Source organism: Pyxicephalus adspersus, chromosome 12 (assembly GCF_032062135.1).
Source record: "Pyxicephalus adspersus chromosome 12, UCB_Pads_2.0, whole genome shotgun sequence".
NCBI lineage: Eukaryota > Metazoa > Chordata > Amphibia > Anura > Pyxicephalidae > Pyxicephalus > Pyxicephalus adspersus.
The window spans coordinates 28,997,626-29,059,873 of NC_092869.1; the positions used below are offsets into that span (position 1 = coordinate 28,997,626).

The window sequence follows — 62,248 nt, forward strand, 5'->3', positions numbered from 1 at the left end:
CTTTAACACTTTCCTATAAATCATTTATCAGATCAACATATAATGGAGGAACAGTCATGGTTCTAGAGCTCAGTTCTTGTTACAGTAAATTCGGTTTTTGTCCCCATGACTCAATGTTTCCGTTGCTTCCTATTTACCCGGATTAGATGGCAAAGTAGTCCCCTCTGCACCCCAAGTATGTGAATCTTCCTTTTTCCGAAACTACGGGTAGATTTGTTTGTGTGGTAATACAGCATGTATTCAGGAGATTACTTCAATAGCATATAATCTGATTTGTGCCTCTTAAGCTGCGTACACACTTGCAATTTTTGTTGTTGGAAAGGATCTTTCACGATCCTTTCCAACGACAAGGGAGTGCAAGATGCATGAACGGTGCTGTACATACAGCACCGTTCATGCTCTATGGAGAGGGGAGGGGGGAGAGCGACGGAGCGGCACCCTGCTGCGCGCTCTCCCCTTCCCTTTCATTACGATCGGCTGTCGTCCATCGTCCGTGGATCCGGCAGGTCGGTCGTCCGGACGATGGACGACACCGACTGTACACACGGAAGATTTTCGCCCGATAATTGGCCGATGCCGATTATCGGGCGATAAAAATCTGCCGTGTGTACGTAGCTTAAGGCTAGGTACACATGTGCAATGGTTCCCGTCCGATAATCGGCTCAGGGCCGGGAATCGGACGAGAATCTTGTGTGTGTGTGTACAGCGCTCGTCATTCATTGCCAGAACAACTGTCCTGGCAGATCCGTGGATGATAGACAACGAGCAATCGTAATGAAAGTGAAGGAAGAGAGCACACAGTGGGGTGCCACTCCGTCCTTCTCCGCCTCCCCTATCCTATAAGCAGAACGGTGCTGTATGTACAACACTCATTCACGCATTGTGCAGTCGTTGGAAAGGATTGTTAAAAATCCTTTCCAACGACAATTACTGCACGTGTGTACGTAGCCTTAGTTTTAGTTCCAATCCTCCTATTGTAATTATTATATTAGGCAGCACTGTACAATAAATAGGGGTTGCAAATGAAAGAAAGATACAAACAATGACACAGGAGGAGGGGAGCACTTTACCCCTAAAGAGCTTACGATCTAATGGGTAAGTTTACACAAGTGACTGACAAGTAAGTATTTAAAAAAAATCCCACTTGGCAGTAGTTGCCTTCTCCTTCCCCTGAAAAGATGCTAAATGATGTTATTGTTCTGTAGTACGTTAGGGTCATACATCCTTTTCTACTTCCTCTGAATTCTAATCTAGATGTGAGTCATTTCATCTATGATTGTGGTGTTGGATAAACAATTCCTTCCTCTTGTATTGGGTTAGAGTCACGAATGAGGCAGAAGGACCAGTACATTGGCCTCCATAGTAATATAGAGTCTTTTAAATGGCATTTTACTTGTCAGACACAATACCATACAACACAGAACTTGTTGGTTCACCATCTATGCCATTATGTAAAAATCTCCTCTCCCCGATATAAATATTTTATAAGCATTGCTTGCAGTATTTTTCACTCTGTGCTGTATAAACTTCTATCTTATCATAGTTATGATCTTATGAGAGTTCACAAAAATATTTAATTAAACTATAGGAAAGCAATAAGTTGCTGAAAAGTATAAAGCGGTGTCCCCTAGAGCTTCCTGTACATCCTCTACCTAAAACAACTTTTGCTACCCTTTGCTTTGCCCAAATGGCAGGCCACCCTAACCAGACACATTGCCACTTCCAGGCCTGCCCCTTCCTGATTCTCTCACATTACTATTGGCCGGTGAAGCGCCCCATCATCATGGAGGGCCAATAGGAATGTAGCCGTCAGGTGGAAGTTGGCAAACTCCTATACCTCATAGGAGAAGTTTACACTCTGTATTGAACTGCTAAGCAATGCCAGAGTATGTAATGAGCCAATATGCCGTGGGTATGACAACTATATGACTATACAAGATGTGAAACATTATTATTCATTAATATTTACATTAAACTGTAATTATTTACACCCATATCCGGAGATTTCAAAAGTGTGTATATATGTGTGTGTGTGTATATATATATATATATATATATATATATATATATGTGTGTGTGTATGAATAAATAATTACTTGCAGTCCTTGCCTTTCTAAGCTTTAAACCTCTTATGGGCATTGAAATAGGAGAATTTCCTTGTTAGATTTTGCACACACTTCAAAGACTGTGGTAAGATTGTGGCCAATTACTTTGGTTATGGTAAGTGAAGGTGCTTTCCCATGTGTGTTGGATAAAACTAGCATGCCATCAGTGACTTGTGTTGGGCTGTTTGAAGTTGTATATTTCACACAGTGTAGGGAATTGTAGCTGGGGTGTTTTTTTTTTTTTTTTATTGCACGAGGAGGTAAAAAGATAATCCAGAGATCTTGCTACAAAGTGATTGTTGCATTTGGAGAGCCACACACGTGTGTTGTAACACACTGGCAGTTGTACTTTAAAGCCCTTTTATTGCAATACACAGCAATTCATGTTCCATGCTCAGGTGAGTCCAATCTTTGAGTTGCACCCTGAAACCCTGCACAGGTCTGAGGACATTCTCCAGCCCTTGTGTAACAATGCTCTGAGTGTACAATCCTCAAACACCAGCAATGATGTCACGTTGGATGAAAGGCAGGGAGTCTCATTCTTCTCCATCCAGAAGCAGTGGGAATTTCTCTTTATTTCTAGAAGCTGCAGGATGCAAAGAATGAATGAATATTTATAAGAAGGGCAGCAGATAAGAGTACCTGTTCCCCTTGAATAGGAAAAGGATGGGTACAATGTATTTCCCATGGTTTTTGTGCATCATGCAAGTAGCTTTGGTTGTGAGCTCATCTCTGTTCTCCACCCAGAAAAAAATATGCCCGGGCTTTTGTTTGATTTATGAAGGAGGATACAGAAACAGAAGGTGGAAAAGTACATAACATCTACTGTAAACATAATAACTTGGCCTTGCTAATCATTCCATAAGTGTTCTCAATGCTATTTGAGTGCTTTGTTTTTTACTTTTACATTCAATATGCTCACTTCTTTTTTAGATTTGCAGTAATATTTAGTACATTGAGGAATCAGATTTAGATTCATATTTAAGGGGTTTGTGTAGTACCTCATGTGCAGAATACAATGATATTGCTTAGGGGCGCAATATAAATGAATGAAGATTAATGAACCAGGCAATTCATAACAACTTTGTTTACTCTTTCTGTTTGCTTGTGTGTAATGAGTGATGCTGGAGGTGATGATTCACCTTTTGCTCCTGCTGCTTCTATACAGAAAAGCCTTCTAAAGGGGGGCACTTGATATTCGGACGTATCTGCCCCAAATCTCTAATGTACAGCGTTGCGTAATATGTTGGCACTATTTAAATCCTGTTTATTATTAATAATAATAATAATAATACACAGAATGCAGCGTCTTCACAGTCTGGACATGCAGCGGCTGTTGTACCTAACGTGGAACTAAGTCCCACTATACAAAACAAATTTCAGGTGGTTATTGCAGAAAGAGACAGGCGAGGTCCCTTCTACAATATTGATTTTATTAAAAGCTTTCTAAGGCTGGAGATAACACTTTCATCAGTGAACCTGGGTGATCCAGCAAACCTGGAATGTATTTCCTAAATGCCATTTGCTAAATGTTTTCAATCCTGGACCAGATCAATTCCAGGTTTGCTGGATCACTCAGGTTTACTGATGAAAGTGTTATCTATTCCAGCCTTGGAGAGCTTTCATAAATCGGGCCCAGTGTGTCTAACCTACCCTGATTGTGTGCAGAGATGCGCAGCGGCAGCTGTGATTTCCAGAGAAACCTGGCAATCCTGGCTTGCCTTACGTGCGCTGCAGTTGGATGAGCTCCTGTGCAGTAAATGTCACCCCAGCACGACCAATTACGATGGCAGAAGAAGAAAGGAAGATTGCGCCACCCTACAAGGGAATGCAAATAGGCAAGACCTGCAGCTTTAGTTCCGCTTTAAGTATTAGTTCCGCTTTAGGTAGAGGCCTTCTGTAAGTCAGCAGTGCCCCAGTGTCGCACAGTGGCCCATGTCACAAGTATGTGTGGTTTAGATTTTAGTTTTTTGGAAATGGGGTTTTCATCTTTTTTTTTCCGTCAGTGCTGCTAAATGTCTCCGGGCTTTGCAGGAACTTCCTGTCTGTGTGTACTCGCTCCTGCGCTCCTGCATCTGCTGCATGTCATTGTGGTTTTTAAGCTTCCCATTCCTAATAAATGTGCTGCCTTAAATTAAAGGAGTTTATTTTATTTTTATTTTAAATAAATGCACCATGAAGGATCAAAAATGTTCAAATACGGTCTTACTCCCCAACTCACTTGTTGCATCTTCTAATGCACATTGTAAGAAGCTCACAGTGCTTAGTGAAATGGGCTTGGCTACAAATCATAAATTCCTGGTGACCAATTGCTGTTATCAGGAAATATCTGCAATTTGGAAGCAACAGTTAATTTTTGTAAAAACAAAAAACCTGCATGCTGTGGCCCCATAAGCGTGGCTTACCAGGAATTATTATACTGAGGGCCCCAGCCTGACTACTAATGAGCTGACCTGCAAATAAAACCTCAGAATACTGTCTGTGTTGTATTATTTTCCTTGTGCTTTACACTGCTTCAATGACATGTCTAGGTCTAAACATTTGGTTCAACTAATCTATGCTGTAACAGCAGGCTAACGGCAATGGCATATATTTTATATGTACTTTTTGGATTTGAAGTCCTCAGTATTAACAGTAAAAGTATTGTATTATTTTCTGCAGTGCACTTAGCTAGTACTAAAACTGCTAATTTCTATCTTCTATACACATTGTTTTGTATGACCAGTCAAGATGGATCCAAATTTCCTTCCTTGTTCTCAGCCCTTGTCTGGAGACACATTGTGACTCTGTTTAAATACTTGGTGGCCTCCAGTGATTGCATAGGTGCATAGAAGCATATAAATCCCCATTTTAGGCTCCATTGAAAATATGCAACAAGTACAGTGTGGGGAGAGAGGCCTTCCATGTTCTCACTCTTCTCTTTGCAGATGAGCTCAATGTAAATAGGTTAATGTTTACTTTGCCTGGCCCTGTGATGTGCAAAGGAAAAAAAATCAACTTCAGGAGCATTGATTGGTTGTATGCTCTTCTCACCACACACACACAATATATGCATAAATAATATAACACCAAGTTAACTTCTGCAATATCAATCTCTTCAGTTAGGAAGCACAAGTGATGAGTGAATAAAGGTTACCTGTAATAATGCAAATGAAAGCAAGTGGACAGGAGCAACAACAAGCCAACCTCCAAAAGTAAAAGTTGTTTCTGACTGATTTTTCATCAGTTTTGCATTTTGCTCGTTCTCCTGTCACTACTGGTGTTATGCAGTATCATGAGGAGGTATGTGCATCACACTTACAGGTAGTACAGATCCTCCAGGATGCCACATCCATACATGTCGTCTTAAGAAGGTTTGTTGTGCCTTCCAGCACAGTCTCAAGAGTGTGGAGGAGATACAAGGATTCTTTACACAAAAATAACTGGATAAGCCTGTAGAAGCGCAGCAACCCAGCAGTAGGACCAGTATCTGGGTCTTTGTTTGAGGAGCAATGGGAAGAGCACCCCTACAAGATTACCTCCAATGGGCTACTTGTGTGTATTTCCGACCAAACTGCCAGAACTGGTCTCCATGAAGGTGGCGTACGGGTCTGGCATACTGTGGATGGACCCACGCTCAGAGCCTGGCACCATGCATCTTGTTTGGTATTTGCCAGAATTTGTGCTCCTTTATCTTCACCGATGAAAGCCGGTTCACACTGAGCACATATGAAAGAGCCTGGAGATTCCATGGTGAATGTTTTGCGCCTGAAACATTATCCAGCGTGACTGGGTTATCAGTTGGTCAGTGGTGGGGGATAACCTTGGAGAGCAGCACCAAACCTTCAATTCCAGCTAAAAGTAACCTGACTTTTGTTAGGTACTGTGATAAAGTCCTCAGACACTGATGCAGGACACTGCCCAACCTCAGATGGCAGATGGTTACTCTAAGGGATCTCCTCCCAGACCTGGATCCAGGGTGTTGGTGAGCTCCTGGCCAGAGTGTGCAGGTAGCTCCTGGATGATTGATACCATTGACCGGGCCCTTACACCCCCTAGGGCTGACTCCATTCGAAATCTTTTGGAACACGGTGTTCTCCCCAGCCCCTTTTAGCTGGGCACACCACCCGTCTGTTCTTGGGTGGTTACTGAAAAGTTGTCACAATACAGAGCCTCCCACCCGCCTACAACTTTATTCCACCCAGCCTAAATTCTGGAGGGAACACTGGAACAATATGTATCTTTGCACCTGACCACACCAAACAGCAGCAAAAATGTCCAGGAGCTCATTGATGTCCTGATCCAGGTCTGGGAAAGGATCTCCCTAGGGTCACCATCCACCATCAGCAAAATCATGGCAGACATTGCACGGTGTGTATATCGGCATATTTTGTGCAATGTATGTGTGTGTACATATGTATATTTTTGGTATAGGAACATTAGGAGCAGGGCAGTACTTCCACAAATATGACTGTAAAATGGATGACAAAATGGGCAAAATATAAACACTGGAATGTCAACGGGAAGTGGTATATCATTCACTAATGACTTGACTTGTCCAAAATGAAGAATAAGGCTTGGTCTACACGGACGTTTTCCCCAGCATTTACCCTGAGACTTTAAAAGCCCATGTTTGAAAGTCCCATGCATTACAATGGGCTAATCTACACCAGGACGTTTCCTTGAGGCACGTCTATGAGCATTATCTAAAACGGGGCAAACGAGGGTAAACGCTTCCAGTGATTTCAATAGGGGCCTTTTCCCACGTTTTTCTGCGTTTTCCCATGTTTATTGCTTTAAAATGCTGAAAAACATCTATGCCGCATTTTACCACGTTTACATTTTAGGAGCTTATAAATGCTGTAAACAGTCCCCATTGAAATCAATGGAAGTGTTTTCACGTGTTTCTTGGTGTTTTCCAGCGTTAACCCTGTGTTTTAATTTTTTTTTACGTTGAAAGCAGTGTTCTAGATAATGCTTATAGATGTGCCTCATGGAAACATCTTGGTGTAGATTAGCCCATTGGAATGCTTGAGAATTTCAAACATGGGCTTTAAAGACTCAGAAAGGAGAACCTGAGGGTTAGCTCAGTAAGGGAACTTTTAGGGCCAACATTCCTTAACATACCCCACAACCTTTCGATGAGTTTCACGGATAACTCAACTTCAGGAAAAAAGAGGGAAGAAAGAGGACAGAAATATCTTATTCCTGCAGCACAAACCACCTCACCTGGAACAGGTAATTCTGTTATTCCTCTAAAAAATCATGTCCTGCTGCTGCCTCTACCGAGCTGCAAGTGGTGTCCCCATGTAAGGTATTCTTCCCCTTCTTTCCTGAAAAAGCGGAGGGGTATGCCCTTTGGGTTGCTTAGCCCAGGAAATATCTTCTTCCTATATGTTGCATTTTTAAAAAAAATGTTTTAATGTAAATTTTTTTTTATATTTATTCCAATAAAGTTATAGTTTTTTAAAAAAGATTCGTTGAGTTAAAAAATGTTGGTCCTAAAAGTCCCCTTACTGAGCTAACCCTCAAGTTCTCCTTTCTTTGTGTTTATAACTTTGGTATGTGGCCATAGGCTAATTAAGAGGTAGGCTGAACTTGAATCCATTTGTTTTTAAAGCCTCAGGTTAAATGCAGGGGAAAACGTCTGTGTAGACTAAGCCCAAAGTAAGTCCCTTTATTCTGCATTTAGTAAAGTGGGTTTACCCGGGCAAACCAAATATTTATCTATGGACAAAATGCTCCCTGAAAGAGTTACATTCAGGTATTGCTTAAACCATTGCTTGTTCAGTTTATTAAAAAAAATCCTGGTGGTGATAAAGGAGTTAATGACTATAATAGACTTACATATGGTTTTCTTCCTGCAGATCAAATAAACTGTGTATAGACGCTCAATAATTGTCGCTCAAAACAACTCCTTTTAATCATTTCGTCTAATAAAGCAGTGTTATATGGAGAGGGGAGGTGTCTGTACTGACTACAATAATCCTTGTTATTGGTTGTTTAGTAATGTTGTACAGTGGATTGCTAAACAACTTTGTGCCATACTTGTATTGATGTATTGTCCCCAGCATCTGTACAAAGCTATAGTTTAAATTGCATTGTGCGTTTCCTTTTGGGTATGAGTGTGCTCATGGTGTTTGTGATAATACATTTAGCTATGTTCTCATTTCATTGTTTTATGCAGTGGGGGTTAGGGAGCTAGTTTTGCTTTATCTGTTAATGTTGTTGTTACCACTAGACCACTTTGGACAAATATCTTAAAGTGGACCTACCACTGAAATTATAGGGTGACACATTTACACTTTCAGTGTTCTCGGTTATTTGTGCCATAGGAATCCAGTAACACTTATAATTGTTTGTGTTTTCTACTGCCCCCCCCCCCATACTTTTGTTCTTAATTTGTAATGCTCGTCCCTATAGTATGCACATGGAGTGGAAAAGATAAAGTATAAATCTTCTTTCCTTTGCAGTCTGTCGGTTCCCACTGAAGGCTCTCGCTACACAAAGCCCACTTAGTGGTTGTCCGAGGACAGCTGGGTGGCTACTGATAAATTCAGGGTGGTGCACCCAGCCACAAGGTACTGGGGAGAACACTTCATTAGTCTAGTTTCTTTGTACAGATTGGCAGCTTTGAAATATTTTGTCACCCTTTAAGGACATTTACTGGACTGTGTGCTCTAGTTCACTGTTTTGTTTAAATTTTGGCCTTTCCAATACACCTGGAGGGTTCTCCAAGGTTCTGGGCCATTTTTATCCCTCTTGTACTCCAATGGTATCCCCATTGTGTGTTCCTGTTGAGTGTTTAGTTGAAGCTGGTGATGAACAACAATGTCATTTTGGTTGTTCAAAGGGAACAGCTGAGCTGCGGGTTGTCACCAGTTCTTTGTCTGTTTTGGCTTGGACAGATTAGAGCTGCAGGGTACAGCGCCATCCAAGTAACATCTTGCTTGATGTTCATGTGAACCTTCAGGACTGTGAGTTCCCATCCTTATTTGTTGTACCTTTTTTATATGATGAGGTTTGTTAGTCCTCCTCATATGGAATTTAAGGTGATGGCCTCTGTAGCTCTCTATCACAGGTAAATTTGAGATTTCAATATTTTCTGGTTGTTACAGCTTTGTGTGGGCAAGTTTTCTGTGATCCATTTATAAAATGTGGAGCAATGAGAAATGACTTCCTACCACAATCGACCTCAATAACTTCCTTATAGGTATAGATCTGTGTTATGAGAACTGAAAGTAGTATTTAAAAGCAAAATGAGCTGCAAAATGGACCAAAATACTTGCGTTCACATTAAAACCATGGGCTATGTCTACAACATGGATTTGTCAAGCCATAGGTGATCATTTTCCCCAAACGTAACTTAGAATATATTTTTATCCTTTTTGTTTCTGTTATTGGATGGCATTACCATTTTTATTTTTTTTTTTTTGCATTAAACTGTCTGATAAAGGGGCAGCCCACCAAGAAGGGATATTTTGTTTGCAGGTTTGGCCTGGCGGTCTGAATTGGCATTTTGTTTCTTACATGCAAAACCCAACAGGGCGGCCATATTTCCTGATCTGTCCACCTGGGAATTAAAGGTGATCCCACACGTTTCTACTTTTTTCTAGCAAATCCTAAAGCCTTCCTTACAAAATAAAATTTACACAGGGATAATTGGAATCTTTTATTATGGGTGCAGCTAACATACATTCCTAGTACTTTAAAAGATTTTTCCAATCTGATTGAAGAAACTACTGTTGTTTAACTCTGTAACATTTTCCAAACTCTGACATCTTTGTTTTGGGTGTGCTGAACTTTTAAGTAGGAATGGCTAGCTTATTTTAAAAAAATAAATGGATTTTTCACTTGCAGAAAAAAAACTGCATAGTGCAAACTGTTCATGTGGCCATGTTATCAAAATCTTTCCTTTTCTTTACAGCATTTTAAGGAAGGACCTTTCATTTTTACCAAACTTAACCAGCACAAACCTCAGTCACCATGGACGACATGTCAGTAGAAGACATTCAACTTCGAGCCAATCAGGTTACAGATGAGGTATGTGTTTGTATGTGTTCCCCTCGTCTTACCAAACCTAAAAAGTCCCATAGTTCACCTAAACATAGTAGAGGAAGGGCAGTGCATGAACTTTTGGCCTTAGTATATGAATTATCATTATGAAACTCTTCCTATCTGTAATGTGTTTATTGAGAAAGTCTGCACCTTTACGTTTACCTATGAAGCGTCCCTTGTGCAGTTTAATAGACCTGAGACTTCTGCTGGCCGCAACTATCTTGGATGTTGACGGCCCAGGCAGTTAAATGACGCACTCTATAGGTATTCCCCTCCACTTCTTCCCCCAGCATCTACATAAAAAGTTGCATATGGAGGTGAGGGAATGAGTTTTGCATGGACAGCTGTGCAAGGACTGAGGGGACCAGTAATCCTGAGTTGTGTGGCAATGGGTTGAAAAGGCTGTGTTGGCCACATCGGAAAACACAACTTCCTCTTGATAAATGGTGATGTATAAAAGCATTGTCCTGAACTCACAAATGTTACAAAACACAGATATCGGTGTAGTTGTACCACCAGTTTTGAAAACTTTCCAAAATATACATAATTGTCCATGTGAGATATAATATTAGTTACATGAACCAGTTTGCCTCATGACTGTTCCTGGCTTTGTACCTTTATAATTTTCTTTTTTTTTCTCCTAGTCTCTGGAGAGCACACGACGGATGCTGACCTTGGTGGAGGAGGTAAGATAAACTGTCTCTGATCTATCACAAGTATCTTTAAAGCAAAAAAAAAGCTTTGTCACATTATTTTTCTAAATATATATGGGTTGTCTCTAAGTCTTCTATTAAAAATAGGTTCTGCTCTCCTATCTTTTTTTTATAAATGTTACTTGCCTGATTGTTTGGCCTACCAAGACATCTGATGCTTTCCATGTCCTGGAGTAAATATATACAGATTTGGAATGTCAGAAGTCCACGTATTTGTACTTGTATAGTGATTCAAAAGAATTGAAGGCAGAGAAGTGAGAAGTCCGCATTTGCAGCTTCTATGTTTCTGTTGGGAGCAGTGATATCCATAGTGGAGCTCATCCTGCATTGGATCCTGTAGTTTGTTGTTAGGTTCTAAGTTTCCTTGCTTTTTATTTCTATTAATGCCAACAATCTTTGTTTCTAGAGTCAAGATGCTGGGGTAAAGACTCTGACAATGCTGGATGAACAAGGAGGTGAGAACAAGAAGATATAATTTTTTCAGTATAAAGATCGCCAGGATCATTCGACCATGTAGAAAGCAAGCACAAACCCTCAAACTATACTTGTATACTAGAAAATATGGGGCTTTTATGTTTTTTTTATTAAATGCTACAATGTGTACATTGGCTTAAAAAATAAATAAATAGGGGGTTCGTTTTAAATAGGCAACACATTTAAGCGTGACACAATAGACTTTCACGCACTGTAATGTAGAACTAATATTCAAATGAGCTCTAATCCTTTTACATTCTACAGATTAATGTTTAATCCATTTCCCGTTTCAGATCTGCTTATGTTTCACACCTCATATGGCCAAGGAATTTCCAGGTCACATTCATACGTTTTAGAATTTTCATTTTTGGTCTTTAAGCCAAACTTCCTCTTCTGATGTAACTTAACCCACGCCTTTAAAAATGAAAAGTAGAAGTTTTTTTTTTTTTAATAAATAAAATACTGTACTGCACACTTCCTCAAAATGCTGCAATATATATCATATAGAAACCTGCATTCATTCTATAAGTAATATAATATTACATACCAGTTATTTAGGTCTTACCCTTACCCCTACAATTCAACCTTACCCTGAGCACAGGCTCTGTTTTTTTTTCTTTCTCATTGAGAACTGTTAAAAATACCAGTCATCTCCCCAGAAAACTTTTTCAGCTGGGTAGGAGAATGCCATAGACCGGTGGTCAAAAAGTGGACGCACCCTGAATATCCAGTGTCCCCTATATGTGTCACTGCTTTCTACCACCCACTAGTACTTTGATCTAACATTTTAATGCCATGCCTGAATTGTCTTTCTATTTTTATGCCCCAACTGTCCAGTGCCTTTTTATTGTGATTCCTATTGTCCCATGTATATTAATGTATGTAATCACTTTTATTAAGTAATAGTATAATCCATCGTAGTATAATAATTTCACCTAAGCAGTTGTCTGATGACAGCCAGGTGGCTGGCCAAAAGTGCGAATTGTGTGCGTGTGAAATACTTTCCTGCTTGTGTTCTTTATTCTCGACCAAGCAACACCTCATTGGCTTATTTAGGGCACTGCAGAGGGCAGTAGTGATGTGTAGTAACCATAATGTCACATTTAAGTCATATCGGTGAAAGATGACCTCTGGTTGCTGTGAGCTAGTGGCCTACCTAAGCGAACCTTTCTTCTAATAAAAGATCTGTAATATGCAGAACAACTGAAGAGGGTTGAGGAAGGACTGGACCAGATAAACAAAGACATGCGAGAAGCAGATAAGAACCTTACAGAGCTGAACAAGTGCTGCGGCCTCTGTGTCTGTCCTGGGAAGAGGTACTTTCTTTTCCTTTTATACACAGTTCAATCAGAGTTTTGTAAAAAGTTAATTGTAAAGTAAAATTGAATAAAACAGTGCAAGCTAGAACTAATATTCAAATGAGCTCTAATCCTTTTACATTCTACAGATTAATGTTTAATCCATTTCCCGTTTCAGATCTGCTTATGTTTCACACCTCATATGGCCAAGGAATTTCCAGGTCACATTCATACGTTTTAGAATTTTCATTTTTGGTCTTTAAGCCAAACTTCCTCTTCTGATGTAACTTAACCCACGCCTTTAAAAATGAAAAGTAGAAGTTTTTTTTTTTTTTAATAAATAAAATACTGTACTGCACACTTCCTCAAAATGCTGCAATATATATCATATAGAAACCTGCATTCATTCTATAAGTAATATAATATTACATACCAGTTATTTAGGTCTTACCCTTACCCCTACAATTCAACCTTACCCTGAGCACAGGCTCTGTTTTTTTTTCTTTCTCATTGAGAACTGTTAAAAATACCAGTCATCTCCCCAGAAAACTTTTTCAGCTGGGTAGGAGAATGCCATAGACCGGTGGTCAAAAAGTGGACGCACCCTGAATATCCAGTATCCCCTATATGTGTCACTGCTTTCTACCACCCACTAGTACTTTGATCTAACATTTTAATGCCATGCCTGAATTGTCTTTCTATTTTTATGCCCCAACTGTCCAGTGCCTTTTTATTGTGATTCCTATTGTCCCATGTATATTAATGTATGTAATCACTTTTATTAAGTAATAGTATAATCCATCGTAGTATAATAATTTCACCTAAGCAGTTGTCTGATGACAGCCAGGTGGCTGGCCAAAAGTGCGAATTGTGTGCGTGTGAAATACTTTCCTGCTTGTGTTCTTTATTCTCGACCAAGCAACACCTCATTGGCTTATTTAGGGCACTGCAGAGGGCAGTAGTGATGTGTAGTAACCATAATGTCACATTTAAGTCATATCGGTGAAAGATGACCTCTGGTTGCTGTGAGCTAGTGGCCTACCTAAGCGAACCTTTCTTCTAATAAAAGATCTGTAATATGCAGAACAACTGAAGAGGGTTGAGGAAGGACTGGACCAGATAAACAAAGACATGCGAGAAGCAGATAAGAACCTTACAGAGCTGAACAAGTGCTGCGGCCTCTGCGTCTGTCCTGGGAAGAGGTACTTTCTTTTCCTTTTATACACAGTTCAATCAGAGTTTTGTAAAAAGTTAATTGTAAAGTAAAATTGAATAAAACAGTGCAAGCTCTTTAGGCTCTTGATGTCTGACTATATTCTTTTTCTAACCTGCACAATGTTGGATGTCCATGCATTCCATTACTAAAATCCTTTCTAAATAAATTAAAAAAATAAAGTAAATTAAAGTATATAAATGTATGTAAAGCGCTTTTTTTTATTTATTTTGTAGCAGTGTTTTCTCTAGATATTGGTAACAGGCCAGAACTGCTGCACATTTGCAAGTGTTTTTCCTTGATAAAAAAACAAATATAAAGTAATTGCTTGCCGCAATGTCATACTTGTACAGCTGTCCTTCATAAACAATGTGCTAATGCTGCGTATATTATTTAAATCTTTTATTTTGTGGTCTACATGGCGCTGTTAAATATTTGGCGAAGCAAAACCATCTTCCATTTTCACTACGCCAGTTTGGTGAAACTAAATGACATTTAAACTAACCAGTTTTGCTTTGTATGAAACAAGCACACTGGTATTGTAGAAATTAAAAATGAATTATTTACTAGGAGTGTTGATGTAGGCTTAATTTCCATGGTCAATAGGACTCATAGATTCACAGTGACTCCCCTACCCTTCCCTCTCAATTAATCAAGTTCCAGTACATTGTACAGTGCAGTGCGGTCAGTCTCTTTTCCACCCATGCTTACAAAAAGGCAGAAGTAAGATCTCGCCAGTGAGCTGCAACTTCTTCTTCATTGTAGCAGCCCAGTGGTGGGTTGGTGACCAAACTGTATTGCCTAATTACAAATACATTATATTATAAATATTGTATGTGTCTTCTGTATGCCAAGTGTTCAGTTCTAGCGTTGTAATAAACAACTCCAAGCTGTTTTTGAATTCACCTCTTTTACACTGCTATTTGCTGATTTCTATATTTACCTGCGTACCTTTTCTCCTATTTAGGGATGGCTTCAAAAAAGCCGTGGGTTTTTTTTTTTTGGTGGGAGGGGGACAAAAGAGAAATTTTATTTAGTATTTTACAAATTCTATACAACATTCAGCTTGTCATAATAAAGAAAGCACTCCTGTATAAATAAAACATGAGTTTTTCGTATTTTGGCTTTTTCAGAGCAAAGTGAGATATGTAACCAATAACATTCACAAGGCCTCTATAATGATTTGGAGGGAGATTTTCCAATATACCTTGTAAACTAAAAGATTTTTCCAGAAGAGAAATTCTCCTTCACTTGTGGCTAGGTTTACATATTGCAGTGCAGGATCATTTATCTTCCCTATTCTATTTCTAGTCCCCCAGCAGCCATTTTCCTTATTCAGCAGCAGCATGCAACCAGTGAAGGAGAATTTCTGGGGAGCTGGTTACAATATGGCAATCATAACCTTTATGGCTGCACCACATGTAGTTCAGGAAAAACTATATATATAAAAAAATGTTCTTGATATACTTTACTGTACTGTTGGTTTACTGCCTCCAACCTTCATTTTAGTCCTAATTGTTCCTCTTCTGTATATACTGACAGATGTATTGCAGTTACTTCCTGAGTGCTAAAGCTCCATACAGACATCAGATAGATGTTAGATGATTCTCACAGGAAACAATATTTTGTGATTGTTTCCAGTAACAGAAGAACGAAGGAGCTGTGAATGAGCTTCTATGGAGAAGGGAGGTGGGAGAATGAGCAAGCGCCACCCTGCTGTGCTCTCCTTAATAACTCTGCACAGCAGTTATTAATAATAAAATACAGTATTTATATAGTGCCAACATATTACGCAGTGCAGTACAAAGTCCATAGTCATGTCACTAACTGTCCCTCAAAGGGGTTTACAATCTAATGTCCCTATCATGGTCATATGTCATTAATACAGTCTAATGCCAATTTGGAGGGGAAGCCAATTAACCTAAACATGTTTTTGGAATGTGGGAGGAAACCCATGCAAACATGAGAAGAACTTGCAAACTCCATGCAGATATTGTCCTGGCTGGGGTTTAAACCTGGGACCTAGTGCTGCAAAGGCTGGAGTGCTAACCACTGATGTTTGGGGACCACTGTACATGTATCAGTTTTTCACCCAAAACAGCATGACTGTTCATCTTGGGTGACACATCATCTGACGTGTATGTAGCTTTAGTTAGTCTGCTTGCTATCATCATCTGATGAATCTTTGTATTTGTAAAAATTCTTGGGTACAGAGCACTGAGCTAATGAAAAATAATTAAATCTCTTATCCACTTTAGAATACTGTAACTGGCAGTAAATTGATTGCAAGCTTCTCTAGGCTGGATCATCCCCTCCTTCTGTGTTATTGTTTGTATCTGTCATTTGCTACTTCTATTTAATATACAGCGCTGCTTAATATGTTGGCGCTATATAAATAATAATAATTTTCAATGAAAAGCTTGTTTTTAGTCATATCACTAGCTTGTATTTCTACTTACCTCTGGTAATCCATTTTGTTTTAAGCTGTAGAAGGAAACTTTTTCTTTTTAAAAAAAAAAAAACAAACTAACAATTTATTTAATAGCAGGTTGCACTTCAACTAATAAGATTTGGTGTGATTGTTTTACTGGTCTTTTCTCTTCTCATCTCTCCTTTCTGCTTACTAACCTGAAGATTTCTTAGGAGGCTGAAGTACCGGCTCAGGTTGGTGTTGTAGTCCAAGGTTACAATGCTATGAGAGGCTGGCCTGCATGCTCACCCCCTCAGGTCAGAGGTCCCCAACCTTTTAGTAGTCATGAAGTGACATTTTAATTTTGTAATTATGATATGCTATGAATATGATGATGATGCGATGAATATGATATGCTATGAATATTTTATTATCAATTTAAATTTGAGTTTGTTTAACACCAATGATCGTTCACATAACACAAGACGGCATATAGTTTAGAATAGCTATCAATCAAGTGAATCATACTTTTTTTTTTTCTTTCTTTTTCTAAATAGTACATATATGATTATAAAGGACCCTGCAAATGGGAGTAAGGTACACGCGTGCAGTTATTGTAGTTAGAAAACTGATGATTCTTTACATGCTGTAACATATAATAAAAATAATCCACCAGTAATGTAAACACCCTAGGTACGATCGTTAGAATGATGCAGGAAATGAGGTGTACGGCAGAAAGTGTACCACAGAACCATCTACGATCACTTCACGACTGTACACACAAGAGATAGCAAATAATCGTTGCCCAAATGGATCTGCCAGGACGATCGTTCGTTGCCAGCGACATTGCTTCTTGATCAACGTAGCTGTACACTTTTTTTTTTTAATGATTATCGAATGACTGGTTGTTAATTATTCATTTCCAACGACAATTATTGAACATGTGTACATAGCTTATCTCTGCATGAATATGATCCTGAAACTCAGTCTGTAGTTGGCCTTTTACCTGGTTTTTAAACCAATCTACTTGTCAATTTTTTTTCTTTTTCTTTCCAACCTTTAAAAAATGTCTTTTACATATTTAGTATTCACATGACTGGACAGCAAAATGAACTGTTATCCCTGCACAGCGTCCTTTAAACCCATATTGGAAAAAGTCAGGAGAAAAAGCATCTTAAAGCCAGATTATATCCTTTTTATTTATTATTTATTATTATGTAGTCAGGCTCCATATACAGTAAAAGTTGATAGATAATTTCTCTGATAAGGGTTAAACGTTACACTGCCAGCACTTAAGAATGTCTGAGCCTCTAACACACCCAGCTCTCCAACACATCCCACCAACCTCTAATCAACATACCGTATTACCTATAAGACGCACCCACTTTTCCCCCCCAGTTTTGGGGAAGAAAAAGTGCGTCTTATACGCCGAAAAATACGGTAGCTCTTAGCTCTTAAGCCCTGCTGTTAATTGGGTAATTGTGGGGCATGTATTGGAAACCTTGTTATCTACAGTAACAAATTAGGTAAGGGGGTTTAGTTGGGTGTCCCTATTCGCCTTTAAACCTGGTCTTGTTGTATAGATCGTGATCTTCATTGTGTAGTAAAATATTTTCATTTTCTATTCTCTCTCATTTGACACAAACTTGACACTGGGCAGGAAAGTATCAATCTCTATGAACTGTTCTGAGCAGCAAGGATTCTTGGACGGATTTGGAAACGTTATTTATTAGAATGTCTATTCTTTCTATTACTGGGAGATACCTACCCACATTTCTTCCTGTACATTCTCAGACATGCACGTTTGGCTAAGGCTGCATCTGCATGTCAGATAATCTTTGCCTGCGAAGACTGGTCGTGCTAATCTTGGGCGAGAACCTGCCTTGTACATCAGTCGCCCATTCTCATACATCAGTCTGTCGCGGAGGATCTATGGATGACAATCTGGAAATGAGAACACTGCGAAGTGCCAATTTTATCCTCCGGAGCATAGAATAGAACGGGCATTATGTGTACAACGTTTGTTCATCTGCTGAATCGTATATGTTTACTTTGCCTAAGCCAGCAGGTTTTCAGATAGTTGGATTCTGTCTCATTGTAGTGCCTTGTTATGTATGGCTTCCTTAGTGTAAGAAGTGTAGTGAAAGAACTGGAAAAACCAGGGGTGGAAAGAGGATCGAAGCATAAGCAGTAGGATCAGCAGAGTAAATTTGTAAAAATTATTTGGGAGTCAAATATAAAAAAAATCGAAATAAAAAGGTGAAATTCATAAAAGTAATAAAAGATGACAATACTGACTTGTACCAGTAGGATCAGATACATTAACTAATAATACAAATATGCTTTTAACTTTGACCGGGTCTACTATGTTTCGCTTAATATATGCAGTTTTGTCATCTTTTACTGATCATATGTACTCTGACACAAACTTAATGAAAATTCTAGGTAATAAAGCTGATGGTCCTTGGAGATGTACAGCTTTATTGTGTCTGCACCCCTCTGTTTCCTAGAATTACTATATTGCAACACATTTAAACCTTTTCCACTTTGCTTCTAATGCAGAGAAATCCATACAAATGTACCTTCCTATGCCAGGCTGCTCCCTGCTACATTATCAGGAGAGAAACTGGTTGGGGATCACTGTTCTAGTGCCAAGCATTGCATGAGTATATTATTGTATTCCTAATGTCTCCACCTGTTTTGTCTTTTGTCTGTTTTGTATCGTCGGTTTTCAGAGTGATTTTTAGTGTCTGCTTCCTTGAACAATCAAGGAAAGATTGATGGGAGTCAGGATCTGTATAAGACTTGGCTACATGATTGTAATTTTACACAAACCGGTTCACCATTGATGTCTTTTCAATTTAGTTAGTGTAATTTTCTGAAATCCGTCTTGTGTTGCTCCATGCCAGAGAAAAGTTGGTATCTGGCTTCCATTGGGTGTGTCTGCTCTGTAAGGTAATAGGCAGGAGGGATATGTGTAAAATGATGATGTGGATTTAGGAAACACAGGGTTAAATTGTCCAGAAAGGTAAGGGGAGGCAGGGCAAACGTCAATGCTGTCACTCCAAAGCTATGCAGCCCTATAATACAGCAGGGTGTGGGGCAAATTTACATTACACTTACTTTGGCAGGTAAACAGTTGCTATGTTTTTGTTTTTTGTTTTCTTTAGCTAGCTAACTTTACCCTGTAAATGGTTATAGCAGTGAAAGACTGATTAGTGATTTGTTAGTAGCAAGACCAAGCTTGGTGGGGGGAAAAACAGTAATGAGAGAAATGTTTAAGTTGCTGTTGCTGACTTTCTGAAGAAATACTAGTTGCCTGGTTGATTTGAGGTCTTCCGTTATTTTCTAAATTGTTAATGTGCAACATCAGACGTGAACCTGAACCTAGCGTAATCATATTAGTCAGAACACTGGATCACTATGCTTGTTCTGGACCACTGAGAATAAAAGTTTTGAAACTTTTCAGTAAATTCAATCGGTTGATTTATTGAAAACCTCTAGTTAAAAATGACATTCAAATGATCATAAGTTCTATGAATCTCATCTCCATATCTTAATCATAAGATATGACTAAGCCTTTGGGAAGGGAGTGGGATCTGGAGGTGTGATTATAGTGCTTTGGATCATCTGTATGTTGATTTGCCCAGCATAGTTGTCAATAAATGTAGTTTTGCAGCCATCAGTCTTTTTTGTGGACTTATTGCAGGTTGTTAGACTTTCCTTTTGATAAGAACCTTGTAGCAGAGGAAATTCAGGGGTATGGGGGCAGATTCCTTTCCATTTTCCATAAAAGGTAATTGGAATATATGTGAGCCCGCTCCTCTTTGTATATGTATGAAAAACAGGTTAGAAGGAGAAAAGAGGGGGGCTTCAGGCTCTTCAGCCCCTCTCTTTTGGTCTCGTATGTTTGTTCTAAAGTTGAATTTGTATGTAAGTCGAACATGTACATTATTTTAATAAATGCAATAAGGACAGATGTTTGTCTCAACATATTATTAGGCAGTGTGGTGTCAGTTATTGTATAAAATCCTCACTAAATCACAAAGCAAACAAAAAAAAAATCTTTATGGAGTCTAGACATTTATTAACTTCTAGAGCAAGCTGTGCTTTGATATGCAAAAATAATCAGCTGCGGAGTTTGTCTTGATCAATAAAGAATTACAACATGATACAGATAAGCTCGGCTTATAAGATCACCCACAACCTCAGCTGTGTCTAGCAAAAGATTTCTTCTGCAAGTCATGCAAACCACCCCCCATCAAGCCTTCGTCCTGCACATGAGCGAGCAGGGAAGTCCTTTTCTTATCTAGGAGTCATCCGTACTCGGGGACTGCCTGAATTCTGCATTCTCATAAACTATTGATCTTGTGTTAATCAGGTCATAGCATCCAAGGCATTGCCAGATCTCAGCGCTAATATGCTAAAATTCTTAAATTCAAAAAACTTTGTATTTTTCACTTCTTAAAAGGAAATTTTATCTAGAAGCTTATCTTGGTGTTTAAATAAAATGTTTTTGTCCTAGTTTTTAGCGGTGTAATGATAGGATTAAAACTAGACTGACAGAACCATGCATATGTGAATAATTGCCAGGAAATATACAAATATTTAAAGATCAATAGCAATCCTGTTTTAAGATAAACCTCATGTAGTTTTGTCCCTTAAGTTTGTTTTATTTGCATTGTTTTCCATTATCTTTACAGTGGCCCTTTACAACTTATGTTGCTTTGTTACAGGGCAAAGAGTTTTGATGCCGGAGAAATGTATAAGAAAGCGTGGGGAAGCAAAGATAATGACGAAGTTGTTTCCAAGCAGCCACGACAGATCAATGGACAGCAGCAGAGTGCAGGGGGCCAGAGTGGCCCATACATAAAGAAGTAACGTTTTCCTTAACACGCTGTCTAAATTATACATGGGAAGGGTAACCTTAACACTTTCTCCAAAGTACTCCGCAGCAATACAGAGTACAGTTATGCTACACCTAGTCCTATTACATATACAGGTAGTCCCCGGGTTACATACTAGATAGGGACTATAGGTTTGTTCTTAAGTTCAATTTGTATGTAGGTCAGAACAGGTACATTATTTTAATAAATGCAATTGGGACAGATGTTTGTCTCAACATATTAGGCAGCATGGTGTCACTGTACAAAATCTTCACTGTAAGCTAATCACAAACAAAGCAAAAAAAAAAAAAAAAAACTTTGTGCAGCCTAAACATTCATTAATTTCTGGAGCAAGCTGTGCTTTGATATGCAAAAAGAAACTTCAGAGTTTGTCTTGGCCATTAAAGAGTTACAAGATGTTACAATTAGCTAAGCTCTTAAGATCACCCACAATCTCACTTGTGTTTAGCAAAATATTTCTTCTGCAAGTCATGCAAGCCATCCCCTTTTCAAACCTCCATCCTGCACACGAGGGGCGGTTCGTATCTAGGAGCCGTCCGTATGTCGGATGTCCTTAAACCGGGGACTACCAGTATAAGTGTTTAATATTTTTTTTTTTTCCCCACTTGCTCTCCATGTCTTATCTGTCTCTTTCCTGTGTAGGTTTGTCTCTCCCTTCTTTTTTCACTTGTGTTTCCTCTCTCCCTCTTATGTTCCTAATTCTTTCTTTCTCTTCCATGTAATCGTTTCACATAGAATAGTCTTCCATAGATACTGGATTCAGCCAGCTTGATAGATCTGTTTTACACCAAAAGAGCAGTAGTACATGTTTTTACATTAAAAGAAATAGTGACTATTCATATTTGTTGGAAAGAATTACACATATATTGCTGATCTAGAGGACAGCTGATTGCCTTTGGGGCCTTACAATATTTTCCTTTTTGGTGCTTTTCTCTGAATCAGCTGGTCTTTTTCAGCCTGATGGTGTTGTTAGTGTCTGGTATCCATGGTGTAGCATCAAAGCACCTAATGTCACCTCTTTCGTCCGGTAGGATAACAAATGATGCCCGAGAAGATGAGATGGAAGAAAATCTAAACCAAGTTGGAAGCATTTTGGGAAATCTTAAGAGTATGGCTTTAGATATGGGTAATGAGATTGATACCCAGAACAAACAAATTGATAGGATTAATGAAAAGGTAAGAGTTCTCTGTACTAACATTTTGTATAATTGTATATTATTTCTGGATGTAGCAAAAGTTTAGCCTAAACTAAAAGTTGCCAGTTTTTGCCAAAATTTGCAAAGTAGGCTGTACAAAATGCTTGTGTACACTTTCCTCTGGGTTTTCTCTCACATCCAGCACTGACAGCACAGCAATTCATTCATTTTGGCTTTTTAAATACTGGGGTCAGTGTACCTAGAGATTCGCACACTTATTGGCCAGTGAAGCGGCCCATCATAGCAATGAGCCAGTACCTGTACAGGGGGTGGGAGAGAGTGAGCAAGCTCTAATAACACTCTGTTCCGGTGCCTTGTGGGTTACATTTTTTGCTTACATGAAGTTCTTTAGCAAAAAGCAGTACATCTCAGCATTTCTATATGTTTTATCTATTTATTCGTTTATTGGTTATATATATATATATATATTAAAATATCTTCTATTTATATAGCCCAGAAATTTCCAAGTCCATACTCATGATGCTAATTGTCCTGCACATGAAATCGCAATCTAATGTCTCTACCATAGTCCGATGTTAACACAGTCCAAGGCCAATTTTTTAGAAGGAAGCCAGCCTAACAGCATGTTTTTGGCATATCCTAGCTAAGATTGGTGTCCCAGCTAAGATGCAAACCTTCTATATAATATGTTTAAATATTGCTTGGGGGAAGGGGAAAGTTCTGCACTGGTTAATATCAAATATATTTTGCTGATTGTTTACATAAAAAAAATGAACTTTTTTCTTAAGTAGAATTTGATACCCTAATTGTGTTTCTTTAGCTCTAGTAGTGGTCTTTATTTTTTTTTAAATATAAAGCTTGTAGTTCTCTTATATATATATTGTGTACTTTTTGTTTCAGGCGATATCCAACAAAGACCACATTGATGAGGCAAACAAGAGAGCTAAGAAACTTATTGAGTGAAGAAACCCACAAGACATCTTTTCCTCGTTTGATGTAAACTGCAACGTACTTCCATAAAACAGCACAAAAATATCCCAGATAAAGGGTTGAAGGGGAGTTAATGACTGAATTTATTCTGGTGGTGTGTCCCTTTGTTTTATTCTCTTGAAAGGCTTCATTTCTTGACCTTTCATTGGACAAAGTTCATGCTTTGTTTTACCATTTTTGCAAGCATTACAAACTGTTTAGCTGTTCCCTATTTTATAAACTTTAAGATTTTCAAAATGTATTTAAAGACCCTTGACTTCCTTTTTAACTTGGCTGCTGTAAGTCCTATTGGGCTATAGGAGAATGCCTATTGTAGGCTATAAACTGTCGTGTTACCAAAATTTGTAAAGGAGAATGTAGGGTGGGGAGGAATAAGTATTCTGCAGTTAAGTTTGTTCAAGATGCCATGATCCCAAAGAAAGACCGGCTTATTAGTTTTCATGGTCTGTGTTTGCTCATTTCCATGCTTCTAGAAAACCTTTGTACTAATCTTAATGTACTATTTTAACTCTTTTAAATATGGAAACTTGAAACTGAAACTCATCCCAACCAATACCAGCTATTCAGTTATCCCTTTTTTTCTTTCTTTTGCTCCAAACTGAGGGTAACATATGACTGTTTTAGTAGACCCTCTCAGTACCAAATAGGTATTTGGTTCAGACTCCGGAGCTACAATGCAATATTTGAGCAGTGTCTATAGGTAATGTTACATGACCTCTCTTTTGTTAATCCCTACTACAAAATCTATCCCACACTGTTCCTATTGGTTGGTTAGTTGACACAGCACGCCATGTGTCAAAGCTTGCTCTTTATAGCACTTGAGGTACATGTACATATCAATAAGTCCCTGCCTTGTAGTTCAGAAGCCAGTTATTTGATTGGTGTACTGCCTCCATACATACACTATGCATATGTCTATCTGTAAAAGGTGCCTTGTTACTACAAAACCGGCTGGATAAAATGTTTTTCATTGTATTTTTTAAAATGTTTTTATTGTCTGCTTCCTTTGAAATTTAAAAAACCTTCAGGGAGCGTTGACATTTTCCTGCTTAATATATTCAGAGCAAAATATTATGTCTACCATATTGCAGGATGTAGTACTCTATATTAAAAATGTTTATATTAAAAATATTACCAAGTCTTCAGCACTATTTCCATTTTGGGGTTGAGGAGTGTAAACTTAAATTTATGTTCTATAAAGTTCTGTGTCTGGATGACTGCCGGCCCTGCAGCTGCAGTTCTTTGGTTTTTGCATATTGAACATCTTACTGAAAGTCTCCACAGCTGTTTTTTAAACCAGCTTAAGTTAAGGAATGAAGAATGTGGTTGCTAATGACAACTTGTAGTTCTTTACTTTTAGTAGTGTTAGTAGCTCATTCTGCAATATGCAGAATATATATATCCTGCTATATGATATATATATCCTGCTTCCTTATTAATCATATGTCGGCACGACAAACCTTGGCTGGAAAACAACCACTTAAAAATCGGGAGTGGTATTTCCAGTAGTCTAGGCATTTGATCATGTAGTAGCAGTAATATCTGCATCCATGGTAAGTTTTTTGCTGTTTAGGTTTGAGGGGAGCTGGATAACAAAAATGTCTGCTTTAACTGTGATTACAGTGACGTGAAGGAGGGGGTCAAGGTATAGCCATTGTCTAAAATTGGGGAAAATATAAGCCTAATCTGTATTTGCCTCTCACATCTGTATACTAGGTTTGAATTTCTGAACATAGTTATTTAAGTGTCTTTCTACAGTTCTTTAGCAACATTTGAGTGCAACAGCTGACATAGGCGCAGCACAACAGACTCTGTACTGTAAAGAATAGAACGAGCTCCTTCCTTTCTTTTTTTGCTTGGGTGCTTTTTGAGGATTTGCCCTTTCAGCCCAAATCTTCCCTAACAGGGTGTAGAAATGCTCATTGCAGGGTGAGAGAATATAAAGTAATGGTTTAATCTAGCATTGAAAACCATAACAAAACAACTCCAGCATTAAGACAAAAAATAGTCATTTAGCCGTATTAAATTTTATAGAAGGAGAGCGATTAAAGTTACTTTGCAGCCTTTTTATATTTCTCAGGAAGTTATTAACCTAAAGATAAATGTAGATCAAGGCTTGTTCAAGGAGATCTAAACCAAATAACAAAAATATCTTTGGATGAGGGGGCTGCATTAGATTTCTTTGCATGAACAACAAAATACCTATTGACTCAGACCTTCCGTGTCCATGTGAGTTCCTGTGTACTGAAAGCTCAACTCAGCATTACTAGCTATAACTATAAAACACTTTCCTCGTAGGGACGATGATAAGGGGTGTTTCTTCTTTAAACCTTGTGAGCAGCCCAGGATGACAACTCCTTTTTACTGTAAATGCTGTACATAAGTGTGCGTTGTCACCTTGGAACAAGAAGTGTGTTACTGCCATGATCACTGGGTAAAAAAAATAAATGGAGCCACCAAGTCAGTTAGGACCAGAAAACTGGAATACATGATACGTGAAAAGTAAACCGGCTCAATCTCAGCGGGAGCAGCTGGGTGATGAAAGGGCTGGCTGATTTAACATTGAGGACAAGGAATCTTTTGATAAACAATTCATTATTCTTAGTTTCTTTGAAAAATTTGCATCTGTGCACATTCAATGTGTAATACGTTTTGTTGTGACTTGGCCGGTCTTCCCAAAATGTATCCTTGTAACTGGAGCCTGGTAGTTTAAGTTGGAGTTAAATCTCCCTGACAGGTATACGGACCCAGGAACACTGTTACATGATCCAGCCTTGGATCGGATGACCCATTCCATTCTATTCTATTTAAAATTTAGTCTTGAAACTAAACAAATTATTTTCTAATTGCATAGAGATTTAGTGTCCACGCCTCACTCAGAGTGGAGAAGGCTGTGGAAATATCACTGATAGGTGATCGGAAGGCTCCTTATTGGCTTTTGGGTGTAGCAATGACGGCACCTACCCTGACTTTAAGTGCCTCACTGTGACTGTAACTCCTATTAAACATTTGGAAAATATTGTTTAGTACCAAACCATTTTACAAAATCATCTACCTTGAAAAGGATAATTTAGAGTAGAAGTGTAGCACATGTAATTTATGACAAGTACAGTGATTTACATCAATTCTTAACAGATATGTATGAAGTACTCTGAACTTTCTATAGGCAGGATAGCATGTTAATGATGAATATTTGTTGTATTAGTTCCTTAGACCCTTATTAGATGTCTACAGTAATGTTTATCAACCAAATTAAAGCTAAACTCTGGTTAAAAAAAACAAAACAAAACCTTTGAAGTGCAGCTTCCTCTTGCCCTGCAATGGTTAAATATTTGTTTGGTCCAGGGAGAACATAAAAAGCAATACGGTATGATTGCTTTTTATCACAGACTTCCCTCAAAACTGCACAACAAAGCTGCTTAAAACCAGTAACACCAATCTTGTCACTTACAGTGCAGGAGCAGCAATCTTGCATTATATGTGTGAGGGTTTGATTTATTTAAGCTTTCCATGGGAGGACCTGGCTGGAATGGATCTGGTCCAAGATTTAAAACATTTGCTATCTAATAGCAGGTTTGCTGGATCACCCAGGTCATCCCATGGAAGTCTATCTTCACCAGCCTTGGAGCCTTTTAATAATCAGACCCAGGGTGGCTGTCCCCTAGCAGGAGCACTGAAAGATGAGCAGGGTGCTAACTGCTAGAGTAGTAATGGATATGGATGATTAGTTGTTTTGTGTCCCCCTATACGCAGTAAGCATTTAACACTTTGTTTTGTTTCTTCCTAGTTCAGCATAGACAGACTAATGAAGGGTTGCTTTGGATTTTTCCTCATTGAAATAGGAACTTGTAGTCCTGTGTTATTTTATATACATGAGCACTTTAGCAGCCTGTGAGCCTTATGTCATGTGCAAAACTGCTTCCAACCTAATATTGAAATCATGTTATGATCCATCATCTGTCACTTTGTGCCTTTTATTTCTACAGATTTGGTTAAATGTATTTTTTTAATAACTTCAAACTGTGAAGGTCATTTTCAATATTGTAAAGGCTGTATATAAGAGTATAAATAATTTTGCCTTACATGTTACATTGTGTTGATGTCCTACATTTAAAGGGTGTTTCATGAAGGGCATTGATTTTCTTTTGTTAAAACTTTGTCTTGGACTTATTTTTACCATATCAAGGATTGGGATAGCAATGCAGAGAGTCTGCTCCTTTCTCTACCTATAGACTAGTTCTGATCCATATTTTGTATGAAATATCCAGGATGAATATGCCTTTTTTTTTTACGTAAAATGTTTTTTTTTTTTTTACGTAAAATGTTTTTTTTTTTTTTAATGCTAAACTCCAATAAAGTGGCTGCAGTTATCCAGTTTTGTGTCCTAACATTTTCAGACTGCACTGAAGGTGTTAAAGAATGTCCTTTTCATCACACCACACAATGCTATTGGAAGCTAATAGTTGTTGTTAGACAATGATTGAAACAGGACAATTAGACCTTGCAGGAATAAAGAAATACCATAGCGAGATGCCTTTGTTGGAATGTCATTATCAGGCACATATCCTGCATGGCATGCTGGCCCCAAGGGGAACAACATTGCTTTCTGTTTAAAGATAGATGCAGTACACCAGGATGCTTTTCTGCTGCACACAACAAAATAATATATATATTTTCCTATATTTTCTGTATATTCTGCTTTACCGGATTACCGACAACAAAGTACTCCTAAAATGAACTCACTTGCTGTATTTCCATTAAATATTCTAGTAAATCAACCAGGTATTCATATAGGAAATGTTGTTCTATATACCTTAACGAGAACATGTATAGCCAGGTTCAGGTGGCATTACAGCCAATCGCTAACATATCAAATTTTAGTTTGTTTTCTAAACATCTTGTGGTCCTGCCAGAAAAACCTACCACCTGTCCAGTGAACAGAAAAAGGTTAAGATGGCTTCTGATTAACCTGGAGGCAAAACTTGGATATCCATCAACAAAATTGTGCCCAATGATGACCATTTAGTGATGCAATCAAACAGAATTCTGTGCTTGGGCTTTTAGATAAAAGATATTCCCAGTGTGGCTGTTTTCCTCACCTAGAATTACACCTTAGCATGTGCCAATCTTCTTGATGCATTCTCCATATCATGAAAACCTTTTACATATTAGAGAGAGGGAGGCTTCTTCATACTGTCTGCTGCAAGCCTGTAGCCCGAGTTTAGAGAACTTATCATTGGCTTGTCTAATATAGAGGAAAACCCAGCTAGTTGATTTTCTGTCTCTTTACCATGGGGGCAACCCTTAAAACAACTTTCAGGTTGTCAAGGAACCAGTGCTGTGCTGTACTTACTACTGTATATACACGGCTTGCAGTACATCATTGGGATGAATGCCTCTTACATTGCTGGGGCCTGGGAAGAATGTCACCCTTACAGATGACACCAATGATCTTTTTAGCTCTTAAGCTGATCTGAGCGTCAAACTGCTTTTTGCTCAAGGAACTCCTACCAACCTTAATTGAGAGACAATGCTCTAGCAGCTATCACAGATTAAGTTTGGGTTGGGGTGAAGAGACTCTTTAAAAAGTCATTTTATACAGTTCAGTGTTGACTCTCAAAGCTGCACAAGTTATGTAACTTATAATTTGGTGATTTTCAAAACCAATTCATGAAAAATAGTGTAAAGTATTTTTCCACACAGACTGAACTTTTTCTAAATCCTCTTTCTGAAATATCTGTATTTTATTAGTTGATTTAGCAGCACCTCCCCCCATTCATTTCCTTGCTCCATTTTACAGAAACTAGCTGTACCCATCAACCAACATGACAGATCTGAACAAAACATGTACATAGCAAAAGCTGATATATATGAATGCTGTAAATTTCATTAGCAGCCACCACCCTTCACGGCACAGATTTATTTTTATTCCAAATATTTAGGATGTCATTTTGCAGCACTATGGCTGCACAGCCCAAGCAAATCCAAGGTAAAATATTTTTATTGAAAGCATTAAATAAGTTACGTTTCCATTTTCAAATAAACCTATGAAGGATAATGGACCGGTAGTGTTATTAAAGCTGGATAATGATAGCCTACGCAAAAAATTGGTCAAACTTCATAGCAGTGAGGAAAAAAAAATTAAGTTCCTTCCACGTCTGTCTTCCAGCCATTATACAGTCCACTCTTGTCCTCCCAGGAGCCCCAGCTCTCCAGGCTCTTGTAGTATGTGACTGCTCTAGGCGATACAAGCAGTGAGTGCTAGAAGCAGGCTTTATATCCACCACTGGTCCCCTAACCATAGGGGGAAGTGACTTCATATTAGTAGGGTACGATCTGTCCAGCATGTTGCTTTCCATCACACAAACTTCTTCCGGGTAGCTGTAAATCTTTCCATGTACTGAAACAAAAAAAAAATATTGGATTTGGAGTATTGAATTGGAACTGTAGCTTACCTCGCGATCAAAAGAAAATTGCAAATTATGAGCCCTTTACCTATACAGAGCAGCCAACTGCTGCCTGCTGTGTACATTAAAGTCAGTTACTGTTCTCTTTGTTGGAGAGAAAACTGTACCTGAGGACTTATCATTGGGATGTCTAATAGAGAGGAAAACACAGCTGGTTGTTTTTCTCTGCCTTTTTAACATTGGGAGAAACCCTTAAAATAACTTTCAGGTTGTCAAGGAACCAGTGCTGTGCTGTACTTACTAATGTTAATACACGGCTTGCAGTACATCATTGGGATGAATGCCTCTTGCATTGCTGGGCCCTGGGAAGAATGTCACCCTTACAGATGACACCAATGATCTTTTTTGCTCTTAAGCTGACCTGAGAGTCAAACTGCCTATTGCTCAAGGAACTCCTAGCAACCTTGAATTATTGAATTGGAACTGTAGCTTACCTCGCGGTCAAAAGAAAATTATGATTATGAGCCCTTTACCTATACACAGCAGCCAACTGCTGCCTACTGAGGACTTGCAGTGCAAGGATCTTACATTTCTGCCTCACTTATTCCACAGATTGCTGCTTCCTAAATATTTCCACAGCAATCAGCAAGGTGCCAGCTTTAACATGAGCAGGATGGACAGAAAAAAAGTGAAAGAGAAAGCTTGGCAAGTTATTAATAGGATAAAAGATTGGATGCCAAAAAATGAGATGTATCACAAAATGAGAAGCACCATTCCTGCTGTTAGAGCATTGGAAGTACAGCTGAGCTGTAATATGCACCAGCACAAACCTGGGGATGTTTAATAGTTAATAGTTGGAGTGGTCCTTTAGCAATGTATCTGTGGTTGGTGGTTACATGCACATTCAAACACTTATATGCTGTTGCCCATTTCCCCAAAACTTTCATAATACTCACTGACCTTGTCATAGCCATCCAGGTCTCTGAGCTTTTTTATTTCAAAAAGGTTTCCCTCCACAGCCAGCAAGGAGATCTGGGAGTCACTGAGGATGCTGTGGGGTAACATACTGAGCTCCAAACAGTTCTCTTCTAGACGCAGAACCTTTAGACGTGGACACTGTGAAACCTGAGCTGAGATCTGGGATATCTGTGTGAAAGAAATCAAACATATATTGTACATATAAAGTTATCACATTTACTAGGCTTTGTACTTCTGCACGAGCAGCTCAATTTAATACCAAGTACGGGGGATGGACCTTTAGTAATTAAAAATGGTCAACTGACTGCCTAGGAACATGGGAGAATTCTGACATCAGGAATTGATTTCCCCATCTCCCATTACCATTTATACCTCATACTGTAACATTGGAATATGTTACAAAGGTGAGTGACAACTACTGTTACCACAACCATGAACTTCAGGTATCCTCAAGCTAATGCCTGAATAAAGATTTACTGTCTGGCAAAGTACTAGTAAATTAAATATATGCATGTCCCTAACATAAAATATTTTTCCTGCTGCTAGGTCCATTTTAATACTGGAATGTGTGTGATCAGTAAATAGGACAAACACAGTTCATCAAAATCTAGTTTTTAGATCTAGAATTTATAAGCACATCCCTAACTTCCCTGTTATTAGGAAAAAAAGGAATGTGTGATTAAAGTACACTTGTCAGTTCCCTAAAGATAACAGAAGGCTCCAGCTTTACAATGCAGACACACATTCCTATGTGGATGGTGCCCATAAATCTCAGGCTCCTGTAAGAAAGGATGGGAGCCACCAAATGGGTTCTTTCTACTGGCTGTCCTCAGTTTTTCATCAACTGAATGTAAAAGTACCATTTACTGCTGGAATCTGGTGTGGTTCTCTAATAAAGCAATATTTGGCATTTGGGTCTACAGTTTGCCATGTAACCCAAACAACAGCAAAATGATGACCCCACTGTCATTTACAAGGAGCCTGGGAGGCATGGAAACTTTCTGTAATTCAGTGTGATCCCTCATTCCTTTAGTAAGACTGAACCATTCTAATTCTGGTGTTTTATGTGATTTTCTCACAAAAATAAAACATTATGCATGCACCAGCTTCCTATTTCCTATCATTACTCACCTGGTTCTGGTTTAAGTTTATCTCTATGGCTTGCACTCCAGCCACTTCATCAGGAACTGACTGGATTTTATTTTTGGACAGGTCTACCACATCCAGATGCCGCAGGCTGCAGAGCTGGCTTGGTATAGCACGAAGTTGGTTGCCAGAGAGGTTGAGAGTCTTTAAGGCAGAGAGTTGACCAAAGTCTGCTGGGAGGCGGCTGATCTGGTTAGCACTTAGATGCAACGTCTCCAGCTTTTTCAGTTTACATAGTTCATCTGGGAGTTTACCTGGGGAGAGGAAAAGGTTTTACAAAATATAGTATATTTAGTACAGCAGGACCGAGACATGAGGTTTACCCAAAAGGAGAATGGTAATAAAAAGGAACCTAAACTACTGAAAAGAGTGGAAGCTGCACTGTCTCTGTATTCAACTCACTGAACTAGAATTGCCATAAAGAGTCAACTCAATTGTTCATCTAAATAGCTGTGCTGAGCCCTGGCCCTAGCCCCAGCAATTACAGAGGCCAGTGGGTCAGAAGGGCAACTAAACGACTGCCCGAGTATTCACTTGATACAATTTCGATGTACAATTTTCTTTAAAGAGGAACTAATTTCAGAAAGATGTCACCTAAAAAAAAGAAAAACTGGCTATGTACACGTTAGATTTTTGTTGTTGGAATGGATCTTTCACAATTCTTTCTAAGGACAAAAGACTAAAAGATACATGAACGAGCACTGTACATACAGCACCATTCTACTCTCAGGGAGAGGGGAGAACGACAGAGCCGCACCTCACTGCACTCTCTCTCCCCTTCTCCTGTACTACGATAGTTCGCCATTCATGGATCCACCAGCAAGGATCTATAAACGATGTTAGACGAGCGCTTTACACACATCAGATTCTCGTCTGATACCAGCCCTGAGGCGATAATCAGAGGAGAATCATGTGACATACGTAGCTTAAGTCACAGCTGATCTTTTCCCAGGGCTGCCTTACCAGGTTCTGTACTGTATTGCCTGTATAAAGTTGTCCATCTTGTTAGAGACAAAGGTTTGCTTCTTCTTGTCAGAGCTTCCAACAAGAATAGTGAGCCAGAGGTAGCAATGCCTTGGACCTCACATGACACACATACAGCTATGAGACTGCAGGCATTGGACTGTCTAATTACTCTTAGATAACAGAACGTGCACTAAAGTTTTTAGAAGGAATTTAAACAAAAATGTTGATTTTTCAGGGTACTTCTGTGGCACAATTAAAATGTTTGTCTAGCCAATTTTTTTAGTAGTGAATACAGTAGGAAAAAGTTGTCAATTTTTTTACCGGCATCTGTGTACCCATTGGAAAAATTAACTCTTGAATCTAGGGAAAATCCTATAATGTACTGTTGTCAAGAGGCAAGAGCAAATTTTCTCCATGGCCAGCTGTCTAAGAGAAGAATTCTATTTTATTTAAATTCCTGGTAAGCATCTGGGATAAGACATGAAAAAAAAAAATTCCCATGGGCCTCATTTATCCATATGTTGGAGGGGGAGATTCTATTACTCTAGAAAAATATTGCAGCCATTTTGATAATTAACGGCCAATATGTTTTGTTTGAAAATCCTCTATTTAATGTACAGTGCTGCACAATATGTTGGCGCTATATAAATCCTTTTTATTAATAATAATATTAAACATAATAATGAACTACATAACCAGTAAGACCGCCCTTACCCAGTCTGTTACTATTCATGGACAAACTTTTGAGAACAGCAAACTTTCCCACCGATGAAGGTAAAACTTCTATCTTGTTACTAGACAGGTCGATGGTTCGCAGGTTTGCAGAAAGCCTCTGCAGATCTTCAGGGAACTTTAGTGAGAAAAGAGGTTTGGATTAAAGTGAGTTTATGTGAAAAAAAAAAAAAACATAACACAAATTTCTTTTAGTGGTGGCTAATTTTACAAGATTGTGAGTACACTACCAACCAGATTTTATACTTCAGAAAACACCCTGGAATGGAAAAGGATTTTTGATTTGTTACTATAAGCTATTGTCCTGTGCACATTACTCAAAGCTTTGTTAACAATGGCAAATTTGTTTTGGATTGTAAATTGGATTTAGCAGTGGGAGCGAATGTAAATACCCGCTACTTCCAGTGCCAGCATTTACCAGCACTTAGCGAATCAGCACGGCAGGCACTTTGGACTGGCAGTGGGTGAATGGACTGGCAGTGGGGTGAAAGAAAGACAAACATATGCTGCTGGGAAGAGTAAAGGTGCGTACACACTTCCAATTTTTATCGTTCCAATCGAACGACGAACGATCGATTGGCTATACGATCGTTCGTATATATCGTGCAGGAACGTTCGTCGTTCGTTTTCCAACGATAATAATTGGAAGTGTGTACGTAGCTTTACATTAACCTCCAGGGAGGTTCATTTCTGTCGGGATTTATATGTCTAAAAGCGGTACATTGTTGTAAAATGTATTTTACAGTATAATTTAATAGTATGAGTATAATAAAGTTTGAAACACAAACTCATGTCAAAATAATAAATTAAATAAATTTTAAAAAAATTTAATAATAAACTTTGACATGATTTTGTGTTTCAAACTTTATTATACTCATACTATTATAATATACTGTAAAATACATTTTCATGAAGACAATGTACTGCTTTTAGACATATAAATCCAGTATATTGCATTCAATACAGGTATTATGTATTGAATGCAATACAAAATAATGTGAAATTCCCGCCGCGCCCCTAGTGGCGGCTGTACACACCGACGTCACGAGGAACTCCCGGGGAACGTCAGCGCACTCGCCAGGGGACAGATCAAATGAAGAGGACGCGACCAAGGGATGGCAGGACACTGGAGGATGTGGATGGGACCAGGTAAGTGTTTATTTTCCTAGCTACCCCCGAGTGTGGCTTTGGGTTACCGCTATCAGCTGTTTTTTTTTTACCCCGAGGCTTGGCAGGCTTACCGCTCAGGAGGTTAAAGGAAACCTGTTGCTTAATATAATCATCTCTCACCTCAACTAATCCCTTGTCAGTCAGCTGGAACACCCCAGTCTTCTGTGCGGTTTCTATGTGAGCTTTTAATGCACTGTTACCCATTCTGCTCCAACAGACCAAACTTTACAGCAGTAAAGAATATCACCAGCAGTCACAGTGTAATTACCGGGCTGGGTGTCATGCAGAGCTGCAAAAAAAAAAAAAGACAAAAAATTGTTAAAAATACCGACCAGGAAATAGATTTTTCCAAAAAAAAGTATAATCAATCAATAAATCATATTCACGTTACAAAAAAAGTCTAAATTTATTTTGGTCTGACTTTGGATGTGTACTAACTAAAACCTGGGCATAGTCATTTATGTGACTTCCTTCTGAAAAAGATGGTTGCCAGGGAGTGATGTTGATCCGCTGACATAATCAACTGCACAGGAACAAGCATGCAGCAAATTATTCCTATTACACAGTGTTTATATAGCGCCGACATATTACGCAGTGCTGTACAAAGTCTATAGTGATATCCCTAGCTATCCCTCACAATCTACATGTTATATGTCTATGTTAGGACAATATTGACAATATTACTATACAATACTAAATATATATAATACTATACAAAACAATATTACTATACAGTGCTCAACCCAGAAATTTTTTATAAGCCGGGTGGGAAGAAATTTTAGGTGGATGGCAGCCACTGTATTGTGACCAAACTGTTTGGTAACCACCCAAAAACAGCCGGGTGGTGCACCCAGCTAAAAGTACCTGGGGAGAGGTTTCTAGAAACTATTAGCATCAGGGATACAAAATTGTTAATAATTTATTCATAAAACCAGTGACTGCAGCCAGAAAGTTTATAGAATTTAGAAGAAATGAGAACAGACAGAATGACCTTTATACAGAGGAGCTCTATGATAATGGATTATTATTAATAATAAATAGGATTTAAATAGCGCCAACATATTACGTAGCGCTGTACATTAGTAAGGACAATGATAATGGGAGCAGAGCTATGGAATTACAAAAAGTTTAGGTGGGGTGAATACAACACAAAGGGGGTTATTGATGATATTTATTGTACAGCGCTGCGTAATATGTTGGCGCTATATAAATCTTGTTTAATAATAATAATAATAATGATGATGATAATAATGGGGAGGAGACTGATGGCAGAGTCTGAAGTCCTATGTGACTGTTTTGGGGGCAGAGCAGGTCTGGTGAGATGAGGGAAGCGATTCCAGAGAATGGGGGCAATGCTGGGGAAGCTGACCTGCTGTGCCACTGGAAGCAAACAGCCCCGAAACGAGGAAGCCCCCCACCCCTTGTGACATTAGGAGCATGCCTCTATCTTGTTCCCATTCATTCTTATGGTCATGATTGGTAACCTAGGTACACATGGGCACATTTCTTACTTCTGCTCCAATCAAACGCTGGGATCTGAAGTGTCAGATTTTCCTACACTTCACATGGATAAAACAGACAAGATTGTATAAATAGAAAGTACACATCGTGCTGTGTGTGCAATCAATAACATCCGATCACCACTCCTCTGGGAAAATCAGACATGTGCAGTGTATGGGGATGATTTTCTGAATGGTAATCAGTCAGTGCAATGGTTGAGTACACATGGGCAACCTATATGCCCATGTGTAGCACCCCTTTGCGTGACTGTAGCCAATGCAATGAATGGAGAGGAGTGTACATGTGCAGTAAGATGTCTGCAATGGAGGTAAAGGTAAGTACTCAGGTAGGTGGGCTGCAATAGAAGGGGGTTTGAATGATCAGCCAGCTATATGAAGACTAAATAATGGTTACACTTTATAAATCACAGTCTAGGGACACCCATGGCCCACCCTTCTCATGCCACAACTTACCTGTGCAGGTGTGTAAGAGGGAGAGGCTGTGGCCTCCTCTTGTTGTGTCTATGGAGGATGAGAGGGCTCCTGTATAGGGGCCACAGACCAGGAAAAGTGACCCCAGCAGGAGGGAGCTGGGCTGAGTTGTCACCCTAAGCGCCCAACACTCAGCCAGAACTTGTGACACAAGTATAGCCGTACATAAGCATGAAGTTCCCTGTGTCCACCCCTCAGCTCGTCCTCTTCTCACCAAGAGCACAGCAACTCCCTGCTATCCCAACCTCAGCTACTTCCGGCAACAACCACTCCCGCCTCACCTCCGCCAGCCGGCTGCGCCAACCACAACATGGCGTCGGTACGGCGGACGAGGCGGGACATCCAATCCCCGCTCTGGTATAAGTCCGCTGCCCAGTGAGCGCTCTGTGACTGTCAATGGCGGCTAATCCGTGGGATTCCGTGCAGAGCACTGCGGCTTCGGCATTGATGGAGAAATGTCTGGAAGCCGGGGTGCTGACACAGGTACAGAGCTGGGAGACATGACAGGATTGTAGGTAACCCCTGACAACGCTTAGACATCACTCCATATTATTGTGCTTCATATGGGAAGTACCACAGGGGGCGAGGTGTATCTAAAGGGGGTTATTAGTAATGGTGAGGGGACTGAGGAAGATGGGTGAATCTGAAGGCTTGTGAATATTTTTGGGACAAAAATCAGACTTTTGTATACAAATAGCACAGACTGACAAATTAGGCCAATCAAGCGGTTTCTTCCTGCTTTGATTGGCCCATTTTCAAGTCCTGCCATTGGTTTATTGAGTTTCTTCTGCTACACATCACAAAAAATCTATGACGTTACACATATGACCAGTAATAGTTCCTGTAAATACCTAAAAATCTAATATCATAGGGGATGAATCCTAAAGATCTGCAGCCTCTTCATATGGGAATGTCTGTAGTCCTTCACAGCCTCCTGTAGATGAATGCATTGTGATTCAGATATTGATGTAACGTCATATTTTATGATCTCATTATCTAGGACATGTTGGACCAAGCACAGGATCAGACTTTACACTTTACTCGTGTAGAAGACATGGAGAAGTTCTCCGAGCTTAAAGCTGAAATCAGAAAGGTGATTTATTGGCTCTCATTTACAAATACAACTATGGCAGAGATCAGAGCTACAAATGCCAGCATGTTTGTCCTCAGCCTGATCAACGTTTTACCAAGTTCTTAATAAAGTTTAACTCCTATTAATATATATTGTACATAGTCCTAGAGCCTTTTTTTTTTTTTTTTTTTACTGTTTTGCAGAAGAGTCTGGAACTAGAATTGTTACAGCTTGAGAAAGAAACGGCAGACATCATTCATCCATTTTTCCTCAGTAAGTTGTTGGATTTCTATAATCACCTTTGTGTTTGCTGTTTATTTCCCATACATCTGCAGATTGTCACTGCATCGGCTGTGGGTAGCTTGCTATTATTTATTATTATTCTTATTATTCTTAATATTAATAAACAGGATTTAAATAGCGCCAACATATTACTTGGCACAGTTGACACACTGTAGGCAATTCTGCTACGTACAGACGCTGGAGTTACATCACAAGAGGTCTTGGATGAATAGTTGACTGAAGAGATCCACCCTGCCAGATCACTAAATGCCTGGCAGCTAACAGCAGCTTCTGTTTCCTATGGAGGATTATGTGATGAGATGCCCCCTGCTCCTTCTCCCCCATTCCATAGAATGAACAATGCTGTCTGTTCAGTACTTGTGGCTCCTACGGTCACTGTAAATCAGGCATATCCAAAGTCCGGCCCGGGGGCCAATTGCGGCCCATGTTCAGATTCCCACCTGCCCGCAGCCTCTGTCATGAAATCAAAAATATGCGGCCCGCCAGCACTGTTGACTACAGTAAAAAATGCACGCAAACAAAAAAGCTATTTTTTTATTTCCTTAAGGTGCGTACACACTTCCAATTTTTATCGTTCCAATCGAACGACGAACGATCGATTGGGCAAAAAATCGTTCGTAAAAAAGTAACTCCTGTCGTGCACATAGTTCCTCTATCGCTTAAACGATCGTATCTATTGTGTGTACAATATCTACGAACGATCGTGTCGTTACCTCTCTGTGCAGGATCGGTGCTATATGATCGTTCATATGTCGTGCAGGAACGTTCGTCGTTCGTTTTCCGACGATAATAATTGGAAGTGTGTACGTAGCTTTAGAGTTGATCAACCGCCTTGCAATTATCGTCCGGCTACTGGGCAGGCATAATCAGCAGGACAGGACTCCCCATGTGTGCACAGGGAATCCCCTACGTCATTATAATGGGGGGGGGGGGATGGATGGTTGTGTGCTGTGCGGGACCCGCTCTGCATGAAGCCTGCACTGACGCCGTGCAAGGAATCCCTCATGTCACCCTGGTGGGCATGTGCTGTGTGGGATCTGTGTAGACCACGCCCACACATTTTCACCTCACTAAATCTGGCTCTGTTTGCAAAAAGTTTGGATACCCCTGCTGTAAATGATCAGTAACAATCACTTCTGGTGACTTTTATCTTTACATAGCTTTACAAATACAGATAATCTAGATCAGTGGTCACCAACTGGTGGTCCGCAGGAAATATTTGGTGGTGCGCCCCCAGTGTGCTCAGGGGAAGGACCCCACTGGGGAGTTGCACCGGCCAGATCCGCGGAGCATTTCTCCCGTATGGATAGCAGGCTCAGGCTGGTGGGCGGGTTCTGGCATCAAGACCTCACTCTGGGCGGGAAAGTTTCTTCTCCTTTGAGTGACACACGGCTCCCCACGCATGTGTGGTCCAGAGTCCATAATGTCCAAAAGGTTGGGGACCACTGCTCTAGATGGTCACCCAACATATTGCAGGAATGTTGATGAAGATCTTACAGAAGCTTCCGCCTGCAATTCTTGTAAGTGGAACTGAGCAAGTCTAATAAATTGGCTGAACAATATCTAGTATTGAGGAGAAAAAAAGGAAAGGGGTTCCAGCTGTCATCAAAGAGGGTGTTTTGGGGTACATTTGAACCTGTGCCTGCACAAAGATGAAACTAGCAGTGATTTTGACCTGGACTTAGTTTCATTTCCCCCAGGTCTTATTTATAATATTTTAGAGTTGTGTTGCTGGATAATCTAGGATGTAATATGTAATAACCACTTTGTTCACTTGCCTGTGTTTGGTAATCCTAGACAAGAAGTGTGAGGCCCTACAAAAGCTAAGCAGCCACTTGGAGGCAGTGCTGAGAGAGAAGCGAAGTCTGAGGCAGAGATTGGCTAAACCACTGTGCCAGGAAAACTTACCTATCGAGGCAGCGTACCACAGGTAATATTCTGCCAGTGCCACCATGATGTCTCTAGCATGTAACCTCCTGCCTGAATTCCCATGGTAAAAGTGGGTCCTTTTTATTACAGGTGGCTGTTCATGCTTACCTATAAGAGTACAGCTTTTCCTTGATCTCATTTCTATGACTTTAAGGGCCATTTTCACATTCCTGTGGCAAATCACCAGAAAACATTTTTGTGCTTCCTGACTCTTCGTGTTTTTGTTTGCAATCCCTTTTTTATTTAAGTGTAAATTGTTTGAATCATTTACCAAAAACATTTTTACTCTGTTCTGTTTCTTTCTAGGTTTGCTGCTGAATTTTTACCTCTTGCTGTTAAATTTATTGAGAATTTGGAATTCTCTATTGAGACCATCAGGAAGAGTCCCCAGATACCAGACTATGCAAAAAATCTGGTAAGTGCAACTTTGCTTTGTCCAGATACAACAGATTGTATAAACAGTGCCTGGCAGCTCCCTGAAAAACACAATTATGAGAGGCTTGGAGGGGGGTACTCTATTTATAAATGTTTTTGCACAAGTTTCACATAACTTTTTACCCAGCATTCATACTTTTATTTTCCAATTGAAACCAATTAGAAGAAGTGTGAATCCTAAGGCTTGTACACAATTTTTTGCTGGAAACAATATTTCATGATCATATCCAATGACCCTAAAACTACAAGCACTGTACACACGGCACTGTTCAGCTTTATGGAGGACAAGCAGGAGTCGCTCTGCTGTGTTCTTATTTTTTGGATAATGCATTGATTCTTTCCAGTCACTCTTTAGTGATCCCACCTGCTTGCTTCTCTGCCAGTCCATTGGGCCACTGAGGGCAAGCAGAGATTCCCTGTACATCCAGGCATGGAGGAGCATATGACTTGCACATCTTTACTTTCAGGTGCCTGGTGATTGGCTTTCAGCTCTTTGTAACCTCTGCGTCATGACAAATGCTTACACAAGTCTTCTTGTCTTCACCCCTAATGGCTGAAGTTGACTGTGTGGGAGTAAATAGAAAATGAACGTGTGCTCCTGGGAGGAGAGGGAGGTTACAAGAAATTGTGGGCTTGCAATGAAAAAGTAAAGCTGTTAATGATTTTATAGTCCCTATGCTGGGATTTTGCCAGATATTTGAGATGAGATTTAGATCATTAAATATTCATTCATCACAAAATCCTTCACTATATCCAAGGTAGCAACCTAGCATTTAAGGCATAGTAGCCGATTGTTTATTAGCAACAGCCAGCAGAATCCAGCCAGGAGAATAGAAACATTGAGCCTTCTGTACCCCTGTGGTAGGGAGTTTATTAATGAATATGATTTATTGATTGTGTAACTGTCAAAGGAGTCCAGACAACAAACATCAGAAAACCTAACATTTAGTTGTAATCTACCTAAACACATTATGCATCGGCCCATCTGGTAATTGAAACATGACCCCTGGAAATCTCTGTACAGACATCAAGCACTACCAATCTCCATTTCTATTCTGATATCATTTCAGTTAGTTGGATCAGTCTTCTGTCATCATTCATACATTGTGTAGGGCAGAGGTGACTTCATGTAGGATGTGCAGATATCATGCTGCCAGAAATCTGACCACCTCTAAATATTACACAACCAAAACACAGGGAAGCTAAATGGGTTTAATCATTTGTTTCTGTGTTTTGGCTATGAATCCCTTTTAACGACTCACTGATACTGATGTTTCCATCCTCCTTTCAGGACATGGCATTGGTAAAGATGGAGTCTCTGGAGGCGGATCTGGAGGGTTTGACCGAGCAGATCTTAACATGGAGAGAAAAACAATTGAACCTTCTCCAGGGCAACTTCTCAGGCAATACACAAGCAAGTTCTAGCAGTATAAAAGAATCTACTTCTTATTTATCAATTGAAAACATGCACCTCTGATAGTCCAGGTTCATAGCCTTTATACTAAAATCAACTACGCAATTTAAAAATGTTTGACTGGTGTTATTACTGTCTGGTTCCCCATCACAGATAGGACAAGAAATAAGGACAATTGAGTCACTGAGGCTGTAAGATGGCCATATATGTAAATACCACAAATTTTCTAATCTTTCCTTTTTTTTTCTTTTTTTTTTACTGATAAAATAGGTTTTATTGCTGTTTAGGGCCCATTAGGGAGATTTTCTGTCCTGCTGATTCATGGCCAATGAACTATGAACAGGAAGTAAGGAAAAAGATTTCCTTATTGAGACAGACTGGTCCTGGGTTCTAACCCTTCCTAACTAATTCAAATATGTTGCATGAAGTTGGATTTATTAAGGCAATAACAAATGTAAAATGCAGAACCTACAAACATCCAATCAGATTTTAGCATACATGTGAATAGTAAAATATATTTTTATTGGTGGCCTAAATTTCATTCTGGTCTGAGATTCACCAACTTTGTTCTCATAACCAGTCACTGAACATGAGAAGTCTATCATTTTAGAGATGTTACTGGAACAACTAGGGACATTATTGCAAAACTTACAATGAAAAATAAAGCTCTTGACCCTTCTAATGGACATCCATGTGACCTGTTCTTAGTGTATCTTACACTTGGCTTTTCAAAAGTGTCTTTAGTCTGTGAAAAAAAAAAAAGTTCTTCACTATAGTGGGCAAAGATGGTGCTTGTATTTTCCATACACGCAAGATCTTTGCCCACTATAGCCAAGAACTTTTTTTTTATAGCAGCAAATGGCTTCTTTGGGTTACTATTTGGAATGACCAAAAGGAGCAGTAAATATTTTTTAAAGTGGATAAACCTTGTTTTACATATTTTAGTGGTGAATATAAAAAAATGATGGATTCCGTATTGGGGATATCTTATACCCCATGAAGGTCAGATGAGGTGTTGCAGAAATCAATACCTGAAAATGCTTTGTCCACAAGATTGCAGAAAAACACCGGGTCCAGAATTCTGGTTTTCCAGTTGGGAGTTTTTCGTAACAAAAGTTCCATTTGTTGATGTCCTGTCTCCAAATCCTCATTCAGCTTCAGAATCTTTGGAAATAAAACTTCTTTCTGACACAGCTTGGATATCTGCAAAAACAAAGAACAAATATTGGATTTTAGTAAATTAACCCAGTGTTATGTCAAGAAGATCATTCATTCTAAATGTTGATATTTGTTACTCCAAGGGGTGCCGTTAAAAAAAAAAATGCCCAAAACTCAGCCAAAGTTTACTCCAAATTTACACAAATCATCCAAGAAAGTTCATTCATACATTTTTCTAAAATGTTAAATGTCAAAAGTTTGTAATTATAGGAAATTATATAAATATCAACGATCAGAGTTACTTTTTAAAGTTTAGCATTTTTTTCCAAACTGACCCCATTGGCAGATTTCACATTTATTACTCTTCTGGTAGCAACTCAATGAGTTCCCCATCACTTCCAATGAGCCATTGTTGGAGTCTGAAAAGCCCTTATTCTTGTAGAATGGATTTTCTAAGTAGTGAGGCCAGGGTCGGAGTGACAAATATAAAAAATCCCTGTCCAAACATTTCTCTACAGAGCTAAGAAGTCCATCATGACAACTTTTATATTTCCAGCCCTGTAGGTTTTACTTTAATGTTATTCATCACTTACATGCTGCTTGACCAGTAAGAGCATCTCTTGGTTTTCACTTAGCTTTATGTTTAAAGTATCCAGAGTCTTTCTCAGCTCCCTAAATAGTAAGAGAAATTGTAATTTGAATAAAAATGCAAAGGAGCAATATTAAATGTCAGGGACAGATTCATGTATATTCAACCTAGGCCTTGGCCTTGTCAGTCAGGGCTGCTAGCAGCAGGACACATCCACACACTTCATGTTCATAACAGACCCCAGTATATAATAAATGCTTCCAAGCATCAAGTCATGGCCTCTGGCTGGGACCTTCAAACTTTATGAAATCATATAAGTGGGAATAGAGTATTATGTGCATAAAGTTCATTCATTCTAGGCCCATAACCCTAGAACAAAACTTCCAGCATTCCAGCACAGTAGGATGATAGTTTACTTTTCTCATCTAGTCAATGAACTAAGGTATATTATTCATTATTCATAATATTGCAGTGTGAGCAAATCATGTATTCCAGTCTCCCTGCCCCAGCCTCAGCATGCTTTATACCCTTGAAAGTCTGAATTGCAACTAATATTGTTAGGTTATTCACATGGTAGTTCATAGAGGGGTCAAAAAAGCTTCATTGCAATGCAAAGGGATTTCATGTTCTGTTTTCCATTTGCAGACTTGTAAAATGTCTACAAGGAAATGCAATGTGCTGCATTGGAAAAATCGACATGCTATAAATGAATATGATTTTGATCCTGTTAATGTGATGATCAGGCTACTTAGATGACCAAAGTTGTTGCTATAATAAGATCTAAAGTATGGGGTCTGAGTCCTTAACATTGTGAAAGTGATAGACTGAAGACACTCACTTATTGGCCAATCCATTAGATTCCAGTGTCAGTCTATCTTGTAGAGCATACTGGACCTCAGAGTCATCCAGCTGAAGCTTAGCGATGCAGTTATAAACCTCTATCCGGATCCCTGGCTCTTCCAGTCTCATGGCCCACAGCAGGAGCTCTTTCACTTGAGGTGTGATATTTCCTATTTGTCCTAGAGCTAAAATATAAATCATTTCTCAATACAATGCACCAATGCAATAATTTCATTGAATTCAATTAGAAAAATATACCTATGTGTACTTACAATATTGTAATATTTAATTCTAAACTTAAGGACATCCAACATACGAACGACTCCTAGATACGAACTAGACTGCGCTGCTTCCTCCTGTGCAGCATGCAGCATGGAACTCACAGTGAGGGTTTTATACAGTAACTGACACCACGCTGCCCAATAATATGTTGAGACAAACATCTGTCCTAATAGCATTTATTAAAATAATTGTACCTGTTCCGACTTACCTACAAATTCAACTTAAGAACAAACCTACAGTCCCTATCTCGTATGTAACGCAGGGACTTCCTGTACAAATTATTGTAGTTATTTATAGATGAACATTTGACTAGCAGCATGCTCATGTGTAGAGACAAAGTTTTTACAGAATGTAGTGTAGATTGGCCATTTACTAACCTCTGATTGCCTGTGCTTGGATTTTCCATACAGGATCATTCTGAATTATGTGGTATATGCGTTCCATGATCTATAGAAATAAAGTTCAAATCACATCACAAGCCAGAAAAATCCTTACTTAATTAAAGTTTCTGATTAGCATTTATTAAAATAATTGTACCTGTTCCGACTTACATACAAATTCAACTTAAGAACAAACCTACAGTCCCTACCTCGTATGTAACGCAGGGACTTCCTGTACAAATTATTGTAGTTATTTATAGATGAACATTAGCAGCATGCTCATGTGTAGAGACAAAGTTTTTACAGAATTCACAAATGATGAAGCCTTTGTGTTTAATGTAGTGTAGATTGGCCATTTACTAACCTCTGATTGCCTGTGCTTGGATTTTCCATACAGGATCATTTTGAATTATGTGGTATATGCGTTCCATGATCTATAGAAATAAAGTTCAAATCACATCACAAGCCAGAAAAATCCTTACTTAATTAAAGTTTCTGATTTAAAATGGCTTATTGGTTGTTATAATAAACACTTTTACTAAAGGGCATTAACATTGTGATTAGCCCAAGGAAAATGTTTTGTTTTATTGATCTGTGCGAACAAAATTACCTAGAGATGGAGGAAGGTACAGATACATTAGTTTTAATAAAATTGTCAATTTTCAATTTGTTCACTTGGTGATGCTTACATTCATTGAAACAAACACAGCATCACCTAGTGGAGAAATAGGGAATTACAGTTATAAGAATTGCAGCAGGTCCACCGTAACACAGACAAATATTATTTCCTAACCTACTGCTCCACGTATTTGCTAGAAAGCCTTACAGTCATAGTTTAAGCAGAGCTCAAAATAAGCTGTTATTTGACAGCGCTGGTCTATAATTGCACTCCAGATCTAACAGTTATCACCCTAGTTAGAGGGAGTGAATTGATCCTGCTGGCAGGATCAACAAGTATTAAAACTGTAAAAAAAAGTTGCAGGAAAAGCATGCATGTCTTTTAAACATTATCTATAGATCGCTTTTAGGATTAAAGGGAGTGGGAAGGATCCCACTGCAACTTTTTGAAACTTGAAATAAAATATTCAGATTGCAAAAACAGAATTGTTACAGGTTCTCTCTATGTAAGCTTACTTGTATTCATTTTTAGTTCCATTTTTATGTCTTCTAGACTCTTACCATTTCATCTTTAATGTGAAGTACACCAGCCGTGCGACAGGCCTGTCTGCGAACTGCAGCAAAATCATCAGTAAAACATTTCAGGAATCCCGTAAACAGCTGGGCTGTCATAATCTGCAGGCATCCAATGAGAGACAGAGCTTCCTTCCTTGATTTCCAACTTTCACCTTCTAAGTGTTTCCTAAAAATAACAAAGATATACTCCAGGTATGAAAAGGAAATTAAGGAAAGGAATTACAGAAGAAAGGAATTTTTAATTCTAAATTTTTAGTGCACTTCATTGTGAGTTCGTATCGGCTTCTGTTCTTCAGGTATTGGTATAGGCCAGGGTTGGCCAACTGGCAACCTTTGGAGAGTTTTTTTATGCAGCCTGCGAGGTCCTAGAGTGGCAGTGCTAAATTGCCCTGTGCAATTTTTTTCATTGGCAACTCCTATTTATTGTACAGCGCTGCATAATATGTTGGCACTATATAAATAAAGTTTATTAGTGCTATGATGCCAAGATGCCAACTGATCATATTAATGCCATGTCAAATTACATTTATTAGTGGCATTACACTGGTGCACATCACAACCTCCTGAGATAATATTACCCTGTGTACCACCCATGCTACAAGCTGCCTCTCCTACCTTAACTGATCATGCACCTCCTTTCCCTGACCTAGACTGCCCAGAGCCTTGGCAGCTGCTGAGCGGACAGCCGGACTCCAGTCATTCCACATCAGATGGTTCAGTTTATTCTTCAAATCCTACAGACAGCAAACACAATGTCAGCCAATCCTAACATATACACCTATAAGTGTTCAACTGAAATACAATGAAAAGACAACTGTAATGAGAGAAGGCATGTTTCTATATAAAATATTCTGTAATGCCACAAATTAAGAGAAGTGGGCCTTGTTACTAAAAGTAAAAAAAAAACAATTGGTTGTTTGTTTTAATTTTAAAAGGGGTATAACAGCATGGAGGGACTGGAGGGCAACATGGGAAAGTTTTACAGCTTTGTGGGATCCCGTAATACTTTTGGCATGATGACACAATGGGCCTGATTTATTAAAGCTCTCCAAGACTGGAGAAGATTGTCTATCATGGGGGAACCTGGGAGATCTAGTAAATATGTAAAGGATTTCATTTGCTATTATTCGGAAAATGTTTTCAATCCTGGACCAGATCCATTCCAGATTTGCAGGATTACCCAGGTATATTCTCTCTTCTCCAGTCTTGAAGAGCTTTTATAAATCAGGCCCAAAGTGGTTGTGGCAACAAGTAAGTCATCGACACAATAAATAAATAGCAATCAAATAGCAACAAAAGTTGTGTGTGTCTTTGACAAGAGAAACAGAAATAACAGCCCCAGTGATAACAGAACAAACTAATGATGGTGACTGCTTTACAACCCAGTTCTATACACTTACTGCAGTCTCCATCTGACATGTGACAAAGATTGTGATATCATGTAATTTGCTTCCATGTAACATGCCAGCAGTAGAATAAAATATTTGCTCATTTAGCTGTCAAAAAGTTGTTTCTATGGGGAATGCTTACCCGGCTTATGTCTTTGTGAAGGCGGGAGAGGACTCTGCATGCAACAATTCGATCTCTCCAGTTACTTCTGTTAAGTGCTTCTCCCAACAAAGAAGAAATCAGATACTAAAGGATGAGAATAGATACAATAAAGAGAACCCATCATTAAATGAATAAAAAAAAACTCATTATAAACTATCACAGTGCCTTGAGCAAACCTAAGGCCATGTTACTATCATTTGAAAACCTGAAAAGCCATTTGCCAAGTATTCTTTTTATTTCTATTTCACACACAATGTATGGCAAAACAAATGTGGATACCACATTAGTTTTAAGGTGTTTACAAGTAATGCTTCAGAATAGCCAGTAGTGTGCATCCTGCTTGTAACAACAGCACCAAGCCAGCTTCATAATGAAATAGTTTAATGAATATGGTGTGGAATAACACCAGCCTCAATTCTAGAAAACACCTCTGGGGTCAACTGAAGCCAGGTGTTTTCATCCAACATCAGTACCTCCCAAATGCTCTTTTGGTCAGACACATTCCAAAATCCAATATTCCAATATCTCTGCAAAGCATTTCTAGTGGGCTAAAGGCTATAACAGCTGCAAAGGGTGATGGTAAGGCATGCACAGATCTATAATCATTTCAATGGCATTGGAAGTGACATCAAGCAAGGATACATAGGTGTGATAGGCATGTGCCCAAACTAGGCCACTCTGGATGTGGAAATTATTATCAAGAGATCACTATATTACTTTGCTTTATATTACTATTACTTTACTTAATATTACTTTGTAATGCTGACACTTCAGTTGTTTCAGCAATGTCTCATTAAAGGCCAACTTTCTAAAGCATTACTGGTTTGTAATATTTTTTTAATGTTCTGTTATTAAGGAATGTGATTAAACATCTTTCTAAATATATTTTTTCTAGTAGAGTCACGATAGGTTAGAACTTCTGATGTTTTACTGGTGTCAATGACTTCCTGTCTCAGTGACAAATGAACATTCCATTTATTCTCCAGTTGGGTAAGATATCCCTTCTGATCCCAAGTCGATAATAGGCCTTCATCTCTGAAATGTAGGCATTGTGGGGAAATTCATTTTCAAAATTCACAACAGAAGCACAGAAATTCCAATTATGATCTTGGCAGTCTGTCAGCCCTCTAATTTAAATATTTAGCAGATTCTGATCCTTAGGATCTGTGTTGTAGTCCTTGAGAATCTGTGAATGAATTACTTTACACTACTGCATGCAGATAGAATGGTCATGGATGGCCTGTTTCAATCTTGCATTGCTTGTTAAGAATGTGCAAACACTTTAATGTCCATAGCCTTGGCACAGCTTTGCTTTAAGCATGTATAACCAAGCTTATATTGTATAGCTGTCACTGTATCATATCACTGCATTGGCTATGACTTCAAGTATGTAAATGTTATTTGACAGTGTTCTCTGCACCTTATTTACTAACTAAGTTTGTACTTTTCTAATATGCAAGTTTGTCACCTACAACCCCTATTTGTTGTACATATATCAAATTATTTAAAAAAGCCAAGCTGGTTTTCTAATAAATTTCTTTGGCAAATCCCTGCCATGCCTTCTGCTAGTCTCAGTGAAGTCATTGGTAGTATGAAAATAAAGTCAGCTCATACTTACTGTTTGCTGATTAAGCAAACTCAGCAGATAAAATGCCTGCCCTTCTGTTTCCTCCTCAGGCACCTCAAAGATTTGGGTAAGGATCCTCTGTATGACCAGGTAACTGTCATTGCCCTCCAGAGCCAGGCACTGAGCTGCAGCCCAGCTGTCCGCATCGCTACCTGGAAAGATGAAGAACAGATAATGTTACTAAGACTTTCATCTTTTTTCTTTGTACAGTGTGTATAAGGGAGCTCCATATATATTAACTTCTACAGAGCTTAGCAGTAAATGCTGTTTTGATATTGATTTTGATATTGAAATTCAAAAAATTGGGAACAGATTTTGTTTCCTGGTGAAAAGGATTTCGAAATGAAGTGCCCATACTGTATTTACTTATCCATTCACTTGAGTGGGGTAACCAGTTGTTATATTAGAATTAGTAAGTGTGGCACATTCACATTCATTGAGGTCACATATTGCTACTTTGTAAAATGGCAATCATTGCAAAAATGGTAATCTTGGCGTTTGAAAAAAGCATCACTCATATCCATTGTTTCCAAAGTCCTTATAAAGAGGAAATTAGGTCTGATCACCACTTTATTAATGTGACATACGTACTAAAATTCTGATAGTAAAATCAAGTAATCAAGTTGCATTCATTCATTGAGGAGGGAATCTTGTGAGCTGAGCAACACTTTTATGAATGAGGTAATCTCCATTGTGCAGTTGAGTAAAAATTGAACTTTTTTGGCGAACAGACTTTAATTATTGTGCTTTATACCATGTATTGGCATTTTATTTTAACCTGCCATACTGAAGATTCAGGAAAGTTTGCATGCAAATTATAATTTCTACAATAAAACTAAGAAACGTAAATACTACAGGGAATAACACAACATCAACAACAAATACCATTTTCCAAGACGTTAAACATGATCTTCCTAGCTTCTTCACTGAACTCTTGGATAAAGAACTGGCACAGTGCAGCTGCCATCTTCACAAGATCATCCTCATTGTTAAGGGCTTCGGCAACCAGGGTTCTCATCTCTGAGGGTAACGCTGGAACAGCTGGTGGTCTTCTGAAGCCATCAATCTTTTTAGCAGCTTTAATGGTATACCACAACATAAAGAAACTAATGTCATAGAAATAAAGAAGTCAACAGGCAATTTCTGTGTTTTCAAATTTACAAGGATGGGCTCTTATTTTAAAACTGTTGTAAAAGAAAAGCTAGAATATTTCTAATAACACCCATGAACCTCTTAAGACAGGGGTGTCAAACTCAAATACACAGAGGGACGAAATTAAAAACTTAGACTAAGTCGGGGGCCAAACTTGAAATTTATTGAAAAAATTGAGGAAGTTTACTACTTTATCTATAACTAACAAAAAGAAACCCCTCTACACACACTTTAGGATTGAAAAGACTAATTTCTATCTGTCTACGCAGCCTGTGTGTTGTTCATCCTCTCACATCACAAGTTTGTCTGACACTAAATATTACACTTTGCAGTCTCTAATGGTTTGAAACAAACACAATGCCCCTGGTAGTCAGGCACTATGTGATAATTTCCTAGGCTTTGTGTCACATGATGGGTGTATAGGAATAATGTCTATGTATTGCATGTATTGAAAATGATGATAAGAGGTGGTAACGCGTGCAGACGGACCAGATGTAGTTCATTTTCCGAATTCTTTGGGGAGCCAAAATAAAGGACCTTAATGGACAGATTTGGCCTGCGGGCCCGAGTTTGACACCCCTGTCTTAAGAGATGACCCCTTATGAGAATCTGTTTGGTGCAATACCCTTTCATCATCTTCTAGAAATTAAAAAATGTATTTTAAGGGGGAAAAAAATGTATTCCCTCTGTAGCAGTTTTCACATTTTATACACAGGTATCCATCTACATTTAACAATATTCATATGCACTAATAAAACTGATGATGAAATCATGGTGTTGACCAAATGAGCTTCTACTTTGGCTTTGTGCAGATGGCAGACTGAGCTTTCCAGTAAAATGTTACCACTCACCCATATCGCTGGCATCTATCCCATCTAGAAGTCCAGTAACGGCAGAGGAAGCGATTGTCACAAGAGCTGAGATTTTGGAGGCTTTATGGACACTAGCAAGATCTTTTGTAAGCTGCTCCAAGGTTGCATCCTTCCACATTGAACCTTCATGGACCAAAGAAACGTTTTGCATTGGTATTGATAACAGAAATGAAATTTAAGTGGCATGGATTATGTGCAACCAAAGAAAACAAGCCTACTGTAAAACCTGTGCTGGAGGACAAGGTAATTTACAGGTAGTCCCCGGGTTAAGGACATCCAACATACAAATGCTTCCCAGGGCTTGGAGGGGAGAAGGGGTGGTTTGCATCACTTGCTGAAGAAATCTTTTGCTAAACATAGTTAAGGTTATGGGTGATCTTAAGAGCTAAGCTGATCTGTAACATCTTGGAACTCTTTAAAAACCAAGACAAACTCTGCAGTTGTTTCTTTTTTGCACATCAAAGCACAGCTTCTTCCAGAAGTTAATGAATGTCTAGGCTCCATAAAGATTGTTTTTTGTTTTTGCTTTGCTTATCTTTGCTCACAGTGAGGATTTTTATACATTAACTGACACCACGCTGCCTAATAATATTTTGAGATAAACATCTGTCCTAATTGGATTTATTAAAATAATGTACCTGATCCGACTTACATACAAATTCAACTTAAGAACAAACCTACAGACCCTATCTCGTATATGTAACCTGGGGACTACCTGTATTAAGAAAAAAACTACTGTAGATGCATTACTATTGAGACACACACTCAAAAACTAATGATTGTGGGGGCGATTTAGCCTTTAAGCAAAAATCAAAGCAAATAAGTAAATAAACAATAAACAAATAAGTCGTGTTTTAGGATACTAAAACCTTTATTACAATGCAATCAAATGCAGTATGTTTTATAATATACATACTCACTTATCATCCAGGCGCTCTTCCACTGAGACAAAATATTGTAGAGGACCCGCTTCTCATTCCATGGACTTTGCTGTATTTTCTGAGATTCTTTGTCTTTTACATAAGAATCATTTATAGGTCTTTCCTGATTTCTTTTGCCAACATCATCCACAACTGCTGTTGGAAGAGCAAGCCATCTACGGGGCCCCCTTTCAGGTCTCAAAGATTGGCCAGTTAAAAAAAAACAAAACATAGTGAATCTAATTGTAATTAAACATTATAATAAGGTTTTATGTGAAATATTCAGGTCTGGTTGCACATATATATGAGTCACAGAAGAGATTTCCACTTTAATAACTTTTTTTCTGTTGCACTATTAGATCTTGTCTAAAATTCTCTAATTGGACTAAATGTTTTTTTTTTTTTTGTAAAAATAATATAAATTAGCTTTTTAATTTGATTCTCAAACAGAAAACTTACTTGGTTTTCCACTAAGACCCCATTCATGGTAAGATCTGGGCAAGGACTCCTGTACATACTTTTTATATTTATTGTGGTTATCCATTAAAATAAGGTCCTTCTGATTTGTATCCTTCTGATGCACAATTTTACTTGCCCCTGAAACAAAAAGCATAATTAGATTGTAACAATTTGTTTGTTAATTTTAGTTAATCTATGTCCAAAATTTACCTGAATAAAGCTCTCTCTCAAATTCATTCTCAGTTGCGTAGACATATTTCCCGGCTTTTGGGTTGATTGTGTCTTGGAGCCTCAGTGGAGGCGGTAATTCATAGTGTTTGACATCCAATGTTTCTGCTGTCCTATTATTGCCACCGCTTTCCTTCTCTTCTGTTGGTGATGGTAAATAACCAGGTATGCTACAAAAAGAAGAAACAATACTAATCTTCTGACATCTGTTCACTACTTTATGCCACTCGTAATTTTACAGGATTTTGTATACCAAAATGTCTTTATTCACAAAAGTCTTCAGCTGTACTAAAATCAGAAAGTTTATTTGATTTACCTTAATCTAATTAATTGCAGGTAGACCCAATGTAGCTCATAAAAGGGTTACTGGGGAAAGGGTGTGTAATTCACAAACCTGTATATCACAGATCTTCTTTTGGAAAGCCAGTCTGCGTCTGGTTGGTGGCTGTAAGGTCAATGTATGGACAACAGCTATTGTATGCTAATTCATACTGCATTCCCCATGGTAAAAATCAACTAATAAACTTTTGTTGCTTCGAAAACTTCCTTGCTATACACATCAATGTAAATTCTGCTTGATGCAAACTGCATAAAGTTACTCTTTGAGCAACAGAAAAGCAAAATCATCTTTATAGCAATGTAGAAACAGTTACAGGCATACTGCATTGTTTCTACTGACTTACTTCTGAGGCTGCAACCCATCTACACAAGCCTAAAGTTTCAGGCTCTCTTTACAAGCTACACAAAACACAGGATTCAGTAGGGGGGTGTTTGAGAATACTATTCCTGCATTGTTAGCATGCATTATTGGATCATCAAATACCGACAAAAGAGAGTCTGGTGGATTGGGTTGGTAGGCTTTTGCATTACAGAATTTTCATGGAGCGCCCTTTCAGTGCTTGACAGTGCTAGCTAAATAAACTTGTGCTTCATTGTACAATGAAATTGACTGGGATAGGCAAAATGACAAACTTTCTGTGAAGCATTATCCAAGTGGGAATTTGATGCTACAATATAGCTAAAAAATTTTTATATTTTTTTACTTTTTATCCATTGGGGTATGCACAGCAAGGAATTGCTGAACAGAAGGCAGGTTATGAGACAAATTTACTATACAATTCATATGATTCTTTCTCTCCTTGTCCACTGTACAAACACTGTGATAGAATAAAACTGGCTACTGACCACTTCTTTATTTTGCACAGAAAAATCTGTCTTATTTACTATTATAATTGCATTGCAAAATTGTTCAAGTTGGTTGCCTGGAATTTCATGAGCATGGGCTGTAAAAAGAACAAAGATAGGACTGCATCATTTTTTACATTTGAGAGGCTCAGATGTGTATCTACTGTTGTTGCTAATTTGATTGATAAATGACTTTTCTAAGCTACATAGTAGGTCAGGTTAAAGTCCACCAAGTTCAAGCACTAGAGAATTAAACATATCTCAGATATAAAACCCTATGTACATAGTTGATCCAGAGGAAGGCAAAAAATGTGGTCTAACGAGAACAAAATGTGAATATTATTCTTTTTTACCCACTTACTTGTAATAAACAGGGAGCAGGGTTTCAGCTTTTTTTGTTTCTTTAACAACTTGATTATTTTTTAACTTGGACTTTTCTAGTTCATTACATGTCTTAAAGTCTTCTTCAGTCAGGTGGTCCTCAGCTATCAGCACCGTAGCCTTATTCAATCCATATTGCTGGCAAAACCTTTCTTTGGCTTCCTTATGTTCTATGCTGTGAGACAACAGCCATTGTACGGTAGCTTTTGTCAACATTTTCAAAAGAACTTCATCATTTCTAAATTTTTGTTTATCTGACTCAGAAGGAAGACTTAGTTTAGACCCGTCCTTGATCCTTACTTTAGCCTGTCCAGTTATATCAGATGGTTTAGATTTTTCTACCAAGAAGTTTGGAATGCTTTCTTGAGGTTTTTTCCATATACTGTTCCGAAGTACTGGACAACTTTTTGATTTGATATCTCTAGAAGTCCGTAAAAGATTTAGGTGACATATTTTGTGAGGCTTTGGCTGTGTCCTAATATCTTTCTTGCCTTTTGCTTGGGAAATGATATCAGAGATATTGTAGATACCCTGAGAATTCCATTCTTCGTAGGGGAGACTGGAGAGGCCTCTGTCCTTTACCACCTCTTTGGAGAAATGAAGGTCTTGAGCTACATTTTGAATGTATTTTGCTTGATGCTGTAGGGAATGCTGGTTTGATGGGTAATATTCACTTACAGGTTGGATGGATGCCAGATGATAAGATCTATGTAGCGGTAAGGTAAATTTCAAATTTCTTTGAGATGGTTCTTGACAAAACACCATCTGAGGAGAATAGGTGGTAGAATTTTCCATCATACATAGCAATATCCCTTCAAAAAGAACATATTCATTAAATTATTTTAGGACCAGCTTTTTGTATTTCTTTTTTTTTTAAAGTAAAGTGCTGTGTAGTAACCTTAGTCCGCTGTTTCAGAATTAGGGACCTTCCTGAGTTTGGCAGAGATTCCTTGAGCAATGAGCAATTTGTGCCTCTTAGGTCAATTACCACTGACATTAACAATTTTTTTTGGCTATCTGTAAGGGTGACATTATAAACACTGGCCAGCAATATAAGAGACATTCTTCCTATGCAAGAAAAAAACAACCCAAATGAACCTTATATATCTTATATCAAACCCCTATGTGGTCATAAGATCAAACAATTGCCCCAAAGGTGTCTCAGTCCCACAGTGATGCCTAAAATTTATTTTTTCTTTACAATCTCTATCAGTGCAAATCTACACCCTCATTCCCATGTCTTTCACTGGATACACATTCACCTTATGCAATAACTCTCCACTACAGAACGGTATTGTAAGCTCAGGATATAGCTCTACTGGCACACATCACTATATTCCTCCTTTGTCCATGGATTTAGTATGGGCACTTTGCCCTGTTATATATACACACTACACAATGTTAACAATAACAAGAACATATGTGTAAAAGAACATATGGGACTCTAAAAATAAAACAGTAAACCAGATATTCACCAATATTCTCAGATGGTTCCATGTGCATGTGTTTTGAATAGCAATGTTTGCCAAATGTCAGATTTACTGCTTTTGGACCCGAAAACATATACAAATCCAATACACTAATTTGTGCCATCCAAATAGCAAATATGCAAAAGTCCTTCACCTGAGACGTATCATTCAATCTCAATTCATTGCCATTGCTGTAATCACTAAACTGCTAACTGTGTGTACAGTGTTTCATTTATTTGTCACTGGAAACAATCATGAAGGATCTTGTCCATCAACAATCATCTCATGTCCAGTGGACATCAGTACCGGGCTTTAGAAGGATGGGATCTGGTGGCAGTAGCAATTAAGCTAATGTTGCTACTGCAAAAACAAATGTAAGGCCTAGCACACACAGGAAGAGTTTCATCATTTTCTCATCCAATAAAACAATTAGAACTGAAATGAATCTGCAGATAATCAGCAGCTGACCCTTTTGGGTTCTGATTGCTTGTAGATTGCTTGATGAATTGATAAATTGGAAGTGCTGGTAATTATTGATAAAATTTACATAAATTGTATGGTGTGTATAGATGATCAGAAGTTAATTCCTATCAAAAAAATTATTGTGACAGTCAAGTGAATAAATGGCAGTGGATCTGTTCATTTATATTGGGTCTAAAACAGAAGCTACCTGACCAGTTTGGAAAACCTCTTAAGTTCTTTTTTCAGTAGAGTGGGGAGAGGTCTTCATTGTCTTTGTGTGACCTGTCCTGTTTGCAGGAGGATGGTATTGGCAAGGGAAACTACCCCATGAAGGTTAAAGGCAATTGCAAAAATTTATCCACTCCCTCTTAAGCAAGCAAACCAAATGTCTGGAATTCTTATCTAACAATGACAATTAAAATGAGTTGCACTTAATAAATCTAATTTATTGTAGTTTAACAATCAGTCTGGATTACAAAATCTACATTAATTCACAGTGAAAATGCATCATTATTAGGCTGAAGGCATGCTGTATATCTGGTATTTCAGAATTCACAAACATATTATATTTAATACATTTTCTTTCATTAAAGGGAATTACTCTACCTGATTTAGTTTAGTTTTTCCCTCTTCGCCCATTGGCTGACTTTTTTAGAAGTTTACTAAAGTATATTGCATGTGCAGGTTATGATTGCATACATTGCATACACCTGAATGGAACAGGCGCGGACATTTTTCTTCTCTCTTCTGGGTTATTTTTACATTACCCGACATGTCACGATCAGGTGACATGTCTACCTGCAAATGTAAAAAAAATGCCCGATCTTGGGAATGAGCAGAAGGAGCAGCCTGCACCTTGCTGGAATATGTGATGTGTGTATTCCAGGAGGCTGTGGGGGAACCTAAAGTCTGGAAAACACTGAAGGGGAGGGGTCCTCCCCAAAACATTTTTCAAAAAGTATTAAAACAAAAATGTAAAAAAACAAACATTTTCCCACCATATAACAGAGATAGCAATCCTTTTATCTAATGTTAGAAATGTCATGATAGGTTTATTATGCCAGTGCATGGCCAGCAAGCGTCAGTGGGGGACATCCTCCATGGGCTTGGATGGCCATAACAGGATCACGATGGTGAGCAACACTCACGGGTCTATTTATAAAGCAATTAATCTGACATTCACTGAAACTTGTGGTGGAGACTCGTTTACTGCTATTAAAATACACATGTGCTATCCTGGATGGTTTTAAATAAACTTCTTTCCTTTGACAGCCTCCACGCTAAATTCCCTTTTTGCTCTCGAACTTTGTTCTATGTTGGTTTACAAATCAAATCTAGTTTATACCTATACGTCCCCTAGCCTTCCCATTCCCATTTACCCACTCCTCTTTTTATTTGTGCTTATAGTTTAACGTACAGAGACTATTGTTTACAACACTGTTGATCTAAGGCTATGTACACACGTGCAATATTTATCATTGTAAAGGATCTTTCACTATCCTTTCCAATGACTACAGACTGCACGATGCATGAACGAGTTCTTTACATACAGCACCGTTCTGCTCTATGGAGAGGTTAGGGAGAGAACGAGGAAGCAGCACCCTGTTCTGCTCTCCCTCCCATTTCTTCTATTATGATTGTTCGTCACCCATCGTCTGTAGATCCACCAGGACAGTCGTTTGGACAATGGACGACAAGCACTGTACACACGCCAGATTCTCTCCGATATCAGCCCTGAGATGATTATTGGACAACAACCACTGCACGTGTGTACCTAGCCTACGTTATTCCCGTATTTTCTTTTTCTACACTGCCGTTAATGTTTAGCATTGTTTAAAAATAAAATAAAAAATGTTACAAAAAAGATTTGGGAGATTCTCAACAAATGAATGTTTCAGGGAATTTCAGATTCACATTCCCTCAAACATTCTCTGATGAATCATTAATCCAGTTCACATAACAAACAGTCTAAATATTACATCCATATACCAGTTTAGATTTCAATCCCTGCACAACACAGAACACACAGAACGCTCCCTGACACAAGACAACACTAACAATCAAATCAAGCAACATATAAACGTGAATAACACAAACAGTTTTATGGGGTCTATTTATAAAGCAGTTATACTGACATTCACTGGAAAATCAATTATTGCTGTTGAAACACATAGACCTGGAAGTTCCTCTACCAAGGAATATTTCAGTGAATGGCAGATTCCCCCAATAATATTCTCTGAAATATTTCACTAATAAATCAAAGAACCCATAAACCTGTTTACCTGCAGAGATGAAGAGCCTGTACCCTCCAGATATAGCATAGACATGAGATTGTAATCACATTTCCTCACTCACCCTGGATTAGCAATGACAGACTGGCCTGTGTTGTTTACATGGCTTGCTAAGCAACCAGGCCCTGGATTGTGGCTGCCCAGCTCTTTGTATTGTAAAGGCCCCAAAGCCTGAATATATTTGGTGTGTGGGTGGAGATGTTTAGTCACATCAGCAATGTTACCCTATATATATATTAAGTCCCTGGATGCTGCTATTATCGGGTCTGGGTCAATAGAGTTTTTTTCTTTTTTTTGGCATTGAGCAGGTTTTGAAATTCCAAGTCAATAGGAATTCGAAATCTGCATTCACCACCAAGGATTCACTTATGGCACCATTAACACGGGCCCAAAGAACTTCTTTACAGGCCTGAATCCCTTTAACACAGGCTTAAAACTTCACGATGCTTCCTATACCTCAGGGCTTTGATTTGCAGACCCTGAACCAGCATGGTGATGGGAACCTCGTTCTTTACTCTAACCATTCCACCCAACATTTAAAAGTGCCAACAATAGACATAGGTGGGTATGACATGATCAGGGTGTGGTTAAAGCATGATAGACACCATTTATTTAAGTGGAAACACAGGCCCTGATTTATCAATGAAATGCGCGTACACTCGGCACACGTACGTACGCTCCGGTCAGCAAGCTCTATTACCGCGAGTCGGGCCCGAGTGAACTCGCCTGCCGGTTTCCTGCAAAAATGAGCAAAGATCTTGAATATGCCAATTAAGGCGATTACTTTTCAGCTGCACCATTCAAGAGCAGATGTTAAACTCAATAGTGAGGTGATAGCAATTAATTAGCCCACACCTGCGCCCTGTTCTGTGCACATTTCCAGTCCATTTTACAGGTCAGTTTGAATCATTAACGCTTGATGTTTTTTTGTGTAAGTGTTACTTTTTTATGTTACATTATACTCATTCACAAACTTGCTTCATTTATAGTTACATTTGTTGCACTTTTTGTTTTGATGGTTTTTTTTTTTGGTTGCAACACTGCAAACTCATTTCTGTCAAGCTGGATATTTATTGAGTAGCACTTTCAAATATGTCATCACACAATAGTATGACTGTAAAAAATACAAACATTTGTGACCTGATTAAAATTTCATTCTAGTTTGGATGTGATTTTTTTGTAATCCTCATTATTGTTAGTTTTATCTGTTGCTGAAATGTTTTTGTGCCTGGTTTGTAATGACAGTTTCTGTTGTTTAGCAATTCTTCAGCAAGGTTTTGTCATTTTTCCACAAGTATTGAGTACAAATGTCTGCATGGTTTCCACTCCAAAGTGCTTCTTGAACCCCCTCGTTGCTTTTGTCCCATTGTCACATATTGGTATTTGAATGTATTATGTACATAGTCATTTTCTGAATAAATTGTCATGGTTATTTTATCTTTTTTTTTTTTTAATAATCTGACATTTGCACTCATGTTGATTTGCCGCCACACAACTCCTCCGCTCATTGGTGGTAGTGTTATAGGTTTGCTGTGCTGCCTGATCTTAGCACTATTGTATACAAATACACTTCCACTTGCTGTCCAAAGTTACATGAGTTACATATTGTTACTCATTCTAACACACGTGATGGTGATGGAAGGAGGTCCAGGTTGCCAAACCACATCAAACCACATTGATTGCCAAGCTCACAAGTCTCACACTCTTGGAAATTAACAGATGTTGTTTTGTTGCTTAACCTAATGCTCATTAAATACTCGAGTCAATGCATTATTTTGGTGTTTATACAAAACAAATAGTACTAGTATATCAAACTTCCAGGCCAAATCCACTTTGTGCAAACATTTTCTTGCTTTTCCATTCCTTCAGGGTGTTTTTGCAGATTTGAATGGCATGTTAGACCTTGGCCCACCATATATAATTGACTTACTCGCCTCAGCTTGGTAGTGGAAGCACAACAGGTGGATTCCTCCTTTAACCAGAAGCAATATCATCCATGAATGTTGCTTGTAGCCAAGCCCATGACAGAAATCATAGAAACAAATACCGTGTTTCCCCGATGATAAGGCAGGGCCATCAAATAAGACAGCCCCCCCTTTTTAGAAAAAATGTAAAATAAGGCACCCCCCCGCAAATAAACCACCCACCGATACCTGCGCTTACCTGAATCGGGTGGTACGGTGGGTGTCAGGAGTTTGTTCACGGCCAGAACATCCAAAAGTGAGACACGCAGACAGGTTTCTTTTGCTGTGAGCAATACCACTTACTGTATATAAAGCCTGTTTAAAATGCATACGGTATATAAACAATGGTTTCACATTGTCAAGTCCCCTCTAATGTTGCACTACAGTAAATAAGGCATCCCCCTGAAAATAAGCCCTAGAGCATATTTTGGCCTTCCAAAAAAAATAAGACAGTGTCTTACCATCGGGGAAACAGGGTAGGCAATCTTTTCAATTTGAAGCAACATGGTCCAAAAAGCCCTCTTTGCCTATTTCTTCCTATAATTTTTTTTATATATATGTACACACATATAAATACATTCATACATGTTTTGTGCACTTTATGTGCACTTATGTCTATGAGCGCATATGAAGCAAAACAAGCAATATACACAAAAAATAAAAACTTACCTGAATGAGGACTGTGCAAAAGTGCAGTGCATTTTTCAACTGATAATATACAGTTCAGGTGCAAATAACGGGTCCGCCTTGGCGCACAACTATGTGCTACATACTCCTGAAGTTTGGCGCACAACTATGCGCATCAAACAACTGAGTTTTCACAAGACAATTGTGCTGTTTTTAGCCTTTCAAACAGTTCAGAGAAAGGAACAGCTTCAAAACAATCACAATTTACTTTTTAAACTGTATGTCCTGGGAGTTCCGAAAGGAGATCACATAACAACAAACCCACAAAAAACAAACATCATTTTACAAACAACTTTATTCAAAAGAAACATTTGCTAAAAGGTCACATTAAAATATAAAAAACATAAAGAACACACACACCACTAAATTCACATGACAAAAAAATTAAAAAGAACAAACAAAACACATGTAAACCCACACTTCCAAGCCAAAATAGTTCAAAATGGCCCAACAAATGTTGCATTCAAAAAATACTTACCAAAATACTTACCAAACCAATATGCCATTTTGTCCCATCAAGGGTGGAAAACTTGATTAGAATATATTTATGCAGGACAAACATTTCAAAGTGGTAATAAAGGATTTTTGCAAACAAACAATATGGCCACAAACACATAAACATAGAATTAACATTGACAAAAAAAGCAGCTATTGTGCTAAAGGGTAAGCAAAGTAGTGGTAAAAGTATTTTCCTTATGTGTATATATATA

The 62,248-nt window shown here is 38.6% G+C and overlaps 4 protein-coding genes across 6 annotated transcripts in view; 2 read left to right on the forward strand and 2 right to left on the reverse strand.

Moving 5' to 3' along the window:
• The window catches only part of SNAP23 (synaptosome associated protein 23), a 34,446-nt gene extending 7,053 nt beyond the window's left edge, over positions 1 to 27,393 (forward strand). For both annotated transcript variants that reach the window (XM_072428210.1, XM_072428211.1), the window contains 7 exons: positions 10,012 to 10,127; positions 10,787 to 10,828; positions 11,262 to 11,310; positions 12,528 to 12,645; positions 20,987 to 21,127; positions 22,189 to 22,333; positions 23,215 to 27,393. In XM_072428210.1, coding sequence (XP_072284311.1) covers positions 10,071 to 10,127; positions 10,787 to 10,828; positions 11,262 to 11,310; positions 12,528 to 12,645; positions 20,987 to 21,127; positions 22,189 to 22,333; positions 23,215 to 23,277 — 615 coding nt within the window. In that variant the 5' untranslated portion in view covers positions 10,012 to 10,070 and the 3' untranslated portion in view covers positions 23,278 to 27,393. The remainder of the gene's footprint in view (positions 1 to 10,011; positions 10,128 to 10,786; positions 10,829 to 11,261; positions 11,311 to 12,527; positions 12,646 to 20,986; positions 21,128 to 22,188; positions 22,334 to 23,214) is intronic.
• A 1,816-nt stretch (positions 27,394 to 29,209) lies between these two features.
• LRRC57 (leucine rich repeat containing 57) lies at positions 29,210 to 36,914 on the reverse strand. Its single transcript, XM_072428207.1, has 6 exons — positions 36,677 to 36,914; positions 34,824 to 34,992; positions 33,516 to 33,651; positions 31,821 to 32,089; positions 30,672 to 30,857; positions 29,210 to 29,704 (listed from the first exon to the last, which is right to left on the reverse strand). Exons 2-6 carry the CDS (start codon positions 34,905 to 34,907, stop codon positions 29,663 to 29,665), a joined length of 717 nt encoding a protein of 238 aa, XP_072284308.1. The 5' UTR covers positions 34,908 to 34,992; positions 36,677 to 36,914; the 3' UTR covers positions 29,210 to 29,662.
• A 56-nt stretch (positions 36,915 to 36,970) lies between these two features.
• HAUS2 (HAUS augmin like complex subunit 2) lies at positions 36,971 to 42,393 on the forward strand. 2 transcript variants are annotated; one of them, XM_072428208.1, is made up of 6 exons: positions 36,971 to 37,177; positions 37,695 to 37,787; positions 37,970 to 38,039; positions 39,867 to 39,999; positions 40,305 to 40,413; positions 41,725 to 42,393. In XM_072428208.1, exons 1-6 carry the CDS (start codon positions 37,091 to 37,093, stop codon positions 41,908 to 41,910), a joined length of 678 nt encoding a protein of 225 aa, XP_072284309.1. In that variant the 5' UTR covers positions 36,971 to 37,090; the 3' UTR covers positions 41,911 to 42,393. The 2 variants fall into 2 exon arrangements, with proteins under 2 accessions (XP_072284309.1, XP_072284310.1); XM_072428209.1 differs by having other exon boundaries at positions 37,079 to 37,209.
• Positions 42,394 to 42,834: 441 nt separating this feature from the next.
• Positions 42,835 to 58,943, reverse strand: HEATR4 (HEAT repeat containing 4). The gene is made up of 15 exons (XM_072427649.1): positions 58,879 to 58,943; positions 54,646 to 55,477; positions 53,082 to 53,269; positions 52,868 to 53,009; positions 52,413 to 52,651; positions 51,472 to 51,615; positions 50,354 to 50,545; positions 49,460 to 49,620; positions 47,821 to 47,925; positions 46,906 to 47,024; positions 46,276 to 46,456; positions 45,461 to 45,530; positions 44,433 to 44,619; positions 43,599 to 43,677; positions 42,835 to 43,050 (listed from the first exon to the last, which is right to left on the reverse strand). Exons 2-15 carry the CDS (start codon positions 55,461 to 55,463, stop codon positions 42,835 to 42,837), a joined length of 2,841 nt encoding a protein of 946 aa, XP_072283750.1. The 5' UTR covers positions 55,464 to 55,477; positions 58,879 to 58,943.
• Positions 58,944 to 62,248: the final 3,305 nt, after the last annotated feature.

Bases quoted from the DNA above. Each gene is read 5' to 3' on its own strand.
- LRRC57 (XM_072428207.1), bottom strand. From the start codon at position 34,907: ATGGGTAACAGTGCATTAAAAGCTCACATAGAAACCGCACAGAAGACT. The intron at 32,090-33,515 runs GTAAGGGCGGTC...TCCTCTCCCCAG, and splicing joins CATGAATAGTAACAGACTGG to GTAAACTCCCAGATGAACTA. The intron at 30,858-31,820 runs GTGAGTAATGAT...TCTTTCACACAG, and splicing joins TAAACTTAAACCAGAACCAG to ATATCCCAGATCTCAGCTCA.
- HAUS2 (XM_072428208.1), top strand. From the start codon at position 37,091: ATGGCGGCTAATCCGTGGGATTCCGTGCAGAGCACTGCGGCTTCGGCA. The intron at 37,788-37,969 runs GTGATTTATTGG...ACTGTTTTGCAG, and splicing joins TTAAAGCTGAAATCAGAAAG to AAGAGTCTGGAACTAGAATT. The intron at 40,000-40,304 runs GTAATATTCTGC...GTTTCTTTCTAG, and splicing joins ATCGAGGCAGCGTACCACAG to GTTTGCTGCTGAATTTTTAC.
- HEATR4 (XM_072427649.1), bottom strand. From the start codon at position 55,463: ATGATGGAAAATTCTACCACCTATTCTCCTCAGATGGTGTTTTGTCAA. The intron at 47,926-49,459 runs GTAAGTATGAGC...CTCATCCTTTAG, and splicing joins GTTTGCTTAATCAGCAAACA to TATCTGATTTCTTCTTTGTT. The intron at 43,678-44,432 runs GTGAGTGTCTTC...CTTACTATTTAG, and splicing joins TCTAATGGATTGGCCAATAA to GGAGCTGAGAAAGACTCTGG.